General features: G+C 40.5%; 1 protein-coding gene across 1 annotated transcript; it reads right to left on the reverse strand.

Annotated features, from left to right (window-relative positions):
• Positions 1–11,633: 11,633 nt before the first annotated feature.
• rspo4 (R-spondin 4) lies at positions 11,634–58,874 on the reverse strand. Its single transcript, XM_035389150.1, has 5 exons — positions 58,636–58,874; positions 43,261–43,449; positions 37,833–37,970; positions 33,393–33,578; positions 11,634–11,850 (listed from the first exon to the last, which is right to left on the reverse strand). The coding sequence occupies exons 1-5, from the start codon at positions 58,712–58,714 to the stop codon at positions 11,720–11,722; spliced, it is 723 nt and encodes a 240-aa protein (XP_035245041.1). The 5' UTR covers positions 58,715–58,874; the 3' UTR covers positions 11,634–11,719.
• Positions 58,875–72,089: the final 13,215 nt, after the last annotated feature.

Below are 72,089 nucleotides of genomic sequence, written 5' to 3' on the forward strand. Positions count from 1 at the left end.
CCAATCCAATTTTATTTGTTAAGCACTTTAAAACAGCCATGGCTGACCAAAGTGCTGTACAGACAAATAAATACATTGAAAAATAAACACACAATTGGAGAAATAAATAGGAAATAACTAATAAATGTTATGAGCCTCTGGATGAATAAAAATAATGGCTTCTTAATGAGGGTATGCATATGGACACACTGATCGCCTATAATAATGAGGATTATATCTAATACCTTTATGGTTTTATGTCTGGGATTAGCCCCAGATAAAACACGCACACGCGCGCACACACACACACACACACACACACACACACACACACACACACACACACACACTCAGCTAATGTTATTGACCTAATTTAATTACTGGCATCTTGTAGTTCAAGGAAAGTCAGTGTTGAGGATTCCAACAAACTCATATCCCTGCGGTTAGTATTGCATTCTTTCATTTCCTTCAGAGTAAAGGATTCAGTAAAGAGCTCATCAAGGACACAGAGTCTTATTACAAATAATACAGACGAGCCGTCTCTTTCCACATAAAAATTTACAGCTCACTAATATGAGCTAAACTGATCCTGTGTTTCGGACAAACTTTTTTTTTTTAACCATATGTGTACAGTATCAGGGTTCTCACTCGTCCTGAAAAACCTGGAAATGTATTGACTAGTTTTCCGGTCATAGAAAACACCTGGAAAATGAGAATTTACAAAATGTCCTGGAAATATTTGTGTGGTCATGGAAAATTGTAGGCTAGGCTATAAGTCAAGCTATTAAACAGTACATTTAGAGCTGAGATATTTTTCTGTATTTTTTCTGCTGAGATTACATGGCCGCATAAAGTTTTGAATGCTTATGGTACTAATAACCCCCCCCCCCCCTCCCCAACCCCCTCGGCCCCCGGTCCACCACTGACTCCTAAAATGAGTGGGAACCCAGAGTATGTACAGATGGGTGACAAATTAAAGGAAAACCCTGAATAAATAAGTGGAGAAACCTAATGAATGCAGATGCTTCCATACAGGTGTACTATATGATACAGTTAAGCAATTAACATCCTACCATGCTCTGTGTCATGTTCAAAAAATGCTGAGCAGGCTCAGTTGACCTCGTTTTTGGATCAAGATGGCAAGAGTAAAAGATCTAAGTGATTGTAAAAGAGGGTTCATTATCTGCATTTGGTTCTATGGGAAATACATCAGTAAATAGGGTCAGAAATTGTGGTCAAAAGCGGACATTCGACTGTTGTGGTGCTTGTGCATTCGCGCGATTGGTAAGGAAAAACAGAAGAGCAACACTTCCTCAGGTGACTGAGAACGTCAATTCAGGATGTGATCAGACTGTTGGCAAGAACAGTCTTTCGACAGCTACATACAGAGGGATATCACAGTAGGGTTGCAGTGCATAAACCCCCTCATTATAAAGACCAGTGCACATTTGAACACCTTTGGAAGATTTCGGACCCACATGTTGGACAACGCTCACCACCACCATCATCAAAACACCAAATGAGGGAGGAATGGAGTTCCATCCCTTTAGCAGACTTGTAGAATCTATGCCAAGGCACACTGAAGCTGATCTGGCAGCTGACGGGGCTCAACACCTTACTAAAAGGAACTGCTCCTTTAACATTAATCAAAGTCAAATGACTTTCAGACAATAATTTCATGTTGGAACTGCTGTTCAGAGCCCAACAGAGTCAGGACAAACTACAGGGATACACGCAGTACTCACAGTGTATACAAACTATGAGAATACACACAGTACTCATAGTGTATACAAACTATGAGAATACACACAGTACTCATAGTGTATACAAACTATGAGAATACACACAGTACTCATGGTGTATATAAACTGTACAAAGAAACATGCAGCACAAACTATCAGAAATAGCTTAAAATCATAATTCAGTCAGAGCCAGTTTTTACCGAGCACACGGCAGCAGTTGTTTGCCTGCTGGAACTGAAAGTTTTACGGCCATCTCCGAAAGACAAACAGGATAATTCTGCACGCTGACGTCTGCATCTGCACCTGACCGTTGCTTTATCCTCTCACCCAGCAAGGGGAATGGAGATTGAGAGAAAACAAAGACAGAGGAACCTGGAACCTGTAGGCGTGCTTGGCCTGCGCTGTGAACGGACTCTCTGAGCGTCCCGTCCCTGGGTAAATATTGACCCTTTTCAATCGCTGCAAAAGTTCAAGAGATCTCCCGCAAAAGCAATAATTTCTTGGCCGGACCGAATGCATGAGATAATCAGATTATGAGCAGTGAATCACAGTCCCCAGATCTCCTTCTGTTTATAATATCATATTCGGGCATTACATTACATTACATTACATTCATTTGGCAGACGCTTTTATCCAAAGCGACGTACAAAAGTGCATTTTCATGATCGTAGACAACTGCTGAACATGGGTTCAGTAAGGTACAATTACTTATTTTGTATAGCTATTTCTAGCCCAGAACAATGAACACTATCCTGGTCTAACATCTGCAAAGCCAAACTAGGCAGAAGAATAAGCTACAGTATTAGGACGAATACAATTTACCAAGAAGTGCAGGGATGGGGCAACATGTAACAAGTGACAGGAAAAAGGGTTTTTTTTTTAATTTATTTATTTTTTTAAATATATACAGCGTGGTGGTGGTTATTCTAGGTATAGTCTGAAGAGATGAGTCTTCAGGCCACGGTGGAAGATGGATAGTGAGGGGGAGGTTCGGAGAGGGACGGGGAGTTCGTTCCACCACTGGGGAGCTAGGGTGGAGAAGCTCTGTGATCCCTTTGGGCGGGTGGGAGGGGTTGCAAGACGCCCTGCTGCCGCAGAGCGGAGTGGTCGAGCAGGCACATAGAATTGAGTCATGTCCTGCAAGTAGATGGGGGCTGTCCTGTTGGCGGCAGTGTAGGCAAGGGTCAGGGCTTTGAATCGGATCCTGGCAGCGACCGGTAGCCAGTGAAGTGATCGCAGCAGAGGAGTGACGTGGGAGAATTTGGGGAGGTTGTAGATGAAGCTGGTGGTCACTCTGTCAGCAAGGAGAGTTAGAAACCCTTGAATGAAACAACAAAGATCACAATCATTTTTTACGATGTCAAGAATGATAGAGAATAAAGGGGAGGACAGCATGCTTAGAGATTGCTAGGCCCAGTATCACGGTGTGCTTTCACTGTCCTCTCTCCTGACCTGGACTCTACATTTCTTTGTAGTGGGATATAAACTAATCAGGAAGGACAGAACTAATAAAAGAGGTATTACTTTATGGAGGATAAAAATCTGAATGTGCTTGACTTTCCAGGAATAGATCCTTTCATTTATAGTGACCCTCTCATTCCTATTCCTACTACAGGGACCACAGGAAAGGGATTTTAATGTTCGAGTGGACAATGGACCACCAGCTTCTGACAGCTATGCTCTGTGGAATCATGCTGTACAGTTATAATGAGCCACTTCAATTACCCCTCTACCAAACTGGGAGGTTGTGCTGGGACAGGGAAAATATGAAGATGAGTTTTTTGATGGTGTTAAGGATTTTTTTGGCTCAGTTTATACCTCTGCCTTCAAAAGGGAACTGAATTCAATTCTGGATTTGATTTTGTGTAATAATCCTGATGGAAATTGCTGGGAGTGGAGTCACTTGGGATAAGTGATTCTAGGGTGGTCACTTTGCATTTTGAGAAGTTAAGACCTCCTCAAATGATAGAATTTTTACCATCAGGCCAGCTCACTACAATACGATGTGAGAAAATCTCAGTGATAAAGGAGCAGCAAGAGTGTGAAAGAAGAGTGGAGCATTTTTCCTTCTTTGGAGGGAAATGAGCGACATGCTTGAAATGCACAGAGAAAAGTTTGGTCAGGAAACTCTTGGAGCAGCCAGCCATTGATCGGCCTCATCAACCACATGAACTCAAACAATCACAGACACACATCACTGCATGTTCTCATACTCAACCAATCACACAAACACCACTGTACGTTCTCATTCCAAATCAATCACATACACACACACATCACTGCATGTTCTCATACTCAACCAATCACACAAACACCACTGTACGTTCTCATTCCCAATCAATCACATACACACACACATCACTGCATGTTCTCATAGTCAAACTATCACATGCACACATCACTAATGGAGTGCATTTTAAAAGCCGATAGTAAGACCTCTCAGGTGCTGCTCATTGCCTGTGCTGTACTACGCTTGTTGCGGTTCACAGAAAACTCAAATCTGGACCTCAAATCCAATTATGTGGTGCATATATGAATTCCGTGGTCTCAAATAAAATTCAGACCATGCTAACTGAGGTAGCCCCATAGGCGATGTGCAATCAGCACAATTGCATCGCGCTGGGAATGGGAGGGTTCTGTCACCCCCGCTGGTTAATTAGGCATCCGTTGATGGCATATTACAAGCCGTTTAAGAAGGGTCTTCCTCTGACTCTGCGTGAATAGTCTGCGGTGGGAAAAGAAGCAGACGTGAGCCATTGTGTGTTTTGGAGAAGAACCGCTGCTGGCTACACTTTCTCCAGTTGGAGGCGGGGTTTGTGCGTGAACGTGGCTGTGGTTGCAGACAGTTGGCCATTCTGAATGAGTGTGGGAATCAGACATGCTCAGACCCCACATTGGGTGCCAAATTTGTTTTAAATAATAATAATTATAATAATGTTTAAATAGTTCTAAAGTATAAAATATGCTAGTGGCACAGATGAGTTATTAGGACTTCAAGAGTGATTCGTTTCCTGCCCAACCCTTTCTTTAGGCTGCAGGATGTCTGGCACAGCTAACAGGATCCCTCCTATCCCAGTCTCACCATAAAAACACCACATGGAGTATCCGGACTGTAGTTTGTTAGCAGCAATGCTAATGATCACTGATGAACTTAAAAGATAAACTTGCATATCTTATAGTTTATCCAGGCAGAGTATCTAACCCCACACATTTGAATGACCTTGGACAAGGTTATCTGCAGAAGGAGACAAATTCTAATAATTTTGTGAGTCATTTGCTTTGTAGTTGACCTTGTCTAAAGTGATTTATGTAGCTGCTTTCTCACAGAGTACCTAATCCTACACCTGGATACGGACTGAAGCGGCACTCTCAAGGGAACCAGTTCTGGGCCAAAGAAATGTTTCACACAAGACTCTAAAATGAGGGCAAAGACAGTAACGGTTTAGCGGCTGTGACTGCTCTGGGGAACGGTGTTGTTCATGCCCTTTGCTTCAGTCCTCATGGTAAAGTAAAGGAAAGGCTGGTACTCTGGGTTGGGCTGGGCTGATTGCTCAATAAGACAGAAAGTGCCCAGGGTAGACTACATGGCCAGAAGTATGTGGACACCTGATGTCCAAAATCTCATCCAAAATTATTAATATGGAGTTAGTCTAACCTTTGCTGCTAAAACAACCTCCACTCTTCGGGGAAGGCTTTACACGAGATCTTGGACCATTGCTGCAGGGATTTGCTTCCGTTCAGCCAGAAGAGCATTAGTGAGGTCAGGCACTGATTGGGTGATTAGGCTTGGCTCGCAGTTGGCTTTCCAAATGATCCCAAAGGTGTTTGATGGGTTTGAGGTCAGGGCTCTGTGGAGGCCAATCATTTTCTTCCGCAGCGTTCTCGACAAAACCATTTCTATATGGACCTCACTGTGTGCCTGGGGGCATTATCATGCTGAAACAGGAAAGGACCTTCCCCAAACAGTTGGTGAAGCACAGAATTGTCTAGAATGTGGCTGTATGCTGTAGCATTAAGATTAGCCTTCACTGGAACTAAGGGGCCTTTTTTCATGGCCCAAACCATGAAAAACATCCCTAGACAAAGGGGTGTCCAGATACCGTTGGTCATATAGGGTAGCAGTCAAAAAGCTGAACAATGATGTTCATAAATGGAATACAGTTGAGAGTTATTATTGTATTAAATTTAAATGTGATCCAATATGAATAAGCTGCTGACAGTTATGGTTTCACTTAGCTGTGAAAATAACTCCACAGACTACAAGTAAAACATAAATATGTTAATCATAGGGGGGCACTGTCGACTCACAGCACGAAGGTCTTGGGTTCGAATCCCGGTCGAGGCCTTCATGTGGGGAGGGTACATGTTCTCTCCCGTGAGAGGTAGGCTAATTGGAGAGTCTAAATGTGTGTGCCCATGTGTGTGAGTGAATGGCGTGTGTGTGCCCTGCAATAGATTGGTGACCTGTTTAGGAGTACTCCTGCCTCTCATACAATGCTTGCTGGAATAGGCTTCAGCCCTCCTGCAACCCTGACCAGAAATAAGCACGCTATATAATGGATGGATGATGATCATACAATATCTGTAACAAAGCAATATTTATCTTTACTTGAAAAAAAATCTTGTGGGTTCAAGGGAGATTGGCATCACATAATCATGACTAGGAAAATGTTAAAATTTTCATTCAACAACTGTGAACAGTTACTTAAGACAGGTAAATATACTTCAAATTTCCAAGAACAAAGATGCAGTGACATCTTTAAGGCGATTCTGGTGCAATATGTAAGCCTGACCAGCGGGGAATATTTTACGAGATATGAAAATGTGTGAAATGTGACCACCGTCTGTCGGGCACGTACAGGCTCTGTCTCTATGTGCTTGAGCAGCGGCGGCCTGCTTGCAGGCTTTTCTTTCTGTGAATTCACACTGCCACCCAGTGGTCAAGAAGGAGAATAACCTCAGCAAATAATGATCCATTTCTGAGATTCTCTAACCCAACCTTCTTCAGGTACGTCTTCTGGAGGCCAATATTAATTATTAAAAGTGCTGCGTATGGGCCAAAGAGATGCCACATGCTCTTTATAACACAATGAATAAACAGCGATGTGTTGCACACAAAGTAGATACTTTTGTAAATATTCACAACTATTAATTATTATTCTCAGATCAGTGGATAAGGGTCTCGTAGACAGCAAGAGTTAAAACAATAAAAGGTTGTGTCTTCACTTTGTGGGCTCCTAAACTGTAGAATGCCTTCCAACGCACAATCAAGTTTTCAGTTTCTTTTGAAGACAGACGTTTTGTTTCTTATTGTATGCACCATATTTTCTGCACTGTACATTTTAACCTTACCTAAAATTTATCTTTGACAGATACTTTTGTTTATAGGCTTGACTGCTTTTTCACCATCTGCTGTTCTTGTCTTGTCCTTGTCTTTGGAAGTGCTTTGAACGCGCTGTATGCAAAGCTATTCATCCTTAGCAGTGTGATATCACATTATGGACCTACTTCCCTTCAGGTGGCTGCACAGCTAAAGCTGGGACTCAGATTCACGGTCCACCCACCGCGCCCTCATGATGTCCAGTCCCCTGGGCTCCTCTGGCTTATTGTAGCGGAGGTTCGCACACTTGAAAAGGAGTTAAAACAAACACCAAACAGCTGGAAAGGGGTCAGAAGAGCACCTCACAGCCTTACAGAATCATAGATTTACAGTACAGCTCAGACCTACATATTCATTTCAAAACATTTGAATTGCTATAAATCCTGTACTGTAGTAAATCTGCAGTTGAAGTGATATCGTGGTAACTGGGTTGTCACAATTTATGCGCTCAGTAACCGCACGAATCGAGAAGATTTTAGATTGACAGCATGCGTCTCTTCTTCATGTCCTGTTACCTAGAACATAAATGTTTAGGTTCTAGGTAACGGGATATGAAAGAGACCCACCCCTACCCCTAACCCCCCCCCCCCCCCCCACCCCCCCTCAGTAAGCTGTTTACTGTGTACGGCCACTCATTCTGTAGCCCATGCAAATACTGAATTTGCAGTTTAAAAACATAGGAAATCTTTACAAATTTAAATTTAAGACAGCTGGAGCTGACGATGCCCGAACCTCAGAAATCCTCTGGAAATGCCTGTTTGAGGAGAATTAACAGCCACATTTTATTTCTTACTCCCAGTTTGAAAAATTTGGTAAAAAAAATAAGTCATTGGAGCATTCTGCAAGAACACTATTGGAGTTTCCTTACTATTTTCTTTAGTGTGTGTGTGCATGTGTGCATGTGCGTGTAAATGCATATGCGCGCGTGTGTGTGTGTGTGTGTGTGTGCGCATATGTCAGCACAGTCAGCATTGCCACAGTAATTACCACTTGTCCCAAATAAAACAAAAGTAAATGAATACATTTTCATGCAACAAAATTAAGACTGTGTTGGGTAGTCATCTAAATTAGTATAATAATGCAGATGTCAAACTGAATTGCCCTCAGTCGTGTCCCATCACAGCCATATTAGAACAGAAGGAAGCTCATGAACACCCCATCGGTCAATGCTTGTGCTATACGAAGCTGTCTCTAAGCAACCATGATTATTCTCTCCCTTCCGGCCCCTTTGTTCCTCACCTTGGTGAACTAATTTATTTCACCACAGGGAGGCGCTGCAATCCAAACAACTCAACTGAAGGGACGCCAATAGGAACAAAATGGTGAATGTGTTTTTTTCCATGATCCGGACTTCCAAAAAATTACAAACAAAATAAATTGCAATATTTATTCTTTAATTTCTGCACTAATTTCTTCACTCTCTCTTTCATTGGAGAGCATATTTTGTTTGCCCTGAATTCAGTGGCACTTTGCTGTGACAGGTTTAGCCTATTAAACAAAAGTTTTCCAAAAAAATTAACAAACAAAAAAAAAACTGCTCAGTTTAGAAAATGACGTTTCTTAAGCTGCTCACTTTTAAAAATGTTTATTTTTATATGTCATATTATACACATCATATTGACAAGTCATTATTGGCACTCCGTTCTCCATTGTTGAGCAATACTGCTACCCTCGCTCTATTACATGTGGAATGCTGCATAAATTTAAGTCGAACCTGCCATGTCCAAGTTGTCATATGACAGGTAGAACGTAAAAGTTTCATAACAGAACAGTTCAAAGCCATATAACTCCAAAGACAAGGTACACTTAAAATCAGAAGATCGTTCGCAAGCCAGCAGACCTATGGAGTTTCCCTTTTATGTATCTGCAGGAACTATATTGTCCATGAGATTTAAATGTCCATCTTTATGCTATGCAGCACAACAATGAATCATAATAATTTAAGCAATAAGTAACACACTTACATGTGTTGCATATATTTGTATTACACGTTTTCCATATTGCAAATATTTAGTACATGTTTCTGATAACACCTCATGTTAAATATGACTCCAAACCGACCAGCATGAAAATTCAATGTATACGACAAGGTATATGACAAGGTCTAACATAAAGACCTACATAAAACATTCATAATGATTTATAGCATGTTAAATGTGTAGTAGTGCCACTATGGTGAGAGCTTCATAACACTTTCAAGAGCATTGAATATAAAAGTCGCTGAGAACCACCTTTGACACTAGACTTTATAACACATCCAAGAACAAATTACATTAAAATATGTAAGGAAATTCATTGGACAATAGAACACATTCAAAATAGCTTCAAAAGACATTCTTTTTTATTATTATTATTATTTTAAAGAATATTTAACAGGAATGATTAACACTTATCCTCAAAAAGTGATTTTATGTTAGATTATATAGGATTCATGTTCATCATCAGGATGTTTGAGTAACGTGGATTAATGGATTTCTGAAAATGTTATTGCCATTGTTCACCATGAGGAGATGTTACCCATTTGTGTGCATACGACGTGAATGGAATATCATTTATGTGACCTTGAGTGAAATTATTTGGAATAAAATAATTATTTTTAAAGAAGTTTTAGGAACCTTCTTATCGTACTTTCTGTTCTTTCACTGTGGCTGCGAAGTCTTTAATTGTTATTTGGATTATTACATATTTTACTGTAATTATCACTGCAGTTCTCTATTTGTGCCCTTTACAATGAACACATTGCAGTTTTAAAAATCTTTGGTTCACTGTTTTAAGATTGTAAAGCTGTTGTACCACCTACAAGAAAAACACTTGAATAAATGCAGTTGGGAGATTTGAATGTGTGCGAATTATGATGTTTAGATTTGGAAATCTAATAAATCTAATAAAATAGCCAGCCAGCTAGCTACATAAAAACTGTTAGCAGACACTGCTGAAAACAGTGTTAACTGTTAACAGACAATTGGCTGTCGTTATAGCTAGCTAGCCATTGTTAGGTTACATTATTTAGCCAGTAGCAGCAACAACACCTCCTGCAAAGCAGGCTACAACACTAAAGTACATCACACAAAAAATAATGTTATTTCAGAAGCAAACATATGTGGAATACTGAAATATGTAAACAATAACTGTTATTTTACATTAAAACAGGATTAGGTACCGAGGGTCATGTGACTCACAACCCATAGACTTAAGTTGAATATACAGTACTGTGGAGAAAAATGGCAATGAATATATGTATGATGTATTGTGCTTTCTCCTCTTATTGATTGCCATGTGTACGTATCAACAGCTTATTGGAAACAACACTAAGCATGTGTAACTATGTGGTTATTTACATGGGATCTGATTTGGACATTCTTGCTAGTTAGCCTGCTGACTAAAGCACTGTAAGCTAAGCAGTTCTAGCTAAAGCAAAGCACTGTCAGCTAAGTGGTTAGCAAAGCAACTGTATGGTATGCCTGTATGGTAGTCCTAGTGCAAAAACGGCAGTGCAGCAATACGCTGGGGTTGATCGGAAACCACAATTATAACTGTTGTACTGCCAATCTTAAAAACCGAAGTGAACAAACAACCAAATCTTCACAGTGTATCCCCTCTGTGAGCATATGCAGCAGTGGGGTTTCTGGTTGGGGAGGTGTGAGCGTATGCAGCAGTAGGGTTTTTGGTTGGGGGGGTGGGAGCGTATGCAGCAGTGGAGTTTTAGGTAGGGGGTGTGTGAGCGTACTTAGCAGTGGAGTTTTGGGTTGGGGGTGTGTGAGCGTATGTAGCAGTGGGGTTTTGGGCAGGGAGTGTAAGCATGCAGCAGTAAGGTTTTGGGTTGGGGGTGGGAGCGTATGCAGCAGTGGGGTTTTGGGCAGGGAGTGTAAGCATGCAGCAGTAAGGTTTTGGGTTGGGGGTGGGAGCGTATGCAGCAGCTGGGTTTTGGGTTGGGGTGTGTGAGCGTATGTAGCAGCTGGGTTTTGGGTAGGGGGGTGTGAGCGTATGCCTGCCAGTCACAGAGAGAGCCATCTTCACAGTGAAGACATGCGGAGTGACAGGCTGCTTCTGCCAGCGGGTTTCTCTGTCTGCAGTTTAATTCCTAAATAGGCTCATCGGAAACAAAATGGCAAAAGAGTCGCTTTTCTATAGATACTGTACATAGCGCAGCAAAGGAAAACCGGAAAAGTTTAAAGATGTTCTTCGTGTTTCTCCACTAAAATGTGCACAATATGCAGTGTGTTATGTATATATATTATGTATTTGATGTCTCTGAAGTGGAATGAATGGTGGATTCCATGAGAACTGGGCCATTGTTCTTTAACTTCATCCATATGAGGAGCTCACACATGGAACGAAGAAATGAGCAGTCACTCTTATGTACATGAACAGTCACTCTTGCACACGATAACATTCACTCCCAGTGGTTCTTTTAAAGAATCTTTCAGTCCCCCACCCCACATTTTTAGGTCCCCCCCCCCCCGCCCCCCGGGGATTATTTTACAGTCTTTATGTACCCCCCATCTCCCACCCCCCCCAAAAAGTAACTGCATTGCTGTCTTTAGGTTCCCATCAATAATTCTGCTACAGTGTGACTGTGTTACAGTTTTAGGTTCCCCCCGGTGACTGCGTTACAGCTTTAGGTTCCCCCCGGTGATTGTGTTACAGTTTTAAGTTCCTCCGGTGGTTCTGTCATCGTAGCGTTGCTGTGGAACCTCTGATGTTTCCTCTCTTTCCTCCGCTCACCTCTCCTCCCCTTCTTTCTTTTGTCTGTTGAAGACCACATGCAGATTATTCAATCATTCATTTTATGAAAGCAGATCATCACAATCAAAAAATCCAAACATAATTGACAAGATTAAATTATGGGGGCCCAGCAAAAAGATTCCCTCAACCTTATGACTAGTTAGCAAACAATAAGCAAGCAATACAAAATGGATATTAATTATATGAATTAATAAAGCCTATATGAATTAATAAATAGGCCTTCTAGGTGCTGTTAAATTTTCTTTTTTTATTTGCTTGCATTCATGCATTTTTTAACCACCAATATTGTGGCAGTCGGTCCGCCTGAGAGGCGGATTGGTCTCGGCTGCGCCGGCTGGTGGAGAGAGCACACTCACCTGGGTTGCGTTAGCTAATTAGCCCAGGTGCTAAAAGGTGTGCTGCTCTCCACAGTTCAGCGCCGAGACCGGGAGCTAACACCGAGAGCGCAGTTATGGTCTTCGTTTCGTTTTTGTTTGAGCACTGAAGTCAATGAAAGGAATCCTCAGCTGGGAGGCTGGAGGAGCTGGACCTGGCCGGGAAGGCGGGTCAGCTACAGAGCAGGGAACTGAAAAGTTGCTGCTCTGTTTTACTTTCTTTTGTCTTTGTTATTTTAGCTTGTTATTTTAATTCATTGTTTTTGCGTGGAACCCGTGAGGGGGAAAGGTGAAGGTGTCAGTTTATTTTATTTTGTGTTGGTGTGGGTGCGCTCTCTCTCTCTCTCTCCATGTAACAGACAACGGTGTTGCCCGGTACTGCCGCACCTCCCTCCCAGGGGCGTCACACTCGCATGTGACATATTTATTACTAGGGTAACATCCCAATGCTAGCAACCATAATACAGTGAATAATCATGTTTACCCCTTTTCCACCAAAGCATTTTGAGGGCCGGTTCGGAGCCGGTGCCTAATCGCGAACCAGTTCTTTGCTTTCCGACAGCAAAAGAACCGGCTCTCGGCCAGGAAAACTGGTTCCAAAGCGGCACCAGCACTTGGCTGCTCTAGGACCAAGAACCGCTTATGTCAGGGGCTGGGGGCGGGATTATCGTGACCAACCAAGACCAACTAAAACTTTGTGACTGCCAGGTAGAGTGAGAGCACCTATTATCGACCACCTTTGTTCGACAGACAGGAAAACGTAAACTGATTTCCAACCATATATGAAATAGGTGAAATATCGGTAACAACCTGAAACTAGTTATGTACAGGTTGTTACCGATAAAAATGTCCTTGTTATCCTCTAGTGGTTATTTTTTTCAGTACTTTCGCGATTTTTTTATGTGCCTGCAAATAAGTCAGAGGTGGTCCAGTGCTAGCTTTTGGTTGCTAAGCGGACGTGTATGGACAACCCCATATAAATTAATGGAACTTGACATAAATTTGCTAGCATACTGTTTAAGTGTCCTGTCTTGCGTATTTGAGGTTAACATGAGAAATGGTGGTCGCTATCAGCACGTCTAGGAATCCGTACATATTCACTGTTGTAACCCAAGTCGCTGGACGCAAAATAGCCGTTAGGAAGGAGTTTGAAATTATGAAGCAACGTCTGCGCCATTGGATTTAATGGGTTGCGATGAGAATTCCGAGCGTGTTGCTTGTCTTAAAGTTGATATAGTAAATAAGGCTGTAATAATATAACTAAATGTATATGTATGAAGTTGGTTTTAGTTTATCATCTGTATTTTTACAGGACATACATTTTAATAGGTAACTATGTTGCTGGGAAAGCGGAGACGTATACACAGACGTATACGTAATGACTCTCTAGCCCGTGGAAAAGCAAACCGGTTCTTAGAAGGTTTGCAAGTTGAACCAACTGTGAACCGGCACTAGCACCAGCCCAGAACCACCACTAGGTTCACGTTTGTGGAAAAGGGGTAAGAGAGTATATTTTTCACTGAGATGACTGCTGGGCAGAGGTCCAGAATGGCAACATATTTCATGAGAAAGTACAGAGTTGAAGATTGAAAATAATTTACACAAATCCAATTTTAGGATAGATTTCTTCTGCTCCTGATTTAAATGTTGCCAGGCATGGAACATCCACATCCACAATGTACAGATTCACCGTTATCCATTAAAACTGAATTCAACACCTGTATACTTACACCTATTTCACACTCCCACCCACACACACATGGGGTGGACGTCTGGTGGGACGTCTTTAGCAGCAATACCCTACAGAAAATATTTCCTACAGCTGCAGACTATAGAGAAGAAGCAGCTTCAGGCTATAATGCATTCCCTCCGGGGAAATAAAGTGATAATCATCAAGGTCGCAAATTTCACCTAAAGTAACATGAAACTCCTTGAGAGAAACTACAGAGAACTAATGTAAAAAGAAAAATGTATTATATAGGAGATTTTTAAAACAGAACAATAGAAGCAGAAAACAAATATAAGATATATAAAAATAAATTAATAAGTATTATGAGATCTAATAAGAAAGAGCATTATCACAAACTATTGGAGCAGTATAGGAGTAACACCCAAGGAACATGGAGAGTGCTTAACAGCCTAATTAAAAAGGGTACTGGAAAAGCAGACAATCCAAATTACAATACAATACAATTATAAATAAAACAAAAGAAAGTGCCAATGAATTTAACAATTATTTTGTAAATGTTGGATACAATTTAGCAAACGAGATTGTGGAACCGAGAAATAGGGATGGTGTAGATGAAGACATTGTTCATAAAAACTCCTACTCCATCTTCATTAGAGGTGCTGATGAAAAGGAAATACTTGACATTGTTAAAAAATAAAAGTCCACTGATTGGACTGAAATTGATATGTCGTTAGTAATAGATATTATAGAATGTATAGTGAAACCATTGACACATATCTGCAATCAATCCTTCCAAACAGGTGTATTTCCCAGCAAAATGAAAACAGCAAAAGTCATTCCTATTTATAAAAGTGGAGACAGACATCTATTCTCCAATTATAGACCAATTTCTCAGTTCTCAAAAATTTTAGAAAAACTATTTGTGCAAAGATTGGATAATTTCATAGAAAAACACAATTTGTTGAGTGACCATCAGTATGGCTTTAGAGCTAATAGGTCCACCTCAATGGCAGTGATGGCACTGGTACAAGAGATTTTTACTGCAATGGACAACAAGGAATATACTGTGAGGGTGTTTCTAGACCTAAAAAAAAACATTCAATACCATTGATCATGGCTTATTAATGAAGAACCTGGAGAGATATGGTATTAGAGGAATAGCACACTCATGGCTAAGTAATTACCTCGATGATAGACATCAATATGTACAAATAAATAACGTTGAATCTGATTTGTTGAAGGTTACTTGTGGGGTTCCACAAGGTTTTGTGCTAGGCCCTAAACTGTTTATATTGTATATAAATTGTATTTGTAAAGTGTCTAAATTGTTAAAATTTGTTTTATTTGCTGATGACACTAATTTATATTGCTCCGGGAAAAGTTTGGAAGGGCTTCTGAATACAGTGGAAAGGGAATTGAAAGTCTTAAAGAAATGGTTTGATATTAACAAGTTGTCACTGAATTTAAGTAAAACAAAGTTTATAATATTTGGGAATCGGCAAATCAATAATCAAGTAAAAATTATTATAAATGATGTTGAAATAGAAAGAGTGTATGAAAATAAATTTCTGGGCGTGATAATTGACCATAAATTATGTTGGAAACCACACATAAATTATGTGAAAACAAAAATGTCTAAAACCGTTGCAATATTATATAAAACTAAAGATCTTGAATCAGAAATCACTATATATACTGTATTGTTCTCTCATAGTTCCATACATTACCTACTGTGTGGAGGTATGGGGAAACACATACAAAACCAGCACTTATCCAATTTTCACCCTACAGAAGAGAGCTATAAGAATTGTAAATCGAACGGATTACGAACCAACCAACGCACTATTTATTAATTTACATGCTTTAAAATTTTATGATCTAGTTGATCTTAAATCTGCACAGATAATGTACAGAGCACAAAATAATTTGCTTCCTAACTGTATTCAGAGGTTGTTTGAAATTAGAGAGAGCCAGTATGAAATGAGGGGAATAGGTATGTTTAAAAAATCAAAGGTATGGACAAATATAAAGATGAGATATATCTGTCAAAGGGGTTAATTTGTGGAATAGTTGTGACAAGGAATTAAGAATGTGTAGTTCACTTTGCAAATTTGTGATCATTATTGTGTATGAAACATTTGGAACTTTTGTTTTTGTTTCTGTTCTGTTTTGTTTTTGTATAGCCTAAACCTAGTAGTGAAAGGGTTGCCTATTCGAATGTTATGTAAAAAGGGTAGGTATAATAAGTTAAAGCTTCAGCCTACACCTTTTCGGTCAATATTTTTTGTTTTCGTTTCAATTTAATTTAATGCCTTATTGTTTATTTATTTCTACATTCTTTTTGGAAAATTGTTAATAAGGACCGAAATAAATTACTACTACTACTACTACTACATCAAAGGTTCTTCAGATCACAATGCCGGAGAGAGAATTGTCAGGTTGACAGATTTCTTAGGCCATAACCTTACGAAATCACACCTCCAGATGCAGTGAGATGTTATTAGATGATGCATTCCTTCGGATGTTCCCCTGAACGCTGTTGTGTGTGTGACCAGAATTACAAGTGGAGAGCGGAGGGTTGCTCCGTTCCCATCGCACACTCTGATCACCCTTTTGTCTGACTGTTCTTCATACCCTTTTTGACACTATTGTCCCGACCACAGACAAGTTGTGCTTTCTGAAAAATACCACACGTTTCTGGCAGGGCATTTTACACGCAGCCTGCGTTCACTTATCGATACCTCAGCGAGAACATTATGGGAAACACCCCTGTGTTAATAATAATAATAATGTGAATTATTTGTATATTGTAAGTGTCTTTTCATACTGGAGATTAGTCTTGCTTTAAAGTGCTTTGAACACTATATATCTCTACAAAATACACAACCAGAAATTATTTATGTCCCAGCATCAAGCATTTAACATTTTGGACATTATCCTGCAATAAAAGTCTGTTTTACTCTTGACACCATTTTTTATCTATGTACATATATTTAGAAACAAATGAAGGGCGATCATCATGAACCCGTTCGTTCATTGCTAATTCATGGGTAAATTCATCAGGAACTCATACCATCTCAACAGTGGCTCCACTTCCTTAGAAGACTGAGGAAATTTGGCATGGGCCCATTTTTCTTTTTTTTTTTCTTTTTTTTTTTACAGCTGCACAACAGAAAGTTTGAACTGGGGTCCATCACAGAACTGCACAAGCACAGCAGCACAGCAAAGACAACACAGGTCGCTGGTTTCCAGCTCTCGTTCCTTAAGGTAATACGAGCCGACAGCCATAGCTCTACAGATTTTATAGAATCATCAGATGGCCAGGTCCTTCAGTCTTCCTGAATGACTAATTCTAGTGGGTAAGAGGATCTGGTTCTGTCAAACTTCCATTGTAATCATACTGCACTCTCAGACAATAAAATAACATAATGACGAGAACAGGCCATTCAGCCCAACAGTGCTCGCCATTTTCCTGACTAAATTAGTGCTCTGATTACCTACAGACTAGATAGTATCTAACGCCATATTGAGAGGCATCAATTGTAAAGCGCTTTGGATAAAAGCACTATATAAATGCAGTCCATCCATTTACCATATCAAGCCTATTCTTGAAAATCCTCAGTTTCTGCTTATATGGAATTTACCTTTTGCTAATTTCCATTTATGTCCCCTCGTTCTACTAACAGAACTGAATTTGAAGTATCTCTTTTAGTTCACTTTGTTGATATCCTTTATGAATTTAAAATCAATCAAATCACCCCGAGTCTCCTTTTACTACGTTTGAAGAGATTAAGCATCTTTCCTCATAGCTTTTATCTTTCATACCAGGAATCAATTTGGTTGCTCTGCTTAGAACCTTTTCCAGAGCCTCTATATCATTCTTGTAATACCATCACCAGAACTGCACACAATACTCCAAGTGTGGTCTAACAAATGTATTGTATAAAATAAGTATAACTTTCTTGGATTTATACTCAATACTTTTGGGTATATATTTCAAGGGAGTGGGAGGTGGCACGCAATTGCAGACCGAGGGGATCTAAAAGTTAACCTCGAGGGGTAACCACAAATATCGCCAAGCGATTGAAAGGGACAGGGGAAACACCAAATAATAAAGAGCTCTAAATAATCGCTCCCTCTACTCACTGAATCTTCTGTCAGTGGAGTCAGAAAACAAAAAACTAAACACCGGTGCAGCGTAGCTACCTAGAAAGTAAAAACCCGAATAGGAAAACAGAGTGGAGTAACCTACTAAAGAAAATGACACTCGCAGCCAGGCAGGTCGGAAAAGGTATACTAAAGAGACGAGGGCGAAATGTCCTCCACAGTGCCAAGAGAGAATCAGCTCAGAGAAGAAACTAAATGGTGGTCAAATCTCACAGATAGGATCGATGCGGTAACTTCTGCGGATTCTTACACCCCTACACACGTAGAGCATGACAAACAATGAGTCTGCGCTGAACCCCGGAAACCAGGGGCTAGATATAGGACTCCCACACCTGACCCTAATCAGGGACAATTAACTCAAGGAGCCAATGCGTGTGATGTGCCGCCACCTCACAATAGGACTCACACACCTGCCCCTCATCAGGGACAATTAACCCACAGAAACCAATGAGTGAGAGGTGCGTCATCTAATTCCTACTGTCTCCATTTTACTAACAAGTCTCTCATGTAGTACCTTAATAAATGCCTTTTGGAAATCTAAATATATAATACCATAAGCCTTGTTATAATCAAAACACTTGGTAGCTTCTTCCAAGAATACACAAAGGTTTGTCAGGCATGACCTTCCCTTGCGAAAACCGTGCTGGCTATCCCTTAGGATGTTGCTATTTTCAAGAAATACTTCCAACTTTTTTCTAATGATCGATTCCAGTATTTTACATGTGACGCAAGTTAAACTGACAGGCCTGTAGTTTCCTGGATCAGTACGGTCCCCTTTCTTTTATATTGGCATTATATTACCTTGCTTCCAGTCCTCAGGTATTTCTCCAGTTTCTAAGGACTGTCTAAAAATACCTGCCAGTGGTTTAAAGATTACACCTAACTGCTTGAGTACTCTTGGGTATATGCCATACAGCAGTGGTTCCCAACCCTGTTCCTGGGGATCCATCCTGTAGGTTTTCACTCAAACCTTAATTTGGCACACCTGATTCTACTAATTAGCAGCTCGTTTAGGACTCTAGCTGTTGAGTGAGGTGTGCTTTGTTAGGGCTCGAGTGAAAATCTACAGGAAGGTAGATCTCCAGGAGCAGGGCTGGGAACCCCTGCCATACAATCAAGCCCCTTTGAGAACTTTCAAGAAAATCCATTACGATTGAAACATTAAACGCATCATCGTGCTCAGGGTTCAGTCCTGGACTGTGACGGGACATAATCACGCAGTGAGCCAGCAACGCAGCGCAGAGGCCACACACAATCCCCAAACACACAAGTTTATTCCCGGAGAAAGTCGAGAAGATACAGTCCGAGTGCACAAGCTTCAGTTTTTGGAGACCACCTTTATTTTATATCAATCAAGATTTTGGCCAAAAATTCAAACTGGGGTCAGCAAAGCTTCATAAACTGCTCCAGAGTCATAGGTTTCCTCCACGGATCTGTCTCTGCCTTAACAAGATCAACCCCCCCCCCCCTCCTGCATGGTGGCCTGGAACATAATAACCCAGCCCCCTTCTCCTCCCCAGCTGGCGGACATTATAGTCTCGTCGGCAGGTCTGATGTTTGATTGCAAGCAGTTTTCGGATCATTTTGTGGTAATTGTGTCTAGCTAGGATTTGGCCATCCTGAACTGGCAGTCCTGGTAAGGTTTGGAAGGGGGTTGGGTGTAAAGCAATACTCCTATCTCCGCTGCAGATCACAGCATGGGGCCAGAGCATGCAGCCACCCCCCTGGCCGTGTAACCCATCTCCTCGTCATCCCGGGTTAATGGGACGCAGAGGCCTCCGGAACAGGCTTCCAACCCCTCAACAAACAGCAGGCTGGAACAATAAGCCCTCCCCTAATCCTGTCTACGGCCCTGCGTCCTGGAGCCAGCGGGCAGAGGCGCACTGCTCAACCGTGGGCCTCTCTGCTGACGGGCAGCCCTGTGTGTGTGTGTGTGTGTGTGTGTGTGTGTGTGTGCGCGTGTGTGGATGTGTGTGCGTGTTTGTGTGTGTGTGCGTGTGCGTGTGTGTGTGGGTGTGAGTGCGTGTGCGCGTCCGCATGCGTTTGTGTATGTTATACCAATACAGGATCCGAACAGAGACCACTGGACCGGTAAGTCAGGATGCTACCATCTAGATGACAAACTAAAGCTTGTTGCTTTTTTTTCAATTGTGATCATTCAAATCTTTAAACAAATATTTAACATGGTACTGAAACTAGTGGGCTGCAATTGAAGCAAGGCGTTTAGTTCTAATGGCACAAACGGAAATAGCTGGCTTATCATTAGCTAGACCTGTAGCTGGCTTTGGCTAGGATATAGCCACCGCCGGCCTATCGGCAGTCTGAGTTTTGCTACTTCTTCAGCATCATACACCTTGTTATCGTATTAATAAAGCTAGTTGAATTTAAAGTGTTGTTTAACCTAGCTGTCAAATTAAACTCTTGGAGGTGCCGCTGAGAGGGGGCGGGCCTTGTCTTGCTGTAAGCCAATCAGGAACTGATTTAAACTGCCTGCCGTTTTTCAATCAAACTCTCTCATACGAGTATTCTCTCACACAGACTATCATACTCTCACACACACTACTATTCCCTCTCACACATACAATCATACTCTCTTACACATTCTACTAATAGTCTCTCACACATACAATCATTCTCTCTCACTTATACTAAGAAAATATAATGGTGTATGTGAGAGCGTACGATGGTGTGTGTAAGAGAGTATAGTGGTGTTTGTGATAGAGAATAATAGTTTGTGTGTGTGTAAGAGTATGATGATTTGTGTAAGAGAGTATAATGATGTGTGTGTGAGACTATAGTGTTGTGTGTGAGAGTATAATGGTATGTATGAGAGACTATGATAATGTGTGTGAGAGAGTATGATGGTGTGTTTGATCAGAAGTATGATTTATGGCCTAAACGGCCTCTCATATGTGTGTATGTGAGTGTGTGTGTATGTGCGTGTGTGTGAGTGTGTACGTGTTTGTGCATGTGTGTGCGTGTGTGAGTTCTTATGTGTGTGTGTGTGTGTGTGTATGTGCATACATGTGTGTATGTGCGAGCATGTGTGCGTGTACTTGTGTGTGTGCACATGTGTGTGCGAATGTGTGTATTTGTGTGCCTGCATGAGTGCGTGTGTGTGTGTGTGTTTGTATGCTTGCATGAGTGCGTGCGTGTGTGTGCGTGTGCATTCTCTGTGAAGCCAGCCAGATGAGGCCTTCGCTGGGCACTGTCCACATTTTCAACATGTGGGCAAAGGGCATTCTCCCTGCCAGGGGTCATGACCTTTGACCACTATAAACTGCAACATGAGGCTCAGGTTAAGATAGCAGGGACTGCCAACCAACAGCTGCCATTAGCATGCTGGGTATCAGCTTTAGCCTGCTATATCATGTGCCATTGATCAAACACGATTGGCATCAAATAGCTTAACCTCTTTACTCTGATAGAAAGTACTTCCAGGCAATTCATGCAAGGGCAAGGTCAGGGTGTTTAATCAATTCCCATGTGTCTTCCACTTAGCAGATTTCCTTTCTTTCATTGTACAGCAAGATAACATCATGCAATTCACAGTTATAGTACCAATGCTTCCTCAGGTTGAAAGATGCGGAAGGACTGTTTTGCCTTATCATTTGTGCAAATCTACTGCAAACATATGTGTTTGCCACATTTTTTTAAAAGAAAAATAAAATGAATTCAGGTCGGGCTATTAAGATTGCAATAGTGCTGGACAAGGTTATTTCACATGGCTTTTATTTGAAAGAAACATTTGGGTTGCTGCAAATGATTTGCCTATTTAGGTTCATTCTTCCATTTATTTATCATTGGTAACATGAGCTGTATTCAGTCTTACTTTGAAATAAATAAAGAAATACATTTTTAAATAATTGTACAGGAACTAATGTATGGCTAATTGAAAGGTATGTCCATAGTAATGGTTTTACACTACCACATACACGTGCGTGGATATGCAAATGCATGTACGCATACACACACACACACACACACACACACACACACACACTCACGCACGTACGCATGCACATAAAATCTTTTTTTGTTCCAATGTGATGGAAAAACACTTACTTTGAAATTACTTTTAATTTGCCACAATTTCCATTCTGAGAAATTAAAGTAAATGTTGCAGTTCAAAACTGATATATGATGGAAAAAATGCAAATGTTAATCAGGCCGTTTACCCTGCCATGAAGTCCCGTCTGTGAGCCAATGGTGTTTTCTCACAGAAGTCCAGGACAAACACAAACTAAGATACAGACCAGGTGCGAGTACTAAACCCGCCCCCCCCCCCCCCCCCCCCCCCCCAAAAACAGTCCTCCCTCTCCAGTTTAAAACAGCCTCACTCAAAAACCCACAGAGGCCTTCAAACTCAAGCCGTGCTAATGAGGTGGTTATGGAGCGCGGCGTTAAAGCTGTCGATTGCGATCACCGCCTTGTTTTCAACAGCCATGGAACGGAGCCAGTTCCACGTTCTTCCACTTGCGATCAAAAGAGCGCACAAAGTGTCTCCGAAGATCCTGTCTGCACCCAGACCTTTTCCCCACCAGCCCTCCAGCCCTCCAGACAGCTTCACTTTGAGAGCACTCTGGCAAGAACAGACCTTTGATCGATGGCATACTTGAGGTCCGACATGCAATCCCTCAAATTAGGCCACATACACTACAAATGCGGACCATTTGCTAAAAAACCAAAAACAGCGATGGAGCAAGCAACCCGAGTGGAACTGTGGTGTGAGTGTGTGTGCGTGCGTGCGTGCGTGCGTGCGTGCGTGCGTGCGTGCATGCGTGTGTGTGCATGGGTGTGTCTCTGTATTTTATCTGGGGCTAATCCCAGACATAAAACCAAAAAGATATTAGACATAATCCTTGTCATTATAGGTATGCCCTCATTAATCATTATTTTTATTCATCCAGAGGCTCATAACGTTTATTAGTCTTGTGTTGGTTCGTGGCTTTTCTTGGCTTATGCCCTTGCCAGGGGGTTGCTGTATCTTACCGTACTGTTCTGTAGGTAGCTAAATGGAAGCTTCTCCTGAAACTGTGGTCCCTCACTAGAGTTGTGGAGCAAGCCAGATATTTGGAAGAGGATGGAACCATGAGCTACCCCAACTGTCCTATCAAAAGGACCTACATGCCAGCCAGATCCCTCCGTTCTGCTACCTCAGGACGCCTAGCACCTCCCCCTCTTCGCACCTGCACTTCCAGAACACGTCTCCTGTCTGTTCTGGCCCCACGATGGTGGAATGACCCTGTGGAGGTCAGAACAGCTGAGACACTGACCCATTTCAAACGACAACTGAAGACTCACCTCTTCAGGCTGCACCTCTCCCCATCCCTCCCTACCCCCCTGTAAATGACTGTAAGCTTAGGGTTGTAACTAGGCAGCTGTTTCGTAGGTGACTTAGGTGCATTAACTGTCTTAACTACTGCTTGTATTTTTTCCATAGACTGCGTTGTTGCCGTTCTCGTTGTTTAGTGTTAATCAGTTTAACCTTCAGGGTCCAAGTTGAACTATGCGGTTGTTCCCTGCACTTGGACCGGTACTTCTCTCTAGGGGTTTCGTCATACTTGTTCCTGGTTATGGTTATACACTTTGTTGTACGTCGCTCTGGATAAGAGCGTCTGCCAAATGCCTGTAATGTAAATGTAAATGTAAATGTAAAAGAAACCCTGACAGGATGGAGAAATGAAAGCTGGAGTAGCAACGGTGTGAAGGTGAGAAGCTATGGGGAACTGTAGCAGGCAAGTTTTGCTATACGTTTTGCATGACTGCCAGGTTTTAGTCGTCTTTACGTTCTTGACCCTAAATTACCTATAGCATGCACATGTATCATAAATACTGACAGACAACTTCACAAATGTTTTCACTTCACTTTCAATCGTCTGTGTAATGTGAATGTATTTTTTCCTTACTGATGCATTTAACCCATATTTGTCCTGGTTTGTTACATACGGCCATTTTGAACAACTTTATACGTTAATGTTATTTTCTCCAAAAGTGTTTCATTTCCAGTCACTTGCTCTTTTCCAGGCTCCAATAAAAATTCCAGGATCATATAAAATGTCCAGTGGAACTGAAACTTAACTGAAACAACACTTGTCATATATAACGTGTAATATTTTGCAAACATATGCTTATCTCTTGTTGACAAAGCCTTTCACTAAAAGTTTGCTGATGAGACATTTAGCAAATTTAGCAAAATTGCAAAGACATGAAAATCAGACATAGTAAGCATGATAACATGAATAATAAACATTTTTCTTTAAAACCATTTCTTTTAAAAGCTCATACATTGGACATCAGTGTTTTTGTTTTTCTAAATATAATGAGAGGTGCTCATCAGCTTTAATAACATTAATATATTTCTTCATCAAAAGGAAGTGGGGGCCCGTGAGTTCAAATGTGAGGATATATACATGCTAATATTGATTCATTCTATTAATTCATAATGAGGCATTTATATTACTCATTGACTGTGGTTACCACAGAAGTTTTCAGGAAAGTTATCATACCATGACATGCATGAGTATCCATAGGTGATAAAACAAATGCATTGTGGGAAAGTGCTATGCAGTTTTACTTGCATACGGTGACAATGGCTGGCCTTCAATGGCCGAAATAGCATTACAGCTAATTGACGATTTTCATAGCGATGCTGGCCAGCAGGTCAGATGGTTAGCAATCCTGAAAGAAAAGTCCAAGGGATGATCTCTGCGATCCGTTTGAAAATGTACAGCATGGCTAAATCTGTAGTGGTGTCGTGAAATCACCATATCTACCACGCCAGCTCGGCCAGACATTAACCATCATTTGCCACCTTTATACCAGTTAAACAAAACCTAAACAAATGAATTAGCTAATAGCTAATATGCATACTTTGGTCCTAAAACATCTGTATAAAGAGATGTTTATACTGAAAGTATAAAGTTAAATAACAGTTTAATTAAATTTTATGCCTCATACATGTACTTATGGCAAGAAGAAAAAGGTAATTGTGTTTAAATGGTTGGCTGTTTCCTCTCAACAGCAGTGAGGCATGTTGAGGCAATAGCATTGGGCACAGAAAGGGCTTGAATCTCCCCACATCTGAACACTATTAGCGCTGGAATGGATGCTCCAGCTGTGACAGTCCACTGCATTTCAGCGCTAGGAATCCAGGTTTAAAACACTTCCAGGATCCATGTCACAATCCCCGCATGCAGGCCGAACCATCGCCTCCCTTCACTTTATAAAACGGGCTCAATCCTTTTCTGTCTGTATTACATAAACAAGCACGAACCCGTCCAGACCCACGGCGCAACTTGAATTCTGACTGATATAGCCAGGGCAATATTTTCACTGGATATATACTTATAACTTCAAAGTCCGAGGTCATTTGTGAAGGGTTGAAATGGATTTTGAAAAGAGACACTTCATGCTACAAGCATGATAACGGCAATGACTGTGCTGTGAAGTTTAGGTAGCAAACAACAAGGCTGAATCCTTTTGACGGAATGTACATAGAAATTATACAATCAGATCGTGTAGTATCACTCACTGTAGCCAAGTGGAATCGATAACGTTTCAGAAAATATATAACGTTAAAAGATTTAATTCAATGTTCTACTGGGAGTTTTGCCGTTTATTGAGGGAAAATGTTGGTGGCGCTCACTGTACGCAAAAGTTTTGCACATTTACCGTTTGCTTGAGCAAGTATCATGCGCAGTACATTTTTATGGGTTAGTGCTGTCAGATTGTGCTAGCTACTTTACATGAACCTTGTACAGCGATCAATAAAGGCTAACAGCACAGTAGCAGTGACTGCTTGTCACTTGTACCACCACTGTAATGAACAAAAAAAGGCTACAAACTACATTTTCTATGAGAAATGTGTTGTCGAGCTCACGCGCATACACTGCTGGCGACATTCTAAAGCTCCGTTTTTCCCTCCGTACTATATAGGTAGCTAGCTATGGCACGTCGTCACCTCTGTAATGTTATTTGTTGTCCTCTGTGTGTCCATACATCTGTATCGGTGGTTGTAGCTGTGGGTCCTTAGCTCCCACTGATGCGTGCAGGATAGCATCCGTACGCGCTAACTAGGTTAGCTAAAGTAGGCGAAACGCGAACATGTTAGGGTGAGCTGAAGTAACGTTAGGCGATGGAGCTGTGCTTAAAAATGTCGTGCTGTACCACCTGCAGAACGGCACAACATTTTTAAGCACAGCTTTTTCGCCTAACGTTACTTTAGCTAACCCTAACGTTCGTGTTTCGCCTACTCCGACGAAAGGAAGCACCACCTGCGCATGCGTCCTACTAACCGTCCCTCTTAGGTCGTCTGTTAGTGAGTGAGTGAGTGAGTGAGTGATCACAATTTGCCATAAATAGCCCATGGCGCCAGTTACTGCACGCCGTGGGAAAAACCGCAGACTAAAACTAAAATGTCGCAAGCGACCTTATTAATGAGTTGGCAAAGACTAGAAGGGTGCAAAATTTGTAATATATACTGTATGTATGGTGCCGTGAAAACGTATTTGCCCCTTCCTGATTTCCTATATTATTGCGCATTTGTCAGACTGAATTGCTTTATATCTTTAGATAAAATGCGATATTAAATAAAGTAAACCTGAGTAAACACAAAACACATTTTTAAAAATTATTATTTAATTTATTTAATGAAAAAAAAATGATCAAACATCCATATCACCCATGTGAAAAGGTCACTGCCCTCTGAGTTAACCAATCAATGAAACTGAATCGATAATTCGACTTACTGAACACAGCCAGACTTGATCGCAGACTATGAATCCAAACCTCACTCATAATGAATCTTACTATCAAAATGTAGTCACCACAACGTTTCTGCAACACACTACGCCATGATCAAAGGAAATTCCAGAAGAGATGAATAAACAAGTTTTGAAGTATCAAATGTCTGGAAAGGGTTACAAAGCCATTTCTAAGGCTCTGGGACTCCACCGAACCACAGTGAGATTATCTGCAAATGAAGAACACTTGGAATAGTGGTGAATCTTCTTAGGAGTGGCCAGCCTGTATATATATATATATATATATATATATATATATATACATACAGGCTGGCCACTCCTAAAATAAAATGATAAAAAGTGTGCATGTGTGTGTGTATGTATGTATATATATATATATATACATACATACACACACACATGCACACTTTTTATCATTTTATTTTATTTGAAACATAAGTCATTTGTGTCTTTTAGAATATTTTTACTCATCTTACCAAAACCAAAATTTAATTGGTTTTGGTAAGATCACGTAACTCCAGTAAGATTAAAATAAGATACAAACTTTGAGGGAAATAATACAGACTTCATTCAGATAATATCCTTTCATAAACATTTTGCTATATTTAATTTGTCAATCTGCATTATTTTGGCTTATTTTAGCTGCACTCCGAGGATGGAAAAAGAGGTCACAAGTTAAACAAAGTCCCCTCTATAGACAGCAAGCTGAACTTACTTTCAGAATCCAAAATCATCTGAAACCAATAAATACCAACAGCAAGATCTGTGAGGGGGGGGGGGGGGGATTTGTAAAAAGACAAACTCGTCTCATCACAGACGTCAGTGATGGAGGGAAGGCTCGTGTTTGGTGTTTTCCTAATGACAGTGGACACTGCCATTGGAGGCTGCCAATGACAATGACGACCACAGAATATAAATGTTCTTTGGCTTAGTGTCCTTCGTGAATTTAGAACAGAACCGGATTCCATAACACATTCTGTGCAAAATCCTTCATCAGAGCTGCACTATTCCGTCATAAGAGCTACACAACTCCTTCATAAGACCTGCACAACTCCTTCATCAGAGCTACACAACTCCTTCATAGGAGCTGCACAACTCCTTCATAGGAGCTACACAACTCCTTCATCAGGGTTACATAATTCCTACATAAGAGCTGCACAACTCCTTCATCAGGGCTACACAACTCCTTCATCAGAGCTACACAACTCCTTCATAAGAGCTACACAATACCTTCATGAGAGCTACACAACTCTTTCATAAAAGCTACACAACTTCATAGGAGCTGCACAACTCATTCATAAGAGCTACACAACTCCTTCATAGGAGCTACACAACTCCTTCATAAGAGCTACACAACTCCTTCATAGGAGCTGCACAACTCATTCATAGGAGCTACACAACTCCTTCATAAGAACTACACAACTCCTTCATCAGAGCTGCACAACTCCTTCATAAGAACTACACAACTCCTTCATCAGAGCTGCACAACTCCTCCATGAGCAGAAGGCTGCCCGTGTACATACCTCTATTGTGAAGACCAGTGTTTGGTGACATAATGAACTAAAAAGCCTTTTCACCAAACATCTGCTGAACTGGAGGAACTTTTGGCCCTTTTCCATCGCCATGCCGTACAGTATCATACTGTACCGTACCATACCATGAAGCCATGCTCACAGCTTCCGGATGCTGTTCCATCGCCAGCCGAAGCTGTGTATAGTTCTTGGAATCAAATTTCACTACTCCTCCAGAGAGGTACCAAAAAAAAGGTACTAATAACTATGGGGTGGAGCTTACAGTCCTGTATCAAATGCAAACGTCCTGTGAATCTGAGCAATAAAAAGCATAAATGTTAGAAGACAAATTAGAAAGAAATGAATTAAGGACAGCCTTACGAAACAAAACGAAAATATGAGTTGATTTTTTCACCAATAAGTATGATATTACTTGCTGCACCATATATTTATAGGCTATGGTGTGGCCATTAGGGCAGCCACAAAAATGAACCTTGTATGCAAAGAAATTACATTATAGCTGGATAGGTGGGTCTGCTTTAAAGCATAACGTTAACCTTTTGCTCTGAATAAGTGAGGTAGCCTATCTGCCCAGAATACATAGAAATCATTTATTCTGACATTATGCTATTGCTGGTTAAAAGTTTATTCCAGCAAAGTTTTTTTTTTTAATTGTATAGCATGGACATTTTTGTTACTTTTTATTTGTTTTGTTGCCAAAACACAGTTGTAAATGATAGTGGGGAGGGGGAAAAAACATCTGCTTTTTGGCATGTAGGCTAATACAATAATGAAGACTTCTTTGTAGCTTAGTTAACTCAGTTGACACATTGGTTTAAGTGGTGCATTTGATATGTCAGTAATAACCACAGCTGTAGAATTGCAGGAAATAAAATTTAAACCCACAGGGCAGAGATTGGCATAAGAGAACAGAGCTGTGATTGGCAGTTCAGTTGGCTTCACCTTCCATCACACTCCTGTCCTACTATATGTGTCAGTATGGCCAGTCTGTAGTACCCTATGACAGGTCTCCCTGCCATTCAACAGGAAAAAAGAGTGAGGTATAAAGCAATAAAATCCAAGCACTTCCCAGGAAGTAACCAACATCTTACAGCCAATCACATCAGCTCAGTGGAGATGGGTCTGATGTGAGATTGGCGATTTACCCTTAAATTATGAAACATGGGGTAGGGATTTAACAGCAAAATGAGGTGTGATGTACTTGACACACACCTCCCACAAACTGCTCTTCTGGGAATCTGACCAATGGCTAAGCCGCACATCTCTAGGGCGGCCATTGGGTGCTACAGGATGACACTACTGTTCCCAGATGACACGAGTGCCTTTGGATTTCTCCAGTTTGGGATGTTTGGTTTCTGAGGCTAAGCTGACCTGCTCATCTGACGCATCTGGCGACACCCATATACTCTGACCTGTGTGTCCGTTTGCTACAAATGTTTTTCCCGGACAAAGAGCTGTGCTTCTTTTTTTTTTTTTTTTCTTTTCAGGCGTGGTTACTGACTGGTAGTTCCCCTGCCAAGGCTGTTATTCACTGGAATTTGGAAGAGCGCTCCCCGCTTGCCCTGAAATATGTGTGGACTAGCAGAGCTGAGCACGGCTCACACGGCCAGAAAGGGTTCTGCCGTAACCGGACGACCTCTGCGCTATTTTAAGAAACGAGGCTCCTTTCATCTTCTGAGGCATTCAGAGGCTGGAGAAGTTTATCCAGCCTTCAGCCTATGAGAACGCTCGGCTAACGGGCTTGGCTAACGGGCTTGGCTTGACGGCGCGGTTTAGTATCTGATTACATCAAGCCAATGCATGGGCCCCTCCTCCTAACTCCAAGAGAAACTCCATTCTAGTATGGTCGGTATGGACCTGCGTGTTTTGCTGTGTTTCTGGTACAGGAGAAAACCAACTCCGGTGTATACACCTGCTGTAAGCCAGAATAACTGGTTCAAACGAAAGTCAACACACACACACACACACACACACACACACACACACGCACACAGAGACACCAACCCTACTGGAATTAAGTTTCTCTGAAGTGAAAAGAACAAGTTTTTTTCATCAAATCAAATAAATGATTGGTCTGATTAAGTAATTGAGAGCACGAGTTGGCAGGAAATCCTGAAGCGGATCGACCCTCGCTGTGCTCCCCTGTGTGCTGCAGGGGTGGAATGGTTCACTGACTCCAAGAATTGGTTCCGTTCAATGCTTTTGAGTCACAGCGTGGTTCATACCTTCGTTGTGCTTGCAACAAAATAACAAAAAATAACACGGAATGCTAAAAATGTGGTTTTGATAGTTCCGATCATATAGAGTAATGTGCAACGCATTGGCTAATAATAAAAAAAATGCTGTAAAAAACTACAATCAAGCTATTATTATGCTGTAAAACGCTATTATCAAGCTATTATTATGCTGTAAAAAAGCTATTTATCAGAAAAAAAGCTATTATCAAAAAGTATTATGAAGCTACTTCCACAGCTTTCAGTTTTTAAAATCCATTTATAAAGCTGGATATTTAGTGAAACATCCATCAATCCATCCATTGTCTATACCCGCTTATCCTGAGCAGGGTCGCGAGGGGTGCTGGAGCCTATCCTAGCGTGCATTGGGCGAGAGGCAAGAATATAACCCTGGACAGGCCGCCAATCTATCGCAGGGTACACACACCATTCACTCACACACTCATACCTATGGGCAATTTGGGGTCTCCAATCGGCCTACCTGCATGTCTTTGGACTGTGGGAGGAAACCTGAGTACCCGGAGGAAACCCACGCGGACACGGGGAGAACATGCAAACTCCACACAGAAAGGCCCCAAGCCAAGATTTGAACCCACGAGATTCTTGCTGTGAGGCGACAGTGCTACCCACTGCACCACCGTGCCACCTTTAGTGAAATAATTCCTTACAAGCATAGTTCCTCAGCAATTATTCAGCACAACATTCATTAAATGGCATTTAATTTGAAGAAAGACTGTGCACTGTGCATGGTTGGTTTGTCATTAAGGATTCCCATGTTGAGCTTACATAAATTGTGAGAGATAGAGCTGTCAATCATTATTCTGGCTGTGATTCCTTCATAATTGGCTGTTGGATAAGGTTAACAGTAGCAATACTGAAGTCCTAGCTAGGAAAAATTATTAAAAACAGGCTTACTTTATTTCAGTGCACCTTGGTATTTACAAGACAGTAAATTTTGAGACTTGCACCCATTGATGAAAGATTCACAGGCATTAACAATTAAGGTATGAGGTTAATTTGATTGACTGACCTACTGATCAGATATGATAACAAGCACAGCCTACTTATTCGATGTATTTTAAAGTGGCCTACACGTTAATTTATTAAAAATGTTTATCTAACATTTTTATTTACTTAAACTACTGACATATTCCCGTAATGAGATTTTTTATAACAAGCATATCTGACATTTTCCATCTGAATAATGTGGAAAACATTTTGTTCCCACCAAAGAACAAGTTCTGTTTTGGGTTTCAGAATGTGTGAAGCCAAAAAAAAAAAGAGTCCCCAGCATGTTCTTTGCACATGTCATACACAAAAATCTGTAAATGAGGCCCACCGTGTCTACACCAGAGAGCAGTTATGGTGCTATTCTAGAACTTAATAACTTGTGTTTACACAATGTTCTCAACCCCAGGCTATCCTATTTTTTGCTGGTCTTTGTTGCAGCCAATTCCTTGAGCACATGAAACTTGAGGCAATTGAAACATTTTTTTTTTCCCTATTTATTTATTTTTTTTTTCCCTTAAACTTCTTAAAGCAATGCAGGTTTGGCGCATTGTCCATACCTTTGAAAGTTTACCTTTACGCTAATGGTTTAGTATCAGTGGCCAGGCATCCACTCTTTCAATGAATATATCCCCATTCATTTTTTAGGGGGGTTGAGGCTTGGTCCTGCCAAATTTTCCTATTTCCTGTTTTCTCTAAAGCGTCTTTGTGACAGTCTCTATAAAAAAAAACTACACAAATAAGATTTTATGTCATTGATTTTACCTGTCAGTCTTAAATGTGTTCAATTTAGACAATTAAACTTTTCTGTGAAAAAATTATGTGTCTAATACCACATGACAGAAAATTAAGCCATTGGGAAATATGACTGATCAAAAGTCCAGGTTGCCAATATGAAGCCATTTCTCTCCATAATTCTGACATAATTTGGCTGGAAAGGATGAAGCATCCCTCATTAGAAATCGTAATTAAGAAATAAATATCAGCTGGTTTACAATAGAGGGGTAGCAGTTAAGGTTGGAATGAACACCAGCACGCCGTGCAAGACAGTTTGAGAATCACCGTTTTACACATCATGCAGAAAACATTACAATGAGCCTCTACTATCCAAATAAAATGGGGAAAAAAAATAAAAATAATATTTTGACTGGAGGTGGATTTTGGTAGGTATATTAAAAAGTCATTACCATTCTGCACTTCTTAAAACCACCTATTGTTATTATTATTATTGTTCTTATTATTATTGTTATTATTATTATTATGAGTATTCCTGTTAGCTATTACCTCAACTGTAATCTGTTTAACCCATTGCATTTGCTGTGAAAGATCTCTTATTACATTTCTGTTACATTCCATTGTACTGCTGCATTACACCAGGCCGTCCAGTGGAGGATGGGTTCCCCCTCTACATTTGGGTTCATCCTGAGATTTCTCAGTTTGTTCTTTTCTGTCTTCTTGCCTTGCTAATCTGTAAAGCGTCTTTGTTACAGTACTCTGTAAAAAAACCGCAATACAAATAAAACTGGATTGAATTAAACTGAAATAAAAACCAAACAGAGGAGAGTCCCATGCTGGAATTCACCCTCAGGGTGTCCTTTACCCCAAAGGTAGTACAGTAGACATTCCCAGCACTTCAGAATACCAACATTCCAATCGTCCGCTACCACAAAGATACTCTTGAAGCTGATTGGAGAACAACTGTATATAATTTAGCCAGCTCTGTCACCTAAGTTATGTACCTTACATACCTAAGTACTGGTTTACACCAGGCTTACCTTCGGGACACCTCTTCCTCATCCGGCACTTCCTGCTTTCGTGCTGGGTGGGACAGGGCAGCGGCGCCCCCTCCTGGCCTCCGTGGGACTCTCTGCTCCGGGTCTGCCTGCCCCACCTGAAGCCGCAGTGCACCCCATTCCGCTCACAGGTGCTCCACTCTCCCCACTCACGCACCTGGCAGCCCTCTGAAAGAGAGACGGACATGCCCCCCTCACTATCCGCAACAAGCAGGGCTCCGTGAAGGCATAATAACAATAATAATTATAACAATCATCATCATAACAATAATAATTATAACAATCATCATCATAACAATAATAATTATAACAATAACAGTCATAATAATAATTACAATAATAATAATAATAATTATAACAATGATAATAATAATAATAACAGTAATAACTATAACAATAACAATAATCGTCATAATAACAATAATAATAATAATAATAATAATTCAACTCAAAGTTCCCCACATGTGTGCTCTGAAACAGAGAAAATACAGGAGAGAAAGAACCAAAGTAGAAGTTTTAAAAAGCCAATAATAAGGGATATATTATACAGGATATACAATATATTACCCAGTATACAATAATAAAAAGGTCATTGAAGAAAAAAAGTGGGAAGAAAATATAGTACAAATCTACGCACAGTGTAGACCATAAGTATTTGAACAGTGGCATAATTTTTATTTTGGCTCTGCACTCTAGTCTAGCACATTGGTTTTGAAATGAAACAATGCATATGCGGTTAAAGTGTGGACTGTCAGCTTTAATTTGCAGTTATTTGAAACCATATCATGAACCACGTTGGAACGGCAGCCCTTTCTATACACAATCGCCCCCTATTTTGGGGGACCAAATGTAATTGGACAATTGGCTGCTCAGCGTTTCCTTGGCCAGCTGTGTGTTGTTGCGTCATTAGTTCAGGCATAAGAAAGCCAACAAAAGGTCTAGAGTTCATTCTAGTTTGTTGCGGTTTTATTTCAACACGGGGACCAAAGAAGTGTCAATGCCAGTAAAGCAGGCCATCATGGGGTGGAAAAATCTGAATAACTCAATCAGAGACATAGTCAAAACACTGAGTGTGTCAAAATCAACTGTTTGGTACATTGCTAAGAAGCAAGAACGTACAGGTGAACTCAACCTGATAGGCCACAGAAGAGCACTGTAGTGGATGACCAACAAATATTTTCAATTGTGAAGAATAACCCCCTTAAAACTGTAGATGTGTCAAACCCCTTTAGAAATAGATGAGTCAAAGAAAGAGAAGACTACAGCCACATAACCTCAGAGGGTTCACTACAAGATACAAACCACTGGTAGGCCTCAGGAACCAAAGTCGTCCGGTTAAAGTTTGATAAAAAATTACATTAGAAAACTGTTCTGGAACAAATGTTTACAGATAGATGAGATGAGTATTAACCTGCACCTAAAATGATGGATAGAGAAAAGTTTGGAGAAAGAAAGGAACTGCTCATGATCCATCGCCACCTCTCCTCATTTTTCAAACACGGTGGAGGTAATGTTATGGTATGGGCATTTATGGCTGCCACTGGAGCCGGCTCATTTGTCTTCATTGATGAGGTAAGTGCTGATAGGAGCGGTAAAAAAAGACTTCTGAAGTGTACAAAAGCACCTTGCCTGCTCAAGTTCAACCAAATATCTCCAAACTCTGTTGGGTGGTGCTTCATCCTACAAGGCAATGGGCCTCATTCACAAAACATGCGTACGATCACATTTGATCGTAAACTGCGTGTAAGAAAGTTTCCAAGAACATTTAGGCATTCATCATTTTTTTCTTACCTGTATTTGTTCATGTCTGTTTCCTTATACAAATCACATAAACAGGATGGCGCATAAAATTTACAAACAGCCAGCATTCAGCATCTCATACACCTGGGATATGCTCAAAAACAAAAGTCTGCACATCCATCATGAATCCCATATTGTTTTTTCATGGGAAAATTTCTAAGAACAAAAGTAAGAATAATTTAAGAAATGTTTTATGAATGAGGCCCAATGATGCCAAACACACTGCTAAGGCAACAAATTAGTTTTTCAAAGCTAAAAACAGAACAGTTGACTGGCCAAGTCATTCACCTGATCTCCAAAATCTCGCATAGGTGTTCAATTGGGTTGATATCTGGTGACTGTGATTCACATCGTTTTCATATTCATCAAACCCCTCATGCCCTGTGGATGGGGGCACTGTCATCCTGGAAGAGACCATTCCCATCAGAATAGAAATGTTTAATCATAGAATAAAGGTGATCACTCTTTGTAGTGATTTGCAGCGACCCTTCCTCTAATTGGACAAGTGGACTCAAACCATGCCAGGAAAATTCCCCCCACAGCATAACAGAGCCACCGAATACCCTAACCGTAGGGGTTTTTGCACCACTGAACTCTCAAATGTGTATTCGTCTTTGTACTGAGGGATTTATGCACTGCAACCCCACTAACATCCCTCTCTGCGTAGTTGTTGACGATTTGTTCTTGCTGACATCATGTCCTGCATTGACATTCTCAGTCACCTGAGGAAGAGTTGCTCTTGTGTTTTTCCTTTCATATCACATTGATGCACAATCATCACAGCAATCGAATGTGTGCTTTCGACCACAATTTCCAACCCTATTTACTGATGTCTTTCCCTTGGATCTAAATTCAGATGTCACTTTAATCACTGTTTGAAACACTAGCCAGTTGAGCATTCTTTGTGACTGAAGCTCCTGCCATCCATTCCCCAATAATGAACCCTCTTTCAAAGTGCCTTAAATCTTTTCCTCCTGCTATCTTGATCCAAAATTGAGGTCAATTGGGCCTACCCAGCATTTTATACATGCCCCAGAGCATGGTACGATGTTTATTGCTTAATTGTATCATGGCGTACACCTGTATGAAGAATCTGCATTCAATATGTTTTTCCACTCGTTTATTCAGGTTTTTTTTTCCCTTTCATTTGTCATCTGTCTGTATATATGCCAAGACCATGGGATTTCAGATAATTTCAAGTCAGAACGCAGATGTAAGGAAACGTATTGGCTTCCATGCTTGAAGAGAGAAGAGTGTATGATTCCGTTTTTCAGAGTAATATGTCATCAGATCCAGTATCTTTAGCATTGCCTAATTTAGGAGCACGTTGTTTTTTCTCTCTCTCAGAGGACCGTTCCAGTAAATATCATCTCCATTTAAAATTTCAATCTCTGTCGCCAAGGACCTGTCCTCACGGATATAATTGCAACAGTCTTGTCAGCGCTCATCCAAGGACCTGTCCTTTCTCAGTGAAGTAACAAAAACACAGGCTAGGAAATCCTTAATATGTCTATGCAGAATGTTTCACGTGTGCGCTTACAGTGCAGCAGTCGTAATGTTTTCAGTCTCTATTCAATCAGCATCCCAACCCATAGGAGCATTATCTCTGTTAGCAACGCCATTTGGTAAAGGTTCTCTGAAGGTCATGATAGACCTCGGAAGAGCAGAGACCCACAGATTCATCTTCTGCCGTACACTGAAGACCCGACTCTTCAGACTGCACCATGGCTCCCCTGACCCTCTTTCTCATTTGCATTTCCTTTTGTTGCAGTACTCTTATAGGCTAGCTGCGTTTTTGTTTACAATACTAACTGGTAGGCTATTTTATTCAGCTGATTTTGCACTAACTGATTATAAATGCACTTGCTGTGTGTTATAGCACTCTTATATTAGTGTAGTCCAAAAGAAAAAGAGCATCTGTAAGTGAATGCAATATAATGCAATATAATGTAATGCAATGTAATGAACTGTAAAAGGTGCTATTGCACTATCCACTACCCCAACTCATTAATATACTTCGAAATAACTGACTGACCAGAAAGCTGAACGGATGTACAATTCCAGCCCATCAATATCAGGCTCTTCACTTTCGCAGCTGCAATAAGGCAAGCGTTAAATCAAACCAAACTATTGATAATAAAACCTGAAATACTACTGAAATCAATGAATCACATCATAGCACTATTGCTAAAGAGTGCCAAGTCAGCAATGTGTGATACGGAGAAAGGCAAAATCCTAACCGAACTAAATTAAACCGTCCATAAATGAAGCCAAAGATAGCGTCACCAGACACTGTCATCCTGGCTGAGTGTAACCTTCCCATCCCTGGAAGGCGCTAAAACCAAACGTGTGTCATCGTGTGTGCCTGATACCCATCTGTGTGGAAATGTAAACATGTTAATGAAAACATTATGTTATTGCTGCAAACTTAATGTACACACAGGAACTGTGGGGGGGGGGGGGGGGTTCCCCATAGCTGTACTTAATACTCTCTAAATCCTTTGTAGCTCTGGCGGTTTTAAAGGCATGAGTAAAATTAAAATACAGCCATACAGATTAATTGTACAGCTAGCTCAGGGCAGCTAATGCACAGGACAGAAGCGCTGATGGTTGAGTACTCACCTATGCAGTCTGTTAGGTGTGGAATCGTGCCTTCTGGGCAGGTAGTTAAGCATTTGCCTTTAAAGAGCTGGAAACCACCTTTGCATTTTGTACAGAAATCTTTATTGAAGCACCTCTCACAGTTGGCAGCTTTGCATTCTGTAAGACACATCAGGGAAAGCATTATCAATAATAGACATGTCAATTAAATATTGCGCAATATGAATTCTCCATTTCATCCACAAAATTCCAGATGAACACAGAAGTAACATGAGCTCAGTAATACCGTTCCAAACTCCTTATTATACAATATATACTGTGCATCTTTGTTATTGTTACTGATGCAAAAAAGTGAGCATTAAACACAAACAAGTCACACGTTCAGATAACTAGTCCTCCATGAAAAAATATGTTTATGCACAGACCCTTGCATTTAAGACACTGGTTAAACATTGGAAAATACAGATTAATTTCCTTAGTGCTGTCTGTTTTATATATATTGTTCAATAAGCGAACTCATCTCAATCATGGTTGATACACTTTCTTTGTACAACAGTCTGTGATCATGCGAAACTTATCTGCCCATTCTGCAGAAAACATATTGTTTCAATTATTCAGTTAAATTATTTGCGTTCATTTCTTTGGTACGAGTGTTGTTTTCTGACATGCGAAAGATTGGTGGAAAATATATCTGTGCATGTCCAATGTCAAGTGTCTTTTTGGCATAACTGTTAGCTAGTTTTGGCAGTCAAATTGTTAGGTCATCCAGCTAGCTGAGGAAGAGAGTAAAGAGGAGTCCTAGCTACAACTAAGCGTATCAAAATACCATATAAATTGGATCTCAGAAGATAAAGGTATAGACAAGTTGCCAGAGATGGATAGCTTTTTAAAAAAGCAACCTTCCTTGCTCAAGTGCCGTCGTTCAGGCCATGTTTTAAAACTGAGATTGTCAACACACGCCTCAGTCTCCTAACTTGCGAAAATGCATATTGTGCATCATCAGGTAAGTGTATAAGCTACTGCGGTTGTTATGAAATTGCTATGTTATGAATTTTTTAAAATAATCAAGAACTACCTGAGGAGCAGCATCAGACATGGAGAAACTAAATGGGTTGGCAATGGGCTGCTTTCTGTCAAGAGCATCAGAGCTCGGGAGCTGGTAGTGAGGGAGAGTTGCTGATAATTTTGTAAATGAAGGCTCATCAGAAGCCCATCAAATAAGGAGTATATAAAGTGCTTTTCAAGAGGATTTCTGTTGGGTTTCTGATGGTGTCAGCCTGCTAGTTTTAATTGGGCCACTGCCGTTTATATGGCAAAGCGGCAGTGCTAAACGGTAAACCTTGATCATACTGTAACATTTCAGATAAGGATAACCGTAATCAACATGCATTTATTAAAGGGTTTGTTTGCATTTTTAGACCCAGGTCCGCTGAGCTACTCACCACAAATTATGTGATAAATTGGGGGGCTCAAGCTCTCCCAAGTCCTGTACGCACAGCTTACTCTCTGTTTGCCGTTAACTTTGTTAGCCAAATAACATTGATATTGAACAACGGCTGTGTAAATATTAAGATCAATAAACAGCACAAATGTCCAATATCTGCAGTTATATAACGCAGCTTAAGACGAGCCTCCATTTTGGCTCTTCTTTTCTGTGTAAAAAATGCGGAATCTTACGTTATCACGGCCTGAGTCTGATATTAACCTCTCGACCACAAGCACATATAATTGGGCATGTGCATTAAATTAAATGGAAAAGAGTGAATGATTTTGAGTTTTAAAAAAAAACCACTAAGCAATGCAGGCCTGTAAACTGTATTGCACACACTGTGCCTTGATAAAAAAGGTGCCCCCCCCCCCCCCAAGTCATAGCAGTCTAGATCCGGGACTGGTGTCTGGGTCTACATAAAATAGTATGGAGCTACAGTACTTTCCTAGACCAATGTGTGTTGTTAGTAGTTTCCTAGACCAATGTGTGTTGTTAGTAGTTTCCTAGACCAATGTGTGTTGTTAGTAGTTTCCTAGACCAATGTGTGTTGTTAGTAGTTCCTAGACCAATGTGTGTCGTTAGACACAATGTCAGATGCATTTATTAATAATGCTAAAGCAGTGTAAGTGGGTAGGCAGAAGGTACCCCCCAACAGCAGCATGCCCTCCTTGGCCCTGGAAATTAATTTTTATCCCCTACAGAGGACACAAGTCTCTGGTTTCAAGAGCCATATACTCTACTATGGTGAAACCTACATTAAGTGAAAATAAATAATATTTTTGAAAATATTTTCAATGCAACATGCTTTTGTCATGCTTTTGTCACTTGGTTAATTCGTAGGTGGAAAGTCCAGGGGTCAGAAAATAAAAGTCCTGCCATGTGTTTCTTCCACCCAAGAACTCATCCACCTGATTTCACTAATTAGTTCTACCGCCAGGCTGGTGAATTGTGCTACAGTAAATAGCAAATCCAGGTGATTGGAACAAAGGTTTGGGGAGAACTTTTACCTTCTGAACCTGGGACTTTTATACCTTACCCAACTTTGCAAATCTTTGCACCAATCATTAGTTGTGTTATTAGTTTTGTGTGTGCTAAAACGTTTTGCACATGCTAAAGGTCTTAGTAAATCAGGCCCCAGATTTGCACCAGAGTTTGTCAACTGTGGCAGCATCATCAAGTCAGGGATCTTTCTTTCACTTATAAAGCATGTTCATATGCTTACTGTATGCCAGGTAACAATAATATGTGGTGAAATAGCTCGTGTAAGAACACAGTTGTACATTAAATAAGAAAACAAAACAAAGTTTTCTTAAAGTAAACAACAAGTACACAATGTTTGTAGGACAGTAATTTTTAAAACACACAAATAAATCAGAAAAAAAATGAGTTGGAACTAATCAGATGGAAAAGTTTAAAAATATTGAGAAGGGATAGGAATACGCCAGAATAAACAGATACGTTTTGTGAGATGTGTTTTTTATTTTATTTTTGAAAATATGAATATTCTGGTTGCACTGGGATGGGTTCCAAAGCTCAGGGGCACATTACACTGTGTGCTCGCTGCGGAGAGAGAGCAGCTGAAGTCCGCGGTACGCGGAGTCCAAGGAACAGGGTCTCCCAGAAGGAGTTTAAGGTTTCAGTGGGGCAAAACGAAACAGGACTTTTACATATCAGAATAGTTACTCTGTATTCTATATGACAGTTAACCAGGCGGCCGTGTAATGGGTCAAATGGAACGATACAGCCCAATGTTCTTGTCTCATCGAAAATTGGAACAATGCCCTGAATGTACTGTGGCCTGTTGAACTGATAGAAACGCCCCATAGAACGACCCAGCCCAGGTGTAAGAGACAACCCATAGAAAGTGAGACACAACTAAAGCTGGGCTGAACCGTGCTAGTCTGTTATAAAGCACAAAATGCCAAAAATATACCTTCATTGCAAAAAAGCAAAAAAGTAGTAACAAGTGTTTTAGCCTTATAATGATACTTAGAAACTTTTTTCTCTCAAGTAGAAAATATTTTTCCCTCAAGTATAATAATATTCACTTTTTTGTTACTGTTTGCTTGGCAAGTGAAATTTTATTACGCCTCATTGGTGACCTTTTTGTCATACTTTAATGTTGGAGGTGTAGGTTGTGGCTCAGGTGGCATGGAGGTACGTATAACTACAAAAAACAAAAGCAATCAACTCGCATCACATATGAAATAAGCAAGTGAAGATTCGCATTCCAAGCACCTGCGTTTGAAATACGGGCCCTCCCTAGAAAGAGGCATGAGTTATTCAGGGATTTGAGAAGTGGAACTTGACCCAAATGGCACCTGTGGATTTATAACCCAAAATCCTGTAAAACATTTTCCGGTTCTGGATCTCCTGTGACCTGACCCAAGAGAGGGCCCAACATTCCAGTGAAGGTGTAGTTAACTACAGGAACTAGCAACTACTTCTGGCCCTAAAATATTTTTCCACACGACATAGCTCAGGAGGTAAGGCCGATTGTCTGGCAGTTGGAGGGTTGCCGGTTCAAACCCCGCCCTGGGCGTGTCGAAGTGTCCTTGAGCAAGACACCTAACCCCTAACCCCTAACTGCTCTGGCGAATGAGAGGCATCAATTGTAAAGCGCTTTGGATAAAAGCGCTATATAAATGCAGTCCATTTACCATTCTCCAAATACCGCCTCCTCTGTCTTTTCCCTCTAATCCTGATTGGTGAGAAACACTCTGCTCCACTATAGTTGCCTACGATCAACCACACTGTATACATGAACTATCATCTATCGTACTCATCTGGGACCTGATCAGCACGCAACAGACGCTGACCTGCTTGGATCTTGGGTCAGTATGTATTTGGGTTTGAATATATATATATATATTTTTTTTTTGGTCAAAATTTGACTTTTGATAAGTGGAACACTTAAGTGGTGATTTTTTTTCCCACCATGCCCTCCATTTAGGAAATGACTGACCTCTACAAGTTGGATGTTCATGCAACACACTTGCTTACATTGCCTTCCAAAGTGAATCTTTTAAGAATGTATTTAAGGGTTTATAAGGTGACCTGGGCTGAAGATATTTTCAGACATCTTTTGTGTCATGAGTCTGTTATGTGTAATTTAACATTCTTAACTGAGGAGCACAAAACACAGGCTAACGGATATAGCACACTCACTCAAACACAGGCTAACGGGTACAGCACACTCACTCAAACACAGGCTAACGGATACAGCACACTCCCTCAAACACAGGCTAACTGATACAGCACACTCACTCAAACACAGGCTAACAGATACAGCACACTCACTCAAACACAGGCTAACGAATACAGCACACTCACTCAAACACAGGCTAACGGATACAGCACACTCACTCAAACACAGGCTAACTGATACAGCACACTCACTCAAACACAGGTTAAAAGGTACAGCACGCTCACTCAAACACAGGCTAATGGATACAGCACACTCACTCAAACACAGGCTAACGGATACAGCACACTCACTCAAACACAGGCTAATGGATACAGCACACTCACTCAAACACAGGCTAACAGGTACAGCACACTCACTCAAACACAGGCTAACGGATACAGCACACTCACTCAAACACAGGTTAAAAGGTACAGCACATTCACTCAAACACAGGCTAACGGGTACAGCACACTCACTCAAACACAGGCTAACGGGTACAGCACACTCACTCAAACACAGGCTAACGGATACAGCACACTCACTCAAACACAGGTTAAAAGGTACAGCACACTCACTCAAACACAGGTTAAAAGGTACAGCACACTCACTCAAACACAAGTTAAAAGGTACAGCACACTCACTCAAACACAGGCTAACGGATACAGCACACTCACTCAAACACAGGTTAAAAGGTACAGCACATTCACTCAAACACAGGCTAACGGGTACAGCACACTCACTCAAACACAGGCTAACAGGTACAGCACACTCACTCAAACACAGGTTCATGTCCTGGCCCCTCATGCCGTAGTGTCCCGCGGGACAGGAGTGCAGGCAGGACCCGTGGTGCCGCATGTCCTCCCTGCTGAGGAAGAGGAAGAGCTTCTCCGGACAACTCTCACAGCCGTTCTCTCTGGAGCAGACCAGACAACTCCTGCAGTCCTCAGGGACATCTCTGGCGGCTGCGCAGACACAAACACAACGCTTACTCAGCGCGTCTCCCTCCCGCGTGTTTCCAGGGGCACCTGCTGCTACAAAGCTTATAGTAAACCTGTATAAGCTTCCATTCCTTAACATGAATGGGTGGAATCCCACATACATCATGAGGGGAAATTGGTATGACAGCCAAGTCAGGACGTATTTAATTAACCAATGATGTTCCTGAATCACCCAGGGGGTGTGGCGGTTTCAAGTCAAACTTTTGACGCGAGCGGTTTTAGCATTTTTGCGGTCCATCTCCAGAAAAAAAGGGCACAGCATCCAAATTCTGGAGCTTTATTCCTTTTTTCCGCAGACATGTGTTTTCGGATTTTTATATTCCCAGCTTCATGACTTCTCCTGATTTTTCATGCTTAATCTGGGGGAGGGGGGATGAAAGTGACGCTTTGATCGCTACAAAAACATACCAGACCCCAGAAACACTGGAGCGCTGGAGTAAGAGGGGATTAGTCACACTGCGGGGCCTAGGAGCACAGGTCCTGCCTGCTGTTGGGTCCTTATCGAGACAGACTGCCCCCTTCCTGCTATAGAGAGGGGCGTACTCAGGGCCTGCTGCCCCCTTCCCGCTGCAGTAAGGGGCGTGCTCAGGACCTGCTGCCCCCTTCCCGCTGCAGTAAGGGGCGTGCTCAGGACCTGCTGTCCCCTTCCCGCTGCAGTAAGGGGCGTGCTCAGGACCTGCTGTCCCCTTCCCGCTGCAGTAAGGGGCGTGCTCAGGGCCTTCTGTCCCCTTCCCGCTGCAGTAAGGGGCGTGCTCAGGATCTACTGTCCCCTTCCTGCTGCAGTAAGGGGCGTGCTCAGGACCTGCTGCCCCCTTCCTGCTGCAGTAAGGGGCGTGCTCAGGACCTGCTGTCCCCTTCCCGCTGCAGTAAGGGGCGTGCTCAGGACCTGCTGTCCCCTTCCCGCTGCAGTAAGGGGCATGCTCAGGACCTGCTGCCCCCTTCCCGCTGCAGTAAGGGGCGTGCTCAGGACCTGCTGTCTCCTTCCCGCTGCAGTAAGGGGCGTGCTCAGGACCTGCTGTCCCCTTCCCGCTGCAGTAAGGGGCGTGCTCAGGACCTGCTGTCCCCTTCCGGCTGCAGTAAGGGGCGTGCTCAGGATCTACTGTCCCCTTCCTGCTGTAGAGAGGGGCGTGCTCAGGACCTGCTGTCCCCTTCCTGCTGCAGAGAGGGGCGTGCTCAGGAGCTGCTGCCCCCTTCCTGCTGCAGTAAGGGGCGTGCTCAGGACCTGCTGCCCCCTTCCTGCTGCAGTAAGGGGCGTGCTCAGGACCTGCTGTCCCCTTCCCGCTGCAGTAAGGGGCGTGCTCAGGACCTGCTGTCCCCTTCCTGCTGTAGAGAGGGGCGTGCTCAGGGCCTGCTGTCCCCTTCCTGCTGCAGAGAGGGGCGTGCTCAGGAGCTGCTGCCCCCTTCCCGCTGCAGTAAGGGGCGTGCTCAGGGCCTGCTGTCCCCTTCCCGCTGCAGTAAGGGGCGTGCTCAGGACCTGCTGTCTCCATCCTGCTATAGAGAGGAGCATACTACCCTGGATCACTACCTTGCAGGGAAGTGCAGAAGCCAAACCTGGTACAGGTGCTGCTTGCTTTCAACGCCACTAACTAATTTACCATTTAAGAACCTTAGTTACACAGTAAATCAACTAACACTGTAAAACCTAAATACAGTTTCCCTAACTTAATTAAGTTTCTCCAAGAAATTAAAAAACTCAGAATAACTAAATTTTGAAGAAAAAAAAAAAGATTGAACAGTGAACAGTGAACACCTGAACTGATAAAGTTACACACTGAAATGGTTCAAGGCATTTGGTTTCCTCAAACCAAAGCATAAACTTTTTTTTTGAGCAAAGAAACTTAAGAAAAGAACACTGGAAAAAAAACAAAAAAAAACAAGGCATGTTTGATGAAAGAATATTAAAACAGCCTTATTACATGGCAAGTTAAAAAGCAATGATGCATTTTGGCAGAACCATAATGCAATGCAATAAACATATTTCAGTACCTCTTTCAGCATAGAAGAATGCCTTAGCTTTTTTTCTTTTTCACTGACTCGGACCTCATCACCAACTACACGTTTATATATTTTTTTGTTTATTGTGTATGCAGGCACTGTTACAATCCATGATTATTTACATTGGAGTTATTTCAACAATACCCCACATCGTCTGTTTTCCTGGGCTTAAATTTTTTGCAGATTTTTAACATAACTTTGCAATTCAGGCTTGAATAGCACAAGGCAACAAAAGAAAAAAAGCTTCATGAAACATGAATTTGTGCCTGCAGTATGATCAATGTTATAGGATTTCATCTTAGCTCCAATGAGACTTCCGCTGACAGTTCCAGATGATATTTTAAGGGTGGCATAAAACCAAATTTACTACTTACAGCAGACTCCCATGGTAACACCTAAAAATCTGTTGTTATTTTTCAGAAGTATATGTGTAGCAAAGAAACCTAAATACTTATACAGAATGATACATTACACTAGTAACAGGCATAACTACACTACCAGACATGTACAGATGGGCCGTTCCACAGTCCCTAGGCCTAGGTCAAATTTCATGAAAAAGACAGTTATGTGTAGAGCAATGTCGATATGGAACTCCTTGCCTTCACAGATTACAGAGATGAAAAGCAAAAGACAATTTAAAAAAACTTACCTAAAAAAAGCTTACCTAAAGTAACTTTTCTGAATTTGATTGAAGAGTTCACTGTGTTTGAATTTAAGAGTCTCACGGTATTAATTCATTATTAGTTTTTGTCTTGATGCCTCATGTTTTTCTAGCACTTGTGTAACTGCTAGCTTCTCTTTTTGTTTCAACTAGACTTAGCACCTTTTGGAGGTTGTTGACCTTGCAACCTCTGTATTTGTGATTTGTCCATTATTGTTTCTCTTTGCTGTTGTCTTGAATGTTTTCTTTCTTTTATCGATTGTTTATAGTTTTGTTGTTGTTGTTTTACTTTGTCCCTGTCATGGTTTTGGCTGATGCCACCATTTCTTTTCCTTCCTGCACCTTTTCTTCAGTTATTACAGCCATTGGTTTTTTATGCGCCTTTTCTTCAGTTATTACGGCCATTGAGTTGATTGAATTATACACGTGCAAATTTCTTTTTACAATTTGCACCTGTTGGCGTTTTATTTAAACCCCAAGCAAGCTGATGAGCTTTGCTTCAGTGTCACTTATGTTGCACGAGAGCCGGTATTCTGACAAACGAGGTAAAGGTAAAGGTAAAGGTAAAGGTAAAGGTAAAGGTAAAGGTAAAGGTAAAGGTAAAGGTAAAGGTAAAGGTAAAGGTAAAGGTAAAGGTAAAGGTAAAGGTAAAGGATTGAGTTGCGATATTGGATTGTTGTGGCTATAAAATTAGCACAACAGTCTTTAGCTTTTTTAGATTGTTGGCAACAAGTTAGTGCCACAATCTAAGCTCAGTATTCTTTCTTTAGGGTGTTACTTTTTCAGCCTCGGTTCGAGGTCTGTTTTCTGCTCCGGCAGTTTTATTTTCATACTCCTTAAGCTTTAGTTTTTTTACCCAGTACGTGGGTTGTGTAGAGCTTTTCTTTGGGATACTCTCCCTAAGGAGTATTGTTTTCCTTTCCCTTATTTTTCCGCTGTCCTTGTCTCTTGAGACTTTGTGGCTATTTTACCTCTGGTGAATAGCTTAAATAACCCCCTGCTCAGTCGCGGTTGGTCTCCCAAAACCCCCACTCCCTCACAGTCCCTTTTTATAAATTTGTATGTATTTTGTTCTATGTGGACCCCAGGAAGAGTAGCTGTTTCGATGGTAACAGCTAATGGGGATCCTAATTTTTTTTTAAAAGACATCAATACAGTTTATGAGAACCGGAATCCACACAGTCAATCCACAGTGCACAGTCAATAAGTCGACGGCGATTCAGAATGATCTCTTCTCTGCGTCTTGTCCTTCGCAGCTTTGGATTTGCACAAATTAGCGGAAACAGAGGCCTCGCTGAAATTCTTCCCCCACAAGGGAGTCTTCACACTGAAAATTCACTGACTGGCACGTAATTCAGGTGCAATGAACTCCACATGGCGTCACCTCCACAGGGGGGTCAAACACGCCCAACCAACCGGAATACTGCCATCAGCTGACCTCACACGTTGCCCCTAGTAACCTTTAACTGGTCCGTCTGCTGTCCTTTTGATGTCACCGCGAATAGGGAATTCCTCACAGTTAAACTCACAAGTTATACTACACCCACCTGGAACATGGATATGACCTGACCTCACACACAAACCCCTAGTAACCATTAATTTGCCAGCTTGCGGTCTTTTTGATGTCCGTGTAAACAGAGAACTCATCACAGTTAAAGCAGTGTAGTTTCTTTTGCCCACTATGCTGTGTATTAGCATTGCCATTAGCATATTAGCATAAATTTTGTATTAGCATTGTAAAAATAAATATCATTACAAGCTGACCTCTTTACACACCTATACATGTACCTATAACGTTAATATCCCAAAATATAATCCAAAAAGAAAGACAGAGGAGATGGACATTTACTTGAACTTCTAAGTCAGTTGTCAGGCAATGCCTTCCATCATGTGAAATGTGGTGTAATATTTGTCAAATGCCTACATCTGTTTCAGAGAAGCCACTTCCAAGTGTCTCAGATCATCCACTTGTTGATAGTATATGTCAGCACTTCAAAGCCTCAGCAGACATGAAATATGTAAATATAAATAATTTTTTTTAGGAACAGTATATGCTAACCTGCTTTCCTGTTTTTATGGAAAGCATTTCACGGCCAGAATGTGCATCTGCGTTTTATGCAGGCTGACCAACCCAGTTTCTTTTTAATCTTGAAATATTTGTTCCTTTTGCAAAGGATAAACTGTAGCAGAGAGATAATGAAGGATTTGAGTAATGCTTGAATAGATTCTATGGGGAAGAGAGCCTGTTATATTATTTTCAGCTGTCAGTGTCAGACTGATTCCTGTCCATTCTTAGTATACTCTTTATTAAGTAATGTAGTGTGCTAAATTGATGCAGTATATTGCTAGGAATATAAACGATTACGCTGCTATGACACTAATAACATTAGTGTTAAAGAGAAATCTTTTTTAGATATGCAACTTATGGAGACAGTCATAGCATGAGGGAAGATAGGGGAAAAAACTGCCTGTTGGTCACGAATATTAGTGACAGAAAAAACACGGTAGTAAAGGCTGATAAATATTCTAAATGCCGTTCCATCCCAATGCACGTTGAGCGTGGCATTACTGGTAAGAACAGATCCTTCACAGCAGAAATGTCTGATCATTCCAGCTCCAGGTTATATTGCACAAAGCTGGAACACTTTCAACTTTGGCAGAAATTCAAAATGATACCATGAAAAAGCAATTCTTTCTCTCTCTCTATCTCTCTCTCTCTCTCTCTATCTATATATATATATATATATATATTTACGCAACATTTTATTTTTTTTGTTTAGTAAAAACTGAGTAAACGCTAAAGAGGTTGTATAAGTAAAGAATAAAGTAAAATGCACTGTTGATTTTTTTATAGGTTCTAATTTAACTAAAATCTTTGCTATAGTCATAACGTTTCATCAGTGAAGTCAACCAAGAAAGGGAACTGAATCAAAAAATAACAGTAACTGTGCTCTCAACTTCTACAAAACAGAAAAAGAAATACAGTTATACGCAAAATTGTTTCAACATGTTTGTCTTCGGTCTAATTTACTGAGCCTGGGTTTAAATAACTTATGTTCTCTTCCAAAAGAATCACAGAACATTGGAACTAATTTCTTGGGCGACCACCTGTGCTTGTATCATGTGAAGGGCCATGTCCGTTGCTAACGTTACCTCCGGCTAGCGGAGTTGTAACTGCGTGCGATGGAGCCTGGTTATCTGCCACCGCGTCTCTTTCATCCTGAGATACGGCTGGGCTGCTGGCCTCTGTTGTCTGTCTGAACGGTGATCCATAATCAGAAGAGATATGCCCTTCTGCTCGGACCGTCCTCGGCACATTTAACGCATCACACGGGCCGAGGGCCTCCCCGCAGCTCACCGAAATGTGTTACCAATGAAACAAAACTCATGGCCGTTTTGAGCGGGGATGAAAATGGGAAAGTGAAGACATTTTTCTTTTTCGTTCTCTCTCTTTTTTTTTTTTTTTTTTCATGCCCAGAGAGCTGCCAGAGGATGGGCGGGGGGGGGGGGGGGGGGGGGAAGAAGAGGCCACGTGTTTTTGATCAGGGCGCAGTCCTTCACTGGGAAAACGGGGGGAGACAGGACGGGATGCGGACCCCTAACCTGCCTGCTGACTCAGTCTGGAGTGTCCAGAATCACAGGAGCGTTACTAGCAAAAAGGGTCTTCCACAAGACATGTGACTCTGTCAGCATCGTAGAACTCTGTATTGTGTGTGTGTGTGTGTGTGTGTGTGTGTGTGTCAGGAGCGTGTGTGTGTCTGTGTCGAGGTGCCACCAGGGATTTGGGGCCCCACAAAAAGATCTCACATTGGGCCCCACCACCCGATGTATTCTAGTTTTTTGTCAGTTAGGGCCCTTGTAATCCCCCCCCCCACCCTTACAGTGCCCCCCGTTTGCATTTGCAAGCATGTGCCTTACTATGTGTGTACTTGCATGTGGCCTGCCTGTGTTTATTTGTGTGTACACATGAGTGTGTGTGTGTGTGTGTGCGTATGTGTGAATGTGTGAGTGTGCATGAATACGCACATTTGTGTGTGTGTGTGTGTATTTTTGCCAGGTTTTTGTCATTCTCGACCCTAAATTATCAATGGCATGCGTGCGTATAATAAATACTGACAGAAAACTTCACAAATGTTTTCACTTCACTGGAAAACACATTTTGCTCACTCAATCATCCACAGAAAATCTTTTAAGAAGTAAGCTTTCCAAAAAAACAAGACACCGTTCATTTATTCAGAATGTAATTGAACATGCTGTTTACCTCAGCTGTAGATGCCTATGATTGTCTTAATCTGATCTGCAGGTGAACAACAAGTACAGCATCACGCTTCAGGAAAGGGTATGTTTGCCTGCTGCATGCCCTTGCTTTATTTGGCTAACACAGCATAAATGACTGTGATGTAGTGCTACCACTGTCTTAAATTCACACTAGTTATCATTATTTAAATACAACCTCGGGGGGTTCCTGATAATAGCCACAAAGTAGTTAAATCAAATCTAACAGTTCATGTGTCCAATAGTCCAATAAATACACTTTATGAGAATACTGTGTAACAATTGTGCTCAGAGAGTGCTCTATCAGAGTGGATGACATCGTCCAGGCTCAAACCTGCGGCTGCAAAAGACAAGACTTTTCCTGTTGTCCCACCCTCCCTCCCCTTCCCAGCCCCCCACCCCGCCCCCCTCCCAGCCCCCCGCCCCGCCTCCGCAATATTGATTTTCAGACCGTAAACGTCTCTGGAGCCACTGGTACTTGGCTCTATTGCTGAACATTCTGTCCTGATATCAGCCGTGAAAGAGAGCAAAAGCCTTGGTGCGAGTGTGTGTTTGTGTGGGCACACGTGTGTGTGTTTGTGTGTGTGCGGGCACACGTGTGCGTGTGTGTATGTGTGTGGGTGCATGTGTGTCCATACGCTCGTCCACAAACATGAGCGTGCGCGTGTGTGTTTGTGTGGGTGCACGTGTGTGTGTTTGTGTGCATGCGTGTGCGTGTTTGTGTGTGTGCTTATGCATGTGTGTCCACATGCTCGTGCACGAACGTGAGCGTGCGCATGCGTGTGTGTGTGTGTCCAGTAGGGCCCCCAGAAGAGTCTAGAAATCTTTCACCCATGAAACTGCATGACCATCAAAGCACACTTCTTAACGTTCCCTGCAGGTTCTGCCACTGTGCCGAAAATCACAGCACTTCACACTCTTTTTTAGAGAGCAACACCGAGCAATGGCAGCACGTCCGTCGGCTGTGCTCCGCCTGACATGTTCGAGCACATGACTGATTGGCCTGTCTCCATGGCGACCGGCCAAAATCTGATCATCTGCAACACACACCTGCAGTTAGACAACGAGTGATTGTTTCTCTTTTAACACTAGATAGGCCAGAGCGATGCCACTGTGCTTCGGGGAACTTAATATTAAAATTACCCCAATGCCACAAATGCTATATGCTCCTCCTTCCACGACTTTCCTCAATATTTGGCCTTAAACTGCATTTTTCAAATTCAAAAAAAAAAAAAATTGACTCAGTAAAGGAATACAGGCGGTATGTGCCATTTTCTTCACAAAATCCCCCGCCAGACAATAGACAAACAACGAACAACAGGTGCTTTTACCCAGGTGCGCAAAGTGTTGCTGTCTACTCCAGCATGCTATTCAGCAACTGAATGACCGGTGTTTTGTTATGAATTTCCCAATAAAGCCATTGGGGTGGGTATGAATAATTGTGGATGCTGTTATTATTGAAACGATAGGCTTATAACTCCACCAACAAATGCCATTTTCGGGTTTTCACTGAATCTGAGACTTTGAGTAAACTTTATAAAATAGCTACATGACAACTGCATGAAATATAACAGATTGTGCGTGCAGTCCCAGCAAACCACAAAAGCTGTGTGTTCTCTGTGGAATTGACAAAAGGAGAACAATTGTGCATAGGCTATGTAAAGGTGCACTCCAAGGAGAAGTAGTTCAAAATAAAGATGAGGAACTATTTTTTAATTATAAAAGCATTTTTTCAGTTTATAATTGACTTAAGTGTCCCACAGATAGGAGTGGTGGCGGGGTTCATGCAGTTTAGAATAAGGATAAGAAACTATGTTTTCATTTATAAAAACATTTTGCCGTTGTTTGAAACTTGATTTGACTGTTTGTTTACCTCAGTGTTATAAAAGCCTGTTATGGCTATATAACATACAGGTAATTGTTTGTTAAATACAGCTTTAATAAGAAAGTTACCTGTTGTTAAATTGTATAATTGTTGATGTCATTGTAAAACCATAACATTCATGCTTTCATATCTCAACAATAGCAGAGCCAGTGATTATAATGGTAAAGATCTGAGATTTTTGGCATGTTATACAGCTGCCATTTTAAATTTCTCCCACTCCCAGTTTACCCCACGCCCACTTCCAGTTTTCATCCGAATACAAATTATTTTTCGTTGGTTGTTGGATGCATGTATAAATGTATGCATGCATGTACAGTATTTACAATCACAAAATCAGAAATGTTGCAAATAGGAGAGTACATTTTGTAAAATGAACTTGACAAGCAAGTGTAAACATATCCTTTCTGGTATGTAAGTGTTCATCGGCTGTTTAAAACATTCATTTAATGATGCCTTTTTCCATGCAGTAAATTGTTTTATGTGATACTTTGATGTAACACTTAAAAGTTTCAATGGCCACAAATATGTTCAGATGGTAAGATGAGAAAAGACACTACTAAGGTAGGCAATATTGTTTATTGTGACTTGGCCGAATTTGATACCAGTACTTTTAGTGGTGGGCCTAGATTTTGCAAGTCCTAATGACTTAAAGACAGTGCTCTGTATGTGAGACTAACTTGGCATTTTTGTATGTTGAAAATGTGTTTTTCTTCAGATATAATTTCTTTTCGTACTGTGTTTGTTATGAATAACTGAAAACAGCAATGCATGCAAATGTAGGTTATGAGAGGTATGCATATCCCGGATCGACACAGCTGTGATTGGGGGTGGGGGTGGGGGTGGGGGGTGGTGGGGCGCAGGTGGTTACCGTAGCACTTTTCTATATAAATATATATTTCAAAAAACAACTGCGGAGACAAACGGTGTGGTGGCCCATTGAAAAGCACTGTATGCACTCACTCATTTGACCGTTTATGACGAGCCTTCATTTACAAAATTATCATGCCCTTCCATTTCAGCTCCCGAGCTGTCTACCCTTCTCTCCTGGTCCGTTTTCAGTTTCAGTGTTTATAAGGTTTATAAGGCATACCTTTAGTTGTAGCAAGGACTACTGTTTGCTATCTTCCTCAGCTAGCCAGCTGACCATACAGTTTGACCAGCAAAACTGTATCTACCAGCTATGGCAAATAGACACTTGATATTGGACAATAGAATACAAAGACATATTTCTCAGCAATCTTTGCATATCAGAAAATGAAAGTAGCACCAATGAAATGACCACAAATTATTCAAAGGAATAGTTTAAATAATATGTTTTCTGCAGAATGGGCATGTAAATAAAGTTTGACAAGATCACAGCCTATTGTACAAAGTAAGTATACTAACCATGGCCGAGATGAGGTTGCTTATTACATTACATTTATTTGGCAGATTTGGCTTTTATCCAAAGCGACGTACAAAAGTGCATATCAAAGGTCATTGGAACAACTACAGAACACAGGTCCGACAAGGTACAGTACTCATTTTGTACAGTTCATAGCCAAGAACACAAAGTCCAGTTCACACAGTGAACATTACTCTGACCTAACCTATGCTAAGTCAAACTAGGGGGCAGTTCAAGCTACAACATCAGGCCGATGATACAAAGTACAATAAGTGCTGGAATGGAGGTACATGTAACAGGAGTGGCATGAAAGACAGGAATTTAAGTGATAGAAATGATCTGTAGAGTGGTGATAGTTAATTAGTCCAGGTATAGTCTGAAGAGATGCGTCTTCAGACCACAGTGGAAGATGGCCAATTAGAGAGTGGTGGAGGGACTATGAACAATATATAAAACAGACCGCACCTATAGACTTCCCATATTCTGTGATGTTAAACAAGCATCTGAAATACAATAAAAACTTGAGTGCAAAGGTACTTTTTTCACATAGACTACTGCTAGATATGAAAGTTTGCTCACGCTTTTAAAGAAGTTAAAAAGCCCATTAAGCACAAGCCCAAATAGAAATGGAATGTAGACGTCTAAAAGGGTGGAAATGTAGGTTGACATGTTTTGACATAAAGGACTAGGTTAGCTCAATTGAACCGTAATTCAACTCTGGTTTGACTTCCATATGGTCTGGCTCCTAGCCAGCAAGAAAACCTCCACGTTGAACCAAATCTAGCCGGTTAACTGAACGTCTAGATGGTATGACATAATAGAGTGTATGTTCAGTGAAAGACTGACTAGATTAGGTTGAAATGTGATAGTTTTATAACCGGCTAGGACATAGACAGGCTATATCAGGGTAAAACATAAAGGAATTAGTGGTAAATAGAGCTAATGTAGTGTGTTTACGTGAAAACATCTGCCAACCTATTTACATCCCTTCTGACGTTTAGATACAGCCAACCTTCTGCCTTTGGTTTTGTGCTCACTGGGAGACGAACGATACTGCTTGCATGCAAAATGATAGAGAATGGATTTCAGGAATATAAATTAGTTCCCATAAGGATTATACAGTTGCAAAAGCAATAGTTTTAACGTAATGGGCAATTATAAAATATTAGAAAAGGAAAAAATCTTGCATCACAAGTTACAGATTTCCCTGAGGCAGGATTCAACCCTGAGCCCTGACAGTCCTTTGGCAAGCACGTTCTCAGCGAGCCACCGCCAAAGGAGTTACAATAGTAGAAAAAAAATGTGGCTAAAAATACATGTGTCCATTTTGCATGTGTGTGTGATGTTTGGATTCACTGGTGTAGCTAAATATCCAATGGGGAGATGTATTGTTTGTGGCCCTGGAGCATTTGTGATGATGTCATGGGCAGGAAAAAAAAGAAGGAAAAAACGTGAATTCCCCAAAGTTTGGGGCTTTTTTTGTGTGGCCGTGTGAGGGTTGTTTGTGAATTCTGTCTGTTGAAATGGGGTCAGAAGATACAGAAATTGATGTTTTAAGGGCTGAGAGTCTGTGGTCATTGTGGACTGACTGGGCTGATATTCTGTGGTGATTGTGGTTATTTCTGTGGGGAACCCTGAAAAGCGCCAAACTCTCGGCGCTGTATAGGTATGGGGCATGCCACACCACCAAGCCGTAATTTGGCGGGATGGAATACCTGCCATCCCAATTAATGCTTAACGCAAGACCAACTCTATAAATCACAAAAAACTATGTTTTTAGTGAAATGTTTACATTTGCCAAAAGCCTCAAAAGAACGGATATGAAATTGATCAACCCTAATGCTAACATCAGCCTGCTCTTCACCAACGTGTATTAGCACAGATCTTTGATCAACTGCTATGGCCCTGGATATGTCTACTGTACTTCAAACAACATGTACTCAGCTCTGGGCAGATTGCTTAAGATTCAAACCTATTAAATTCAATTCAGTTTCTTTAGTTTTTGCACCCGGAGGTTGAATTCATGCTTGGTATTATTATGCATGTAACCTTCACTGGAAATTACCTAATGAAAACCAAAACATCATCTTAAAACAAGCATTAGATTGTATGGTAGTGTATCAAATGTTTAAATCATATTTCCTATAACACTGCACTACATATGTACATTGAGTGTAGCACCATAGAGGTATTAATGGAATTTCCCATTAATAATAAAAATGTAATTAACATGTTATGTTTGCTCTTCGTAAAGACATGCTCCTATGTTACACAAAACGTAATGGAAAACTCAGTAACTTAAAACGTAACAAATACCTGAAGATGGTAAAAACAAGGCTAGCCTACAGAGTAGTCTAACAATATGGTAGCAACAGAAGTGAGGGTATTCCAGCACATAACTTAGCTAGCTCTTCTCATAATGAGCATACAGTTAGCTAACAACATTAAGTAGCCTAGGCTAAGACATAAAAAATGTGCATTTACAACACGTGTAACGTTACATTTACAGCTTGCTTGCTAGCAATACAATATGATCTGAAACATTAGTGTTAGCTGAGATCATCAAATTATTTAGACAGTTAGTTAGTCTAACTAGAGAGACATGAGAGTTTACATGAAGATTCAAACCTAGCTAAGTTACTAAGAACATAACGCTAGTCACCCAAGCTGTAATTAGCTATCTAGCTAACAGATAGCAAATACAATATGTAACATAACGTTACTGGAACTGGCTAGCCATATGATTTCGCCCTTGCTTTACTGGCTCCAACACTATATAGTCAACTGCCTGCTTGTCACTTCAGACAGAGTACTCAGAGCAAGCACGTGCACAAGGCCAGGCTAAAGTTTCCAAAGCAACAGCCCATTTGCCCTCTTTGGCTGAGCTGCCCCTCTGGAGGAAAAAAAAAATATAATTGTTTTATTTTTGCTGTTGTGGCCGCATAAATACGAGTAGCCCATAATTGCTAAAGTTAGACCAAATTAAATCACCATATCATCCAAACTTTTATTACTTTTTGATAGGCATGCGGCATGCCTCTGTGGGACACAGAGATGGGGCGGCCCAGAGCCGTAAAAAAAAAAAAAAAAACGTGATGCAAAGTGATGCCCTATGCCCCCTGGCATGTGACATTGTAGCATCCAAACTTGGTATTGTTGACCATAGACACTTTCAGCTGATTTAAATTGATAAAAATCAATACATATAAAAGTAACCATATATAGTCATTGTTGGTAACCTGTTGTATAAGTGGAATAAACCCCTCCGGGCTGTCCTGTTTTTGGAAAATAATGTACTTTGGCTTCGCCTCGGCCGCATCACCAACCCCCACTACAATATTTTCCAATAACGGGACAGCCCATCGTGGTTTATTCCTTACATAATCATCTGAGTTCAAAGAGTTTATGTTTTAAGTTTGAATATTGTGGTTTTCACTTTTTTGGTTTCAAAAATGTTTCCTCAAAGTTTGAATGTTTCACATAGCTTCTGCTGTCTATAACAAGTAATTAAATGAAGGACCATTGTGCCATGTTGAAACGGTGTGATCACCATACAGGTACACAGGGTCTTTTAGAATGCACCGGACAGGTTCCAAATGCATCGTAAACCATCACATTTACATCTAAAACAATGACGTCTGACAGCAGGGCAAACAGCCTGTACAGCTGAGCATTTGACCTGTTCAGTCAAAACATGGTTACAGCAGGCAGTATTAACTAGGTTTCAAAGCAGGTGCATTTAAAGTTCCCCCAACTGCCTTTTTGAGATAGCGGGAAATATCCTTGTGAAACTAAATGGTTAATAATTTATATAGATACTGCAGCTTGAATTTCAGTGGCTAAATTGGCTAAATTGTAATTCCCTATAATCATAAACTAATAAAGCCTTATGAGGGTTTTAAGGTGTATTTGTACCCTTCAGAACTTCAGTGTAGAGGATCCAGCCAAAGGCAAATCCAGTCTAGAGGACAGTGAGCATCTTTCTTACAGAAAAAAATGTTGTTGTTGTGTTTTTTTTTTGTTTTTTTTAAACCAATTTATTATTATTATTATGATTATTATCGTTGTTGTTGTATTTTGCTAAACGTATGCTGCAGAATGATTTGGTATATTTTCAGAAATACGGTACATTTATTTATTTATATGTAAAACACGTGTTTGCAATCAAGTTAAGAAAACAAAAAATAGATAAATGGTGCATAAATTGGAGCAAGAGTTTTGGGGCAGATTTACAGTTATTAACTAATCTTGTAAATTTATTTATGCATTTAGCTAATTGTAAAGCTTTTAAGTAATTATTCAATTATGTAATTCAGGGGATTCTTATGCACAACAACAAAAACCAACAGTTATTATTATTATTATTATTATTATTATTATTATTATTATTATTATTATTATCTGGTTGTATTATAGAATGGAAGCAGTTCAGTATTAAGTTCAGAATTAACAGTTAACAGCATGGCTCAAAGCAGCTTGTCCCTGAAGAATTAGAATTAGAAATAAGGTCTGTCATAATTTCCGTATGGTTTATAATAAATGGTTACGTTAATCGTTTTTATTACTATTTTTTACTTTGACTTTTTTTCGGTCTGGTATTCTAAAATAATGCGATTTGGCCGAAGATATTGCTCAAGCTACATATTGGAGACGGTATGTTCCATTAAAAAAAACTCAACTTTGATCTTGCTCTACCAAATATAGGCTACAAATATGGGAAACGGCCATGAATATGACACATAAGAAATGTTTCGGAAATTATTGCCCAATAATAGAAAACTTCAGGTAAGCTACTCGTTTTATACTGAGCGATGCAGTGTATGTAACATAAAATGCATGTTTAACTCACCTACAGATACTTCTTGAAACCGTTAATTAAAAGCATCCCACCGTCACAAAATTCCCATTTATTAATTCAGCTATAAGATTGTTTGGAAAAATCGTTCTTACCACTTCGCTTTTCTGCAGTCGGGCTCAACATCATTGCATTGCTGACCAGGGTTAAAATCACAAAAAGTCGCAAATGCATCTGGGCAAACAAGGACCGCCTCAGAATAGGTTTAGGGACATCTGAAAAGATTCTAGGATGCGCCAATGACCCAATACGCCGCAAACCCAACTCCGAACTGTTTACTTGGAAGTGGCATTAAGTAGCATTCCGTACTGTTTTGATTCACGGGAAATCCCAGTCAAACTCCCCCACGCAACTACGGCGCTCCGACCATTAACCCTCTGCAGCCTTACCGCACAATTCCGATTTCATAACTTCAAAGAGGGTAGTAAACTGTGGAAAAAAGGAAAGAAGAAGAAGAAAAAAAAACACTGAGTTCCCCTGCCGTTTATGTTTTTAATTGGGTAGAGCCTACCTGTAAATAAATAGTAAATGTCTTCATGGAACACATCGAGGAACTTGGTTGAAACTTATCCCGTTTTTTAAGCATACAACCTCCTGTGATGAGTTAAAAAAATACAAAAAATATCCGTTTACATTAACACGGTTCCCTGTTGCAGACATCTGACGTGGTAGGAGAAATACTGTCTTCAGGGTTTCATTTTGTTAGTTCTAGGTCAATTTATGAGACACTTTGACGAGTTTATGACTTAAATGGTTGACCATTACAGATGTGTTAGACGTATGTGTTAGGAGGCTGTAATCGATTATTTCAGCTGTAATGGTCTAACTGACCAATACAGCTCAAAACTCTCTCTTTGCATGAAATTGTATGGCAGTTGACACAGGTGGAAAATGTTTCATGTATGATATTTTTGAATTTAATGTTTGAAATTACTATAATAATTATGATTTTTGTAGGTTAAAGATGTTAAAATACAAAATATTACATGCCTTATCCACTTCATAGATTCTGGCAAATCAGAACAGAATATAATCTGATTTGCCAGAATCTATGATGTGGATAAGGCATGTAATATTTTGTATTTTAACATCTTTAACCTACAAAAATCATAATTATGAAAAAAAATGCAAAAAAAAAAAAACCGGATTGCTGATACTATATTAATTCCATTAATATAGTATCAACAATCCGTTTTTTTTATTAATATTGTATCAACAATTTTTTTTTTTGCATTTTTGTTAGCAAAGTAAAATGATAAAATCTAGCCTTAAAAAGACTTTGAATGTTCTGGACTGTTTTCATTCAAACTATACATTCTCTTGTCACATTGTATAAGCAGATTCATTTATAAAGTTTAAAATATTCATTTTATTGTCCTAAAGAATGTAAAATTCAGTTTTAATATATTTTGAGAGAGAGAGATAGAGAGAGGGACAGAAACAGAGAGATGGTGAGAGAGAGAGAAAGAAGGAAAGAGAAGTGCACACGCATGAGTGTGCTATGAATCATAGTTCTTTTGTGAAAAGGTTTAGTGTTGACAACCAGCAGCACAAGAAACACTACAGATATTTTCCTCACTTCTGAATATGTCCTTTATATGACTACCCTGGCATCCTCACCATAATTAAAATGACTCTTTATTGTTTTACAATATACTTTCACATCCAGTTTTTATGTCAACTGTTTACTCTGAGAGGGATTTTGTGAACTGAGATTGCTAGTGAGGTAGGTTTTGCTTTAAGAACCTAAGACAAGGTTTGAGTGTCTCACTGGCCCTGAAAAGTTTCACTAGCACTAAAAGCTTTCCTTGGCAAAAAATAAAAATAAAAAGTAAATAAAAATAAAAAAATAAAAAAAAATAAAAAAATAAAATAAATGAAGGAATTTCCCTTCATGTATGGTTGTAATAACAAGGTTGTAACCCATTTATTAAGGTTACATACATCCAGCCATTTTCTAACCCACTTATTCCTGGTCAGGGTCACAGGGGACACGGGGAGAGCATGCAAACTCAACAAAGAAAGGCCTTGGATTCGAACCCAGGACCTTCTTTCTGTGAGGTGACAGTGCCCCAGTGCACCCATAAAGGTTGCATAGGATGTCAATTAATGAATTGTTTAGGGATCCAGGTAAACCTGGTCAACCGTCTAGTGATTGCAGACTGGGAGGGTTCTGGGTGTAGTGGTATATAATATATATATATATTAGTATAGTATATAATATATAATATAGATGAACCACATGGAATTGTATAAAGATATTACACATCTGAATGGCACATTCAGTTCGCATGTGGTATACAATATAGTTTGTAAATCACTTGTGATTTATTTCTTTTTTTTAAAGATTACTGTCAGCATGAAATATTTCGTCTACAAAGAGTAAGGCTACTTTTAAAATATCATATCTATTCTTATGTATCAGGCAAACAACAAAAAATATGTGAGTGATTGACCTGATTGATGATTGATTTAAACCCTTTAGTGTATAAGACACATGGTTTTGTTTGGTTTCATCTTCCTGTGTATCCAGACACATGAAAATATGTTGTTTTTTTTTCTTTTGTAGGTCCATGAAAAGAGCACCTGATACCCATAAGAAGATGACAGTAGTGCTCACATGCTTGCAAGCTATTAATTTACCTGCGAGTTGGCCATCATTAAAATCAAGCTCATTGTTTAACAAGCTCATTGCAGACAGTGACATTGCTGGAACTTGTCTGCAAGTGCTCATTTAGATTACTGTGCCAGTGGCCTTACTGTTTTGATGTATCCAACCAAACATTTTACTTGGAAGTTTCTGGATGTGTGTAATACTGTATGTGCGTAAGAAAGGTTGGGGCCCACGTGGAAACATGTTTCTGATGATGTGCTGGCCATGCTGTCGTGCCACACAGCTTGAGGAGGTGCCATCAAAAAGTTTCAGAACAGCTTCAATTTTCACAAACCCCTGAAGAGATGAGTGTTTTTTTCCTTTTTTTTTCTTTGTGTTCTGTACCCACAGTGGTTTCCCTTCCACCCAGACAGTACACTGATAACAGCTGCCAGGGCAGCTTCAGGTTAAAGAAACAGATGTGAGACTACGCAACAGTTTGGCTTTGCCTTCGTCCCCTTCACTTATGACTGTACCTCACCAATTAGAGGCAAATGTATAATAGCATGGTACTTAGTGATTCAACCTTTTGAAAACATGTAAGTACTTGCAGGTACAAACTGTAATACGCAGTAATAATAATATTGTGGCAATATGCTACGGAGGCTGCGTAGCTGGTCTGCTAAGGGTGAATTCATCTTTAGTGCAGCTGCCTCTCCTCCTCCTGAGCCTCGCCAGGTCTCTGCTGTTATATAATAATAATAATAATAATAATAATAATAATAATAATAATAATAATACATTTTATTTATACAGCACTTTTCATTGTGTAACAACCTAAAAGTTGTGGGGTAAAAGAGTACTAAGTACATGTAGGTCAACAGTACATACAATTAGAGTAGACAATATTAGCCAAATAAGAACAGAAACAGGACAGAAATAACACAACAAAATGGTAAATGGACTGCATTTATATAACGCTTTTATCCAAAGCGCTTTACAATTGATGCCTCTCATTCACCCATTCACACACATACTCACACATCAAAGGTGAAAGGCTGCCATGCAAGGTACCAATCAGCTCGTTGGGAGCAATTAGGGGTTAGGTGTCTTGCTCAGGGACACTTCGACACACCCAGGGCGGGGGATCGAACTGGCAACCCTCCGAGTGCCAGCCAACCGCTCTTACCTCCTGAGCTGTAAAATAGAAAGGGGCCTTTATGCAGGCCCTTCTCCAGACTCCACTGGATTCCCAGTTGTGGCTGTGAGCCCAGTGGAGTTACCATACTTCAGTATAACATCCCATATAGGATTGGGTGGACGTGTAGTGTAACGATTATGGAAATGGGCCTGTAGCTAGGAAGGTTGTGAGTTTGACACCCAGCCTGTATGTGGCTGTTGTGCCCGTGTGCAAGGTATTTTGACTTGAACTGTTTCAGTAAAATGCCCCTCCATAATGAGACAGTAATATGCGCAGGTCGCTCTGGGCGAGAGTGTTTATTAAATGTAACACTGTGTGACAGCATCGTGTAGCCTTAGCCTAAAGTAATCTTATTAGCATGTCTCTGATGAAAATGTTATTTGAGATTTAAGAGGTTGTATTGTTGTAGAAATGGCTGTAACTCTCCGCATGGCCTCCAAATAATTCATTTTTACAAACAAGGAGAGTCATTTAGATTTAGATTTTAATGGTTTTTCAAAAAGATTTTAAAACACAGCCTAAGGTGAATTCCCTCCACTTCCATAGACTTACAATAATTTTGTAAATGACGCCATACCAGGCCTTTTTGATGGACTAGTCAAATCTGGAAAAAAATGCACTGTGGAGAGGTGCCACTGTTAGGTGAAAATACACTTTGAGATGCTAGAAAATAAATCATTTCCATTACTTTTTAAGTATGAGCAATCCCTTTAAAGACTTGGGTTGGAAATCCATCTGTTTTCTGCAGCTTTTGTTTTTGGCTGTGGCCCCAGGACAGGTGCCATGTTCTTTCCCATTCTTGGAACAAAACTCTGAATACTTTTCTGTTTGGAATGCTTCGCTTTTCTCCTTTTTCTCCCCAAAATTGAGTATGCAATCATGATCATGTCCAGTGCCCTCTGCAGCAACAACTGCTGTCGATCTGGGAGAGGCAGACAGGCATGTGCTCTATTCCAGAGTAATCTTCCAATGTGATCTCAGCTGCAGCTTCTTAATGCAGCGCAGTTCAGGGTCAGAGTAATTTATGCTTCGGAGTGTCGTACAACAAAGTGTCGGCCGACAGAACTTTTTTTTTTTTCAGCGACAGTGCGCTGTGTTACTATAGCAACCAGACACCAAGCCCAGCAGAGGTTTGTTTACATTCCACGAAAAATGGCAGTGCCAGTAACGTTACACGATGAAAGCTATTATGTTGACTGTCTATCTATCTAGATAGCTAGCTAATGTTAGCTAGCTAAATGACCGTAGCTAACGTTAATGTTATGTACCTGTCCCGAAGTTGCTTCCATCTGGTTTTACAGATGAGCGACTCTGTATGTAGGGTGTTTCCTGTCAGGCGGGGGTGCGGGGATGGACCCAAACGCAGAGTGAAAAACCAAAAAGTCCAAAATGGGGAAACAAAGACTTTAATTAATTAACACAGGGAACAAAGAGCCTCACAGGGCGAAAATTACAAACAACAAAAAACCTCAAATATTAACAAGAAAACAAAAATACAAAAATCCAAAAACGAGGGAAAACAGGGCAGGTAGGGCACAGGCAGGCAAACAACAGGTAAAAGGGAAACGGGCAGAAACAACCAGGTCACAGAAGTAAACAGGTAGCGTAGCAAACCAAACAAACCAAACCAAGCAAAAGATTCCAGCGCCTGAGTCGGGGAGAGGGAGACTTAAATAGAAAGACGCAGACGAGACACAGGAGGGCACGATGAACAATCAAGCACAGAGAGGGAGGGGAAACACGAGACAAGTGGAAACTAATAATAGGATAATGCGAACCAATAAAACAATTAACAGAACACAAAACCGAGGTGCCGCCATCTGGCGGCCCAACAGAGAAACAACACAGGGGGAAGACACAGAACCCTGACAGTTTCCTATCTCCGTCCAAGAATTCTTTGTTTTTTCATGGTCCTTGCAGAATCGTAAATGTGAGGATAGTTCCTCACCTCTTCAGCCAGCTTCTCCTCAAACCTGTCCATTTTGCTAGCTAGCTACGTATGGAAAACCGTCTTCATTCATAAAAACAAGTATGTAATAAACTAGCAACGTCGCCATGCCTTTTGCCTTCGTTTCAGCCATCCAATCACAGCTGCGCAACACTTATGACGGCGTCTGCAACCTTACAAAATTCAGCAGGTACGCAAAACCCGTCGCTGACCCTCTAAAAGTGTCGGCTTGACGTCGAAACTGTCGAATTTGCATAATTTTTGTCCCGCGACATGTCGTACGACACTTTGTCTCCGAAGCATAAAATAACCTTAAGACGCTTAATGGCAGATTAATGGGCAGGGTCACGGGTGCAAGGTTGACAGGCGGGGCCACTGCTACCTGAGAAATGTACTAGTAGAGGTGGTACCTTACATTGAAGGAGCCTGACATTTTAGTGTACAGTGTAGTGGTAATACTGGTAGTAGTAGTACTAGTAGTAGGGGTGGTGGTGGTGGTAGTAGTAGTAGTAGTTGTAGTAGTAGCAGTTGTGGTATTAGTAGTAATAGTAGTAGTGGTAGAGATGTTGGAAATGGTAATAGTAGCAGTAATGGTAATAGTGGTAGTAGTGGTGACAGCACTAGTAGTGGTAGGAGGAGTAGTAGAGGTGGTGGAGGTGGTAATAGTAGTAGTAGTACTTTTAGTAGCAGTAGTGGTAGGAGTAGTAGTAGAGGTGTTGGAGGTGGTATTAGTAGCAGTAGTGGTAATAGTAGTAGTGGTAGTAGTGGTGGTAATAGTAGTAGTAGTAGTGGTAGAAGGAGTAGTAGTCGTAGTTGCAGTGGCAGTAGTAGTAGTGCTTGTTGTGGTAATAGTAGTAGTAGCAGTGGTACTAGTACTAGATGATTGTTTTCTACACCAAGGCACATGTCCAAATGCACAAACCCCCCTGCCGCACACTCCCAGTACACTGAGGCAATTTTCCCGTGCCCCAAAGCAAGTGTGCCTCCAACGGACGTATCGAAACAGCTACAGGAGCCACATTAGAAACCCCCATGTCCCTTGGCAGCTCCTGTAATCCTGTGCACGGACAGATTGTGTTTTCCATCAGATATGCTTTGTAACTGGTATTAATCTTCTATAGATCACAGGAGATGTCAGAGAGTGTACGGCTGCAATCCGCCTCTGGGCCAGCAGCCGTTGGGTCGGCCAGAAAGGCAGTCCTGTCCAGCACCCCTTCCATTCTTCAGGAATGCACACTGCAGTATAACTCCAGCGTGGCTTTAAGTCCTTAAAGATCAACGACCACGGAATGAACAATAACAATAACATAATGTTAACAATGACATTGTCTTTAATTTTTGTTTTTTTTTGTCATTGATTCAAGGTGCAGTGCTATAACCCGTATACCACTGTAAATTTCAGACTCTTTGCACTCTGATGCCAGCCTTTGGTAAAGGCACAAGGGATTTTAAAAAATAAAAATGAAAAAACAAAAAAAGAAAGAACTGTCCCCTTCCTCAAAAGAGGGCTTGACACCCCAGGTTAATGATTGTAGTGTTTTATTATCCAATAACTGTCTGCAACAAGTCAAATAATTGCTAATACAGCAGTTACATCACCAAAACCCCCGCAATGAGCCATAAGCAATCAATCCACTCTTTGTACATAGGTTCAGAAAAGTCAATGTATTATTTCCATTGAGCTGAAAGCATTTTCAGGAGCACTGGAAAACAAATATTTATAAATAGAATTTAAAACCCAAAAGTGCAGTTTTTCTAAAAGAACGACTTCTTGCCATACAAACAGTGAAATTAGACATTCTAGTGCCATGTAAATTACCTAAAAGAAAGCTTCTACCTCTACGCTATGATTTACCCATTGACTTTTGTTCCTGCTGGGAAACCACATACAGTATATGCAGGTTATAGTGACCTTACAGTCTCCTGTTCTTCGAGCTCATTTACGCAGCTTTCAAACATAGTTTACAACTTCCCTGTAGCTGAAATCGTGGCTTAGCTACTCTGTTACTTTCACTTTCTGTTTTTGCATTGCACATGAGTCGCAACAAGATAAAGTCAACGATTACACAAGAGCAATTCTTGTGTAATTATACCACGTCATTCTACTATCAATATCTGCAACTAACTGTGGCATAATTATACGATCATGCCATTGGTTTTACACATAAAGACATCCCTTTCAAGATTCATTAGTCATTTGTCTTTCAGAAGGTATACCTTAGCTAAGGAGGCGCTGGGAAACAGCTCGAGACCTAAAGGAAGACCTTAAGGTATACCTTATGATGCACGTAGCGCTCTGGAGACTCTGGGAAACGCAGCCCTGGCTCCTTTCTCCAGTCTCAAAACATGGACCTCGCTCTTCAAAGCCACAGAGGACACTCTGCTTGATGCCACAGAGAGTGTTTGATTCAGAATTCATGCAGCGCACACACCTGCTTTCAATATTCCTGTTTAAATTACAAATAGCACTCATTATACACATCCACTTATAGCACGCAGAAACGGCGGTAATCCAGATAATCCAGGCGGTAATCATTTGTTCTGTGAAGCAACCCCTATACCCCATACAGAAAATATAGGTACTACATCTACCCACAACCTAAGTCTGTCCCTCTTTAGGCTCAATAAGGTCTCTGTTGCTCTTTGTGCCATCAATCCCAGGAAATCAACAGTGGCTGATCATTCAGACCCTTACTTTCTTAATAAACTCACTGCACTAGTGCAGAATGCATATCTCACATTTTAAAGCCTGGAAGACTGCTTATGTTCTTCCATTACATAAAGCCAGTGAGAGGTCTGACTTCAACAACTATCATCCAAATCCAAAATGCGCTGCCTGACTAAAATCCTGGAATCTTTGGTTAATAATCAGATCAAATCATACCTATCGATGTTGACCTGTGTGCTTAGCCCTTACCGATCTGGATTTAAGCCTAAGCATAGCACTACTTCAGCCATTTCCTTGGTTTTAAATGACATTGTATTAGATCTGGACAACAGGAAGTCCTGTGTTTGTATACCCGTCTAAGGCACTGTGATGCTGTGGATCACTATTTGCTTCTGGGTTGTCTGTCTCTCAGTGGCCTCAAGCGCCAGAGCTGTTAGTGGTTTGAGAACTCTCTCTCTCTGATAGGTATCAATGTTTGTAAAATGGGTGATGTCCAGTTTGATCTTTTACATATCACAAAGGGTGTTCCACAGGGTTCTGTTTCGGAACCAGTACTATATGCAATTTACATCAATGACATTGTTTCTTATTTGGAAACTGGACAAAACTAGGCTTTCTATACAGAAATAAGTACTGTTTTTCTAGGCTCCACAGAAAAAAAATAGTAGAATCACCATTTTTTTATAACACTAATTTCATTGCTACGATCTGTTCGTACTGTATAATTAGGGGAAACACCATTTCTCAGCACAAGCAAACTAGTAGAAAGATATGTAGATACACTGGGTTTTGTATTGAGAAATGGTCCATGTGCTAATTTTATTTTTATTTTTACCAAATACAGCAAGTACGCCCTTATAATTCTGTTTTAAAAGTTCTAATTGTCGTCAACGTTGCCATTAATGTCATTATAAACATCCCAGTGACACTATTTTTCAAAAACCTAAACATTTATTTCACAAAACATACCATTTCCTGTTTGCGTTTGTGTTGTGTTGCTGATGCTCACAGTAGATATTATTATGCCTACACTCCTTGAGTCGTTCTTTTTCAGTAAGCTTCTTTTCAAGTTTTCATACCAGTTAAATCGTTTAGTTTCATTCGTTTGAATCTTTCAGTAGGCTACATTCCGCACAATCAATCAGTAGCATACATTCAGTACATTTCGTTCATTTGAGTCATTCAGTACATTTCGTTCATTTGAGTCATTTGAGTCATTCAGTACACGTACATTTGAGTTCTCAGTGCTTATAATGTAACAATGTTGCAACCTTGTCTGTGTGTGTGTAGTTTCACACTACAGAGGGTAATGTGTGCGGGAAAAGCAGGAGCAGACAGGTTCTTGGTGCTATGTTGAAACCTTGTGTGTGTGTGTGTGTGTGTGTGTGTGCATGTGGTTCACAGAGAAAATGGGAGGTGATTTCTGATTTTGAAAAGAAAAGAAATAAGAATCCTTATGGACTGTGAGCGTGTGTGTTTGGGGATAGGGGTGTATTGGTGGACGTGGGGTAGTTGTTGGGGGTAGTAATGGGATTAGGCTTGGGGCATTTTTGTAATAATGCCTATAAAATGATGGACAGGGTTGTGTTCAATCTATGACACAGGCTGCAAGTCTAAAGTAGCAACCACCCACACACACACACACACACACACACAGCACGCCCAGGTAGGAGGAAGACAGAGTGAAGGTACACAGCAAACCTTTTTGTCTCATTTTTGCCATGCTGACTTGTTTTCACCTACAATTTCCACACTTTTATTACCCTCGAGTCCAGTGGACCCGAACACCACATATGGATAAATGCTTGAGCTTATCACCTTAAAGAACTTGCGCAAGTTATTACGATACTAGTTATTATTTTAATACTTAATGTTGAAATTCGTAATCATGGTTTAACAATGAATTAGAGACTGATTCATTATGAGACTGAGTCTTTTGCACCATTTTATCACCACATGTGGTAATATATATTTATATTCTCTGCATTGCTTGGTGCCTACGTGTGAGGATTAAGACGGAAACGCTTTAATTATCTATCCTCACTGTTCTTTAATTAGTTGAGACATTTCCCCATACAGCTGCTTGTACCATTTTAATTATTTAGGATGTGTCATATTCACATTGGTCATAAGAGACAACTATTAGCATTTGCTAATAATGCTCAGCATATTTGTATTTGGGGCTAAATAGCTCTTAGCATATGGGCAATTGTTAGTGTACCTTGGACAGTGTTAGTGTAGTGCCTCGTAGTGGCCTGCTTTGTTAGAGTTCACACCAGCCAATTGAGTGTCTTTCAAGAGGTTTTCACTGTTCTCTAATGTGGGCATTTCACATACGGCAGTGTGAGCATGGCTCAGTCATGTGTTATGTTTGATGTTTGGTTTACCATGAAGCTAGAACATCACCAGCATTTGTCTGACGATGAAATATTATTTTATTGTAAACTTATTGTATATAATGTGGGATATTATCTCCATGTGCTACACTTATCACTTAGGGCAAGGAAAATACTCATTAAAATGTATTGTGTGCTGATATGTGCTAGATGAATGTAAAAAATTCCCTGTGATATTTGTGAATTTCCCAGTGTGATAGCAATGTTTCATCTTAAACCAGCATAAGGGACAAATTCATATGCTTTATAATAGACAAAAAGCATTTTATTCATTTTTTGGAGAGGTTTTTGGACCCCTAGATATCATAGTCCCCTATACTGATGAAAAGATAACTAATAATTCCCACTTTTTATGTTATGATTTACAGCAAAACAGTACAGTTTTGACATTTTGGATACATTTGGAGCCACAAAGGGACACCAGGGTGCATTGCTTACTTTCTGCTTCGTAGATCTTCAGTAGACTGCATATTTCCCTCAGATTTTGCACACCAGTGATCAAGGTGTTTATGGTGTTTATCCAGGAAATGTATAGTTTTACTTGATTTCTATACAATATCTGATTTCTCAATATGTCATATTAAACTAAATGAGAATAACTTCAACATTGCATGTTTTCCAAGATAATTGCATTTGCGACACTTCATTTCTATCTAAATTATGGATATAAAGTAATCTAAGTTAGTAATGTGAATGGTAAAAATGTCTTGCTTCATTTAAGCAAATTTACAAGTCTCTGTGGTGCTCACAGCTGGAGTTAAATCTTAAATATAACACCCACTAAGTGGGCAAGGATTGGCCCGATTTGGCATCTGCATGAAGGGGTTAAAATACCGAAAACAGCTACACTGAAACCATCCAACATTTAGCAGTATTCATTGTGGTATCTTTTGACAAGAATGCAGATGTATTGCATTGCATTTGGGAAACATTCAGTTTAAGCTTAAATTCATTGTAATGCATTTGGTCAAGACTGTAAATATATAGCAGCACGTTTGGAATATGTGGGGAGCCGTCCCTAATATACCCTAAATTAACTTTTTAAAATGCTAAAAAAATCATCTGAGGTTAGATTTCAACATGTTTGGGTTGCTGTGTCCAAAGTTTATTTCTGGATATGTGGAACACACTGACCTTCTAAGACAGTTTCTTATCTTGAGGTGTTATTAACTTTCTGGCTTTGTTCAAAGCTTTCCTTTTATTTCTTATCTTTCTTAGACATCAGAATGCCATTTATTCTCGAGCCACTACCATTTCTCAAAACTGCACTTACGAACACCCCTACGTATCTTCAGGTTAAACAGATTTATTTAAGGCCCCTGTTAAATGCATTTAAAATGTGCCCACTGTCTTATAAAACTGTAAAGCAAATCCTAAAACAAAAAAGAATCATTTTCTGGGTGACCACTCATCCAAATTACTGTACATTTAATAAATATTTTACCTGTCAGGAAGATGTCATAGATCTCAAATTGTCAGTTTGTTCTTGCCTTGTCCAGTAAATGGGCTAAACAGCAGTTGTCCAGGTCCCCTTATTCTTCAGACTGGTCTAGTTTATAAAAAAATTGAAAAATCACCAAGTGAGGATTTCTGTTCTAAGCGGTATTCCTGGTGGCAGAGCACTGTTCTGATGTGGAATCTGACACAACACAGTACAATGCCCAGTGTAAAATCAACTCTTAAAGAGTTAATATGGCCCAGCGCTGGTCCAGAGTAGAACCATACAGTATGTACTCTGTTATAGTTATATTAACAATGGACATTTTACTGTGTAGTGCTGGAAGAGTTGGATTTCATGAAACAAATATTGGTGCTGCTCCTGTTTGTCTTCAGTGAATCAATGATTTGAATCAATCATTATAGGTAGCAAAACCTTTTGATTGATTAAAACAGGTCAGTGATTGAAGGTTCCACCAAATATGAAGTTTATGAAGCATCACCACCCTGCTAATAATGGGAGCTACTGTTGTATTCTCAAACTTGAACATTTGTATCATCTTTGTTACAGTCTACGAACTAAAGGTTAAATGTTAGTCAGAAAATAATTTTCCAAACTATCTAAACATTTTCTTTCCAACTGCAGGGTACAGATTGAGTTAACCTTAAGGCTTTCAAAACATTTTGTTGTACAATTCACAAAATTGTTCATTTTTCCTTGATTTCCTCATTTGAGCCGCTGTTTGAGATTACAGACATTACTGGCAACATTTACAGAAACTGCCCACTGTTAGCTAGATAACAGTATTAGTCGTATTTTCTTTGGAAAGAATAGCCATATCTGTACATCTCTTGTGATAGAGCAGATAGAGCCAATTGGTGTAAAAATACCTTTATGTTTATTTCTCAAACCCATATTGAAAAGTATTCAGAGCAAAAGATACACAGAAAGGATTTTCTGGAAAGTGTTTGACTTTGGCCCAATTGGAGCAATATTGTGTGAACAAAGCTGACTGCAACAGAACAGTCCCAACAGTTTTGACCTCAATTAATAATCTGATTGTCCCAAGTGAAACGTCCGAGCATTGTGCATAAGCTTTTTAGTAAATTATGTAGACGTTTACTGTTCCGCTCAACAGTAGCGATGGACAATGCACCAACTGCAAATTGAGAGAAAACATTCTAAATTCTGGTGGCAAAAATCATTACTGTTTTTTTTAGAATATAGAACAATAACTTTCTATCTTCAATTGATTAAAAGGATGATAGAAAATTCTAAAATATGCTGTTTGTTATTCACTGACAA

Source organism: Anguilla anguilla, chromosome 13, assembly GCF_013347855.1.
Source record: "Anguilla anguilla isolate fAngAng1 chromosome 13, fAngAng1.pri, whole genome shotgun sequence".
NCBI classification, from domain to species: domain Eukaryota; kingdom Metazoa; phylum Chordata; class Actinopteri; order Anguilliformes; family Anguillidae; genus Anguilla; species Anguilla anguilla.

Excerpts from the sequence above, each read along its gene's own strand:
- rspo4 (XM_035389150.1), bottom strand. The coding sequence starts at position 58,714 with ATGCATTTGCGACTTTTTGTGATTTTAACCCTGGTCAGCAATGCAATG. Across the intron at positions 37,971-43,260 it reads GGACATGAACCTGTGTTTGA|AATGCAAAGCTGCCAACTGT; the intron begins GTGAGTGTGCTG and ends TGTGTCTTACAG. Across the intron at positions 11,851-33,392 it reads GAGGAAGAGGTGTCCCGAAG|ACAAAAGAAAGAAGGGGAGG; the intron begins GTAAGCCTGGTG and ends GGTCTTCAACAG.